This window comes from Lineus longissimus, chromosome 6 (genome assembly GCF_910592395.1).
Source record: "Lineus longissimus chromosome 6, tnLinLong1.2, whole genome shotgun sequence".
Lineage (NCBI taxonomy): Eukaryota > Metazoa > Nemertea > Pilidiophora > Heteronemertea > Lineidae > Lineus > Lineus longissimus.
The window spans coordinates 253,840-325,928 of record NC_088313.1 but is presented as its reverse complement, the minus strand read 5'-3'; the positions used below and the strand labels follow the sequence as shown (position 1 = coordinate 325,928).

General features: G+C 39.8%; 2 protein-coding genes across 4 annotated transcripts; both read left to right on the top strand.

The window, feature by feature from the left end:
- The first annotated feature begins 13,590 nt into the window (after window positions 1–13,590).
- On the top strand, window positions 13,591–55,952 carry LOC135488922 (fibroblast growth factor receptor 2-like). 2 transcript variants are annotated; one of them, XM_064773878.1, is made up of 16 exons: window positions 13,591–13,815; window positions 21,769–21,926; window positions 36,652–36,805; window positions 37,726–37,850; window positions 38,280–38,348; window positions 41,683–41,964; window positions 42,388–42,584; window positions 43,641–43,776; window positions 44,055–44,278; window positions 44,974–45,146; window positions 45,381–45,607; window positions 46,024–46,244; window positions 46,451–46,573; window positions 46,734–46,942; window positions 47,144–47,258; window positions 48,612–55,952. In XM_064773878.1, exons 2-16 carry the CDS (start codon window positions 21,836–21,838, stop codon window positions 48,726–48,728), a joined length of 2,463 nt encoding a protein of 820 aa, XP_064629948.1. In that variant the 5' UTR covers window positions 13,591–13,815; window positions 21,769–21,835; the 3' UTR covers window positions 48,729–55,952. The 2 variants fall into 2 exon arrangements, with proteins under 2 accessions (XP_064629948.1, XP_064629947.1); XM_064773877.1 differs by having other exon boundaries at window positions 42,388–42,602.
- A 746-nt stretch (window positions 55,953–56,698) lies between these two features.
- Window positions 56,699–71,760, top strand: LOC135489000 (uncharacterized). 2 transcript variants are annotated; one of them, XM_064774061.1, is made up of 3 exons: window positions 56,699–57,079; window positions 62,035–65,251; window positions 66,370–71,760. In XM_064774061.1, the coding sequence occupies exons 1-3, from the start codon at window positions 56,747–56,749 to the stop codon at window positions 66,567–66,569; spliced, it is 3,750 nt and encodes a 1,249-aa protein (XP_064630131.1). In that variant the 5' UTR covers window positions 56,699–56,746; the 3' UTR covers window positions 66,570–71,760. The 2 variants fall into 2 exon arrangements, with proteins under 2 accessions (XP_064630131.1, XP_064630132.1); XM_064774062.1 differs by lacking the exon at window positions 56,699–57,079 and adding an exon at window positions 58,758–59,013.
- Window positions 71,761–72,089: the final 329 nt, after the last annotated feature.

The following is a 72,089-nucleotide window of genomic DNA, read 5'->3' as shown; positions in this document are numbered from 1 at the left end:
ATCAGCAGAAGATTTAATGGAATTTCTTATGAATAAGTAAAATAGTCCCTGACATAGGTGACTTTTCTGAACCTGGTTTGAGGGTCTGTTAAAGGTGACTAGAGGCAGGAACCATGTAGGTCAGGTTAGGTTACATGAATTTGCCACGAGACGTCTCTGTTCTCACAGAACGCTGGAACTATTCAAGCATGTATGAGCGATTTATCATTGCTGAATCAAAAACTACCCATGCTTCTAACTTTGTATGCCTATCATCTAAGTCAACTTTTTGAACTATTAACTCCTGCCTATAGTCCCCCTTTAAGACTTGACTCGATACCAAGGCCAACAAAGGTGAGTAGTAAATGAGTTCTCAAGACGAAATAGGTAGCCAAGAAGAGGGATTCTGAATGATTCAACGCCCATCTGCCCAAAGCAGGTGGAAGCAAATCACCACTATGATGGGGGCCTTGCCAGCTGAGATATAGGTAGAGTTACTGAGGAAGTAAATATTTCCTGTAAGATGGCACCTTTTGGTAATGATGATACCTTGCACATAAAGAGAAAAGATTGGGTGCTTTGTTCCTGGTCCAACTAAAATCAAAACAAAGAACAATCTTAAGTAAGGCCACAATGTCTTAGCTCAGCTGACGAAAGTCAGTAGAGCTGGTAAAATAACTATTCAGAATGGCGTCTGTCCCTACCTCCATCCGTCAACATAGAGGAACCGTGATTTAAAATGGTGGTCTCTTTCTAATCTGAACATGAAGTAAGGTTGAAGTCACCTCCACCTGCACTGATGCTATTTTGCTGCCCCTTTCTAATAGTTGAAGATTTTGTTTTGAAATGTTTCAAGAGTGGAGAGTCCTGTCTGCCCTCTGCCAATCTCGCAAAATAACTGAAGATTTTAGGACATAGGCTGTCGTATTTTAGGTGATCACTCTCTTACAGAAGTTGAAAGACGGCCAAATGTCGATATGGAGCAACGGCTTTGCTTGCCAACGGTGGCGGAATACTTGGGCGCCTGCTCTATGATAGGCCTACAATCCCTCATCCCAAAAATCTTTGCCGATAGGCCTACTGGAGAAAAAGGATGGTGGGGCATGATAACATGTGCTCCTGTTGTCTTCACCCTTTATCATTTGAGTTTTATCTCAGTTGCAAATTGGTGAATCATTTATAAGACATTGCTGATAACTTTCTAAAAGTTTATTTGTTCAATTGTGTTTGTACAGGGTGATATGCTGTTGCGAAGTTCGCCTTATACATTGTTGATGTCGTGCAACTTCCAGATATCTTCCAAGGAACTGTTACGTCTGCTGATCCTCCAGTTTCTCCCATACTATTCTAGGACATGAACATGACAGGGCGTAGGGCCTTCAGAAAGTAAAAAATATCTGCTCAGTCTGGCTCAGTTGAATTGTGGCTACTGTGTAGTTTGAAATAAAAAGTGTTGTGGCTGGATTTGTTTCAATGAATGCGCACTCTCCATGCATACTGAAACTAAACCATATTCCTTTCTCCCCGACTTCGCCACTGATTGGCTCCATTTGATTTAGCTTCATGCCAGGCCGAATCCTGGTCCAAATTATCATGTGTGTCATGCGAGATAAAGTGGCCAGGCTAGTTTCAAAACTTTTGGAAGAGGTTTTTCTTTATGTCAACAACGTTTTTTCTGTCAGTGTCAGACAACGTTGCACACAAAAACATCTCAGTTTCTTGGATGTTGGATAGATATTGCAGCAAGAGTTGTCTTTTCCAGACAGACTCAACTGCATCCATGTGATATTGTTGAAGGTTGCAGTGTTGCCATTCTTTTGTCCAATGAAAAAAACGAGGTCAAAAGGTTGAAAGCCTTTCAATGATCCCCAAGCCAGTGAAAGCTCTCGAATAGGTTGACCCAGCTGCTGGGCTTGCATCATGAAAGACTAGGCTACATATGTATTTTCAGTTTGTCGGATTACATCTGTGTAATCTTGAGTCATCAGAGGTTCATGTACTGAATAAATTTGGTTTCCTAAACATAATTTAAGCTTTTTTTGCTCTCTGAATTCTGGTAGTTGTATTAGTAGTAGCTTTTGTCAGCTGTCTGTCACACCAACCCGGACTGTGGAGAACTAACTACTCGTCTCTCTCTCAAAAGTTTTTCCGAACCACCTATAATTGAGAGGAGGAATGAGACCGCCAGCTGTGAGTTGTAAAGTCTTGCAAACTTCTGATTATTAGCCTCGGCCAGCGAGAGTGGAGGCTGTACCAGATGCAACATCACTGGCTACTGTAACAGTCAAGGAAAAAACGCGAACACGGAATATTCATCCGACCATATGTTCATACTGCTGATTTGAAAGGTTCGAATTCTGGTTTTACAAATTGAGTTTGGATTTCGTGTTCATGTTGGAATTTGTGAAATTTGGATTCTAATTTCTACAGACATTGGCCAGGCCTAGTACTGGTTGTGTCAACTTTTCACGGGAACTTACTGTTTCTGATTGGAGTTATATCCTTGTTTTTGGTGTTTTGGTTTCAATTCTCCGATTCTCGTTGGGACAAATTGAATTGAGATTTTATGCTTCGGTAGGAATTTGCAGTTGTTCGTCAACAAACCTTAGGAAAGGATACTTGTTCCTACTGTGGAGAACTTCCAGAATCTCCACCAGGTGCATTGATTCAAAATTTAAGTTTTAGATGATTTGAGATATTTCAGGTATTTATGTTTACGGTTTGATATGAGCGGTTTCAGTAACGTCAGAAGTTCAGGTATCGCGGGCAACCTCTCCATTACGTTTCCACCGTTTTATAACCGCTAAATACCGAGGTAACCTGTTGAGGGGGAAGGAATACTTCGCGTGGTTGTCCGGTAAATATTGTGGGAGCAAGTGGGAGATTCTTCTGACAAAGTCTGATCGTTTTTCTTGTGAATTTGCCACAGCTTGCCAAACATCCTGGACAGTTTAGAATACTAACGAAGTATTAGCCTTGTGGACTAAACTGTGATCAACAGCATTCTTGTTTTCGCGGGCTTACTGGACTATATTTGTGTGTGCATCACTTCTCAAACAAGGGAATACAGTAGAGTGGTCAGTGGATTACATTTGGCTTATTTTGAAAGAAAGGAAAACGTTTCAAAGGCACATGGTCGGGTATTTTCGATGATGTTGTGGTAAGTTTCCTTTCTCTTTGTTTTCAATTGAAACCGTGTGTGTTCATCTTGAAGCTTTTGGCTTGTTTAACTGATATTCTTTTCAGATTTAAAGATTACCGTTGGGTTCACAGTTACGAAAAATATGATTTTGTCATGGGAAAGAACTACATTTCCTTCGTTCACCTGGGTTACTGTAGTGACCACTATTAGGTGACATTGGTGCCTCATACCCCACACTAACAACTGCATATGAATGGCAACTTTTTTGCAGCTACTCTGAGCAGCGACCTATGACCAACTCTGATTCATAGACTATGCAAGGCGTTGTCCTTGACTTCAGCCACATGCCTTATCAACTCAAAAGTGAATTTTGTCATCAAAACCACAATTTGAGAAGAATCTTGGAGAAAAAATCACTGGTTACTACTGGCATCCTTTGAGGGTTAACAGTGTCATTTAATTGAGAGTTTATTCTTGTCTGGAAGGTACAGCACACTCCAGTTGTTGACAGATCCATCAAGCCCTCCACTCAGCTTCTGGTAAAAGATCTCCTTTATCAACCAGTGTGACCCACTTCCAAACAAAGACCAGGCGGGACTCTAAAAACTGCAATTCAAGCATGGCCTATCAGTAGCTGGAGTAGGCCTAATGCATGACTTATTTGGGTGATCTTGACACGCTTGCTTTTTTCACTCCAGAGACTTGAGTGATTACTACTTGGGTTCTTTTGTCAATTTTTTTCTTGAGAATGTCAGCTGAGCTTTCAATGAATGAGTTCCTGCCCATGATGTAGTATATAGTGGAAGAATACAAAAAAATTACTCGGTTGTAACTTTCTCTGAAAAAAACACTAATGTGTGTGAGAAGTCCTTTAATTCATATACATCGTTGTTAGTAGAATACTCTGAATAATGGAGGAGACTCCTGAGAAAGTGGCCAATGCTATACCTACTAAATCTCCTTTCTACAAGGACAACAGCATGGCCTTGGTCATCTGTTTGATGCAAGTGCTGATTAGTTGACAGTGAGTTTGCATGCTGTTCCAAGATGTCTATTTTAGGTTCTAATGATGAATGGTATCAAATCATGGCATGGGTAATGTCTCGGAGGTGAAATTCACCAGCCTAGACATTCTGTCTGCCAGCAGCCCTTGGCATGATGACGGCTGTTGCCATTTGATTATCTCATTTGACCATACTCAAGTCGTTGAGTAGACAGAAAAGGGACTTGAGCAATTTCAGAATGCTGATTGGGCCACTATAAACATTTCTAAAATGTGTAGCGAAATGAATTGATGTGACAATGATGACCATTGGGATTGTCCAAAGCAACTTGGGGTCGTCAAAGAACATCAGTAACAGAGTTGCTGGTCTTCTGTCTGTTGAATTGTCTTAAAATTGCCTTTTGTCCAAAGGCTTAGGTGCACCGTTGATCACAGCAATTGTGTTATTGGCCAAATGAAATCTCTGGCACTGACAACCTCTACCAATATGCATTTCTAAAACCTAAACTTCATCGACTCATGAGCAATAAGAACGTGTTCTCAACCATGCTAAGCATTGAGCCAAGTTTATAATGGCCTGCTTCAGATTTATACAAAACATAACCTCTTACAAACTGTTTGGTTTTCTTGCACAATGAGATAGCCTGCTGTATACACTAGTTCTGCCATTATCCCTTTGGCTCTTGTTGCAGTCAGGGAAAGGCTTAGCAGAGAAGCAGTTGGTATGCCTAGAAAAGAAGGGCTGAGGATGTTTAATCCTGGGTGATTGCCTTCTTTCAAACTTGATGTGCGAATTTGGAATGACAGTAGGCACCAGAAATTCTCACTGGAACTGGGGAGTGGATTTAATGACGTAGCCTATTGGCAACCTAAATGATTGTGGTGCTTCTGACATTGCATATGACAAAATTGTTTGTCTGCATTCTCAGAGAAAATGTCTAAACTAAGTGTGAGCCTGCATTCCAAATGACAAATAAGATGCCAGAAGTATTTGCCAAACATAAGATTAAATGAACATGGCCTTACATACTATGTACCTGGGATACCTTCATAAGTATGGCTGAGGGTTCAACTATTTCAAGCCCTTGCGTACAAAGGCTGCATCAGAGTTATGGCAAAGTTACACAGATTTCCAGATGGTGCTAAACTAGCCCGGTGCTAACTGGCCTCTGATTCAACATTCTGATGGGTCAACACTGCATGATTGCAGGAGAAATGTTGTCTGAGTGCAGTCTACATTTCTAATCCCTAGTTCCTTTATTACCAGATGTGGCACAAGAGATGGATTGATTTTTAAGTAAGGAACACTTGCTAGGAGAAGGCGGAGAGGAGGAGGAGAAGTAAATTATCAAAAAGGATGAAAAATCCTTTTTAGAAAATGACCCCTCTACCTGAAAATGCTTAAATGTGCTTCTTAGTTTCTTAAAAACCCACTTTAGAATTTAAAACTTAAGTCTTAAAAACTTAATTAATCAGAATGAAGGGGGGGGCCATGCCCGAAAAATGGGGATATGACCCCCCCTTGTATGAAACACTGGGAGAAGGTTATTGGTACACAAAACCCTGTTGGTCATTGTTTCAGCAGACGTGTCGCTCTTGTATTCGAAGATTGTTCTTTGTCAGTTGGTTGAGGCAAATGTTGACTGGGACAGCATCGAAACTTCATTTGTAGAAAAACAGGGACGGCATGTTTAGTTTCTTTGTTCCAGCACCATTCCAAAAATGAAATGCACCTCCCTGCAAATTTGGACACACGGCATTGTGGGCGATCCCGGAAATAATAAAACGTAAACATTGGAAAGCAATTGTAACCTTATGCTGTCCTGTCATGCTGGATGAGTAGGCAGCGATACTTACTAATAGAACATTCCTTCAGGCGAATTTCCAACTAATCACTCTTCGACACCACATTATCATGTAGCAAGCATATCCCTTGTGCTTTCCTTGGCCTCTATCACGGAAGAGTTTTGAAGAGGCAGCTTGGTGGAACTAACTTTATCAGTCGTTCTATCAGTATCATAGACTGAAAAGGATTTCTAGGAAATCTGCTGCTCAAAGTGGCAAGTTTTCTTTTCTTACTCATTCAGCAGTTCTTTCTTGGATATTATTCGTGAGTTGTGACATCTTTTAAAAACGTCATCTGGAAAAACGTCAAAGGTGTGGATGTGGAATGGAATCATGGAATCAAGTTTCTTTATTTCCTTTTATGATTCAGCATACAGAAGTAGCTGACACAATTCTTCCTTTTGCCAGAGATAGACTAGAGGCCAGGTGGAGGCTAGAAAATCATTAAAAGTTCAATTTCTGCCTAGTCCATGGACAGGTCCGTGTGCTTTGTAGGGTGCTCTAACTACAACCCCACCTGTCTTCCTTTGTAAAGTCTAGTTGAAATTTCTAATGAAACTCCCACACATTGTTTCTGTATTGATAGCTTGGAACATTTGATGTGTAGGATATTTGGCCTTTGGGTTCCGGGTAGCTTCTGAGGTAGATCTAAAATCTTGATCCTTATCGGACCTGATTGGCCATTCAAGTGCAAGTACACCAAGCATACGTTGAGTCATATGTTAGTGAATTTTAGATGCTTTGTAGCTCACCGTTCAGGGGAGCTTATATATCTATCTATTGTAAAGATGATTTATTTGCCCGACCCTAAGTGGTATCTGGCCTATACTGCCTCGAATTAACTGCTGATAGCACACAAATAGCTTGTCCTTGATAATTTCCTCCCCATTTCATCCCCGGAAATGTCAACCCTGGACGAAATGTCCAAGGGATGAATTGTCCGGGGACAAAACATCCTAGGGCCGAAATGTCAGGGAACTAACTGCCAGGGACTAACTGTTCGGGGACAAAATGGTTTTTATAAAAAAAGTTGTCACCAGTTCACACCTCGGCAATTACGAGATTCCTGCTGACACTATGGCCTCTGACAGCCTGTTTTATTGTTTTTAAAGCACCTCATCCTAAACAGAATCAATTGATAATGATTAAGTACTGATTGCCACGCTAAGGTAATCTAATCAATGCCGAGCATCATTTGACATCACAAAGTGCACTCACCGTCCAATCAGTAATGAGCAATGACGGCGTATTTTATTGTACTGTTGGATGTTTCGTTTCAGGTTTTGTTCACGAGGCTCCAAGTACACTGATGTATGGAGATTAAATGTATTGAATTCTGTCCAGTTAGACTGGAATGGTATTGGATCTTTTATATTCGCCAAATTTTCTGTTTACTTGTCCACACAGTCCTGATAGGTTGAAAATGTATGGTTGGTCCAAGTGAAGTTGTTTGGACTGTAGAGGAATTGCATGTATTATTGTTCATCGTCCTGCCGAGAAATGCATGTTAAGTCCAGTAAACCTGCGTTGAAACTAAGACCCGTTCTCTCCATAGGAGTGGGGAAGCATTCTGGGTAATTTCTTGATCACCTTTCGCGTGTCATTAGGCATAATTTCACGCTTGATCTTTTAGTAGTATCCTGAAATGGCAGCGCTGATGTTAACTTGCTGCAGAAGCGTTGATGTGCAAAAACGTTGTGCAAAATGTTCGAGTTTTACATATATTGTCAAGAAATCGTTGCTGTCTGGGAGTGTGGTGATGAACTGAAGTCAAAACTTAGTCCTCATCTCAATTTGGTTGGTCTTACACACCACCAGTTTACTTCCCGCAGGAGCATTTGTCATCCTTTGTTTCCCATATTGAAAAATTTGGTTGAGGCCATTTTTACTAAGAAGAAGATAGATATGATAGTGGTACCCTTGCAAAGAATTATTCCAGGCAAAACGTTGTGCATCCTTGCCTATATATATATATCTCACATGGCTCAAAGATCACTTGGTACATCATCACCTTATTATCAGGTGGTTCGGCAAACAGTTTACTAAACATTTCAGCAAAACCGTGTGTGGGTCCCCGAAGGAAGGCCGATAGTTTTCACCACGGAATTCACTTTCTGGTTTACGTTTCAAGGTGATAGGATAAATAACCATAGTGTAGACGTGCTCATGAAAAAATGGTGTGATTTTTGCAATCGATATGTGCAGTGCTAACCAGTATGTTACTATCTCCTAGTTATCTGTTGAGGGAAACCTTACGGTGAGCTTATTGAGCTTACACCATGATCAGAGGAGGTTGTGTAAAAGTTCAGTGAGTTGGTCAAAACGGAGTCCTTATACGTCAATGGACCCAATGGGCCGCCAACTGTAGTGGCATGCAACTGCTCGCAAGTCCAAGCGGTGTACTAGAAGTGAAGTTTGATTGGGCCTCGTGAGATGATTCGACTTGATGTCACATGAGGAGGGGATGGTGAGGGGAGGGGGGCAGTACTTGTCGCCTTCTAGTGAGATATCCTGAACCTATCTAATGTGAAGCAGCTCTAACACCTGGCCTTTACAGATTAGGGAGCTATCTGCTACTCCGTGTAAGTTATAATGAGTCCTGGTCCTATATTACCATGTTGTTTTGTCTTTCTGAATGGATCATTACACCATCAAATGTAGATATGCATGGTAGATATAATGCATAAGTTGATCATCAGTTCCCATCATCATCATAGCATTATTTGTTCAGCTTTCAAGGCTGTTTTGTCTCTGCTCAGTTTAGAGCAGTTACCGCCTGTGTTTTGGTCTACAGATGTGGGCCGGTAACAAAGCTTCAGAGACCATCCACCCACAGCAGGCCTTTATATCACTTCAAAACTACGCTCATCATCTGACAGGTTAGGTTTTCTACGGGGAGGTCACACTTTTGAACACTTGTGCAGATTGTCTGCTATCTGACCTGACACAGTATAAAACTATTGCAAAATCTCAACAATATATGCATGGCACAAAATTTAAATTTTTAGCCAAGTACCCCCCAGGCATCATCTTGCCCATGGCAGTGTACTACTATCTTAAGTTCATCCCATCCTAGAATGCCAGAATAATTCTTAAGAAATAGTGCATAATGTACACGAGATTATTGCAAACTTGACATGAAATGAACCAAATTGTTATGCATAATCTGGAGACCAAATTTGTTGATCCTTCTTCAAGGGGACTTGACTGTTGATGATGAGACACAGGAGTGGGGGAGGAAGTGAGTATGTACAGTTTACTCTAGTTTTAATCCATTGTATTTGGAAATCGTATGGGTTTTGCGAAATCCGATTTTCGCTGAATTCATGAATAGTTTGAGTGGTGAAATCAACAAGACTTGCACTGCAGTTGCTGACTAATGAAATTAAGTTTCGGCAAAATGGAATGATTATTGTCTTTGTTTGGACTGCCTGTGTTTGTTGAGGTTATAGAGCCGCATTTGTCAGACCATCTCTGATATTTAGTATTAACTTCAGTCTGCTGAAACTTCTCAATGTAAATGAGCTGAGAAGACAGATTCATAGGGTGTGTTGAACCTAATCTCAAACTGACACTTGGAAAAGGCCTTGACTTGATCATTGCCCCTCCTAGGGAAGCCGGTGTAGCCCTGGAGACCAGAGGCTCCTTTCCAGATTGTTGGTGGTGATGCAAGAGTATGGAGAATCGGGATCTTTCCGAATCTGAAGAGCAAATTGACCTCCAAGTTCAATAATTTAAGCGGGGGAGGAGCACTGATGATGTTCGTAAACCGCACATATATTCATAGGAAATTATGAACTCTGTGTGATCAGCTGCTCATGAATGGTAACTATTGGCTTTTTGAAACCTGGGAATTATTCAAAACCTGATTTTTTGTACCTGGAGGTGATGCAAATAGCGCCCCAAACATCTGCCAACTGGAAAATTGGCATGGCCAGATTCAGCTTTTTCAAAACACTGACTTTGCCGAAGATACTTGTTCTATTACATGTAAAGTACACAATTTCTTTGAAATTTTACAAAAATCCTGAAAATAAAACAGTCACAAAGATGTCCAAGTTTCGTAGTATTGTTTCAAATTGAACCCTAATTAGCCCCCTTGAGAGGCAACCCCTGTCAATTTCACGAAGCAATTGTCATCATTATAGCATGAAGCATGGCAATGTACAACACAGTTATTTGTCTAAGAGGTTAATCTTGAGAATCCATTACGATAGGCTGCGAGACGCCTTCCCATCAAGGCTCCGATTTGATGAGATGGTGTTTGAAAATGCGATGCTCGAACGCCATTATGTGATTGAAGTCTTTAGAAATCGGCAGTAGCTGCCGGAACAAACTGCCATGCTGCATGGAGGGAGCTGACATGATTATAGTGGGTTCGTTTCAGCCAAAGATTTCGATCTCTTACATTGCCTGTGCTGCTGAAAGTGCAATTTTTAGTCAGTGTGACATGAAATAAGTTCCAATATACTACATTTGGCTTTAGTATGCTTTTATGTGTGAAGTCCTATTAAGCGCTAATGTGTCCCTGATGATTATGAGGATGTAAGTGAGAATTCAGACATTGTGGATTTTAAATTTACTTTAGGATCGGCACTAAGTTATTGCCAGCTTAACCTTTCTGATTGAATATTACGTCTGTGACTGTCACATCAATAGATTATTTGATTTCTTGGCCTCAAAGTTTTAGTTGCCACATTCAAATCAGCAGTTCATCAAAGGAAGGGTTTTGAGGATGTGGTTGATGTTTGAGTTTGAGACCCTTTGATTTGCCTGCAGCAAAGATGTTCCACTGTAGACAAGGAGACTTGCCTATTAAAAGTCTTCATTTTGCAAGGTTTAATGACCATGAGGCAAGGACTTCAGAGGACCAACCAATGACTTATATCAGCTCAATCTGATTGGGGCAATCTAAATACCGTGGTGATGAAGGTGATCATGCAAAGGAGTAGTGCATACATGCCACCAGAATAGTTTCTTCTTGTTTCTGATGCCATCAAGATACTTCCCTCAGTGCAGTGTGAGTTCTGTCCTCTCCTCTGAATCATACTTGATTTGTAGTATACTTTTATCCTGAGATTGGTGTGGCAGATCTCCAACGTAGATTTCTCAGCATTGACTCATGACCAGACCATACACTTTGGCAGAGCTGACTTGTATAAAATGGTTGCCCTGTGTGTCAAGATGATCCTGTACTTGTCAACTTCCTTGGGGTTGGGTTATCCTTCTCCTGCTTCTAAAGTTTATGTAGGAGCCCCCCTTGATTATGTTTATTGAGAGTATTACGAAAATCCTTATTCCTAGATGCTTATGACAAGAAAAGGGATGGAGGGATTAAAGCCTGCCCAATAATTTGTCTGGAGGGCTAGATTAAGGGTGCGTGTTGTGTTCCCTTGAATTTGCCAGGGGAGGAAGGCCAATGTTTGGAATTGGAGAGAGGGATTTTAGCCCTTTGCCTTTGGCTATTTGAAGTGCAAGTAAAGGTAATTATGAAGGAGTGATTTGAAATGGCTTTAGGAAGTTAAGCTTTCTGTTTATGGGAAAGAAGGAGTCACTTCTTTGAGGTCCATAGACCTTTCACAAGTTGTTCAAGCTAGTTTGGGTTTTAGGCACTGTGCACTAGAAAATCACCTGGTTCGATCTGTCAGCCATTACGATAGGGAAGTGCAAATTGACTACAGATGATGGCAATCCTCTGTATTTCACAAGCATGAATACAAAAACAGTTGACAGTCACATATTTCACTATCATTGAGATGCCCATACGCTGAAGGCAGTACTGTACCTTTCAGCTGGTGAACAAAAGTCAACTGCGTGCTAATAATACCCTGTGGTAAAAGGAACAATGCAACCTCTGCAGTCAATTACAAAATTCAATGCAGAAATTGACCCGGGAGTATTCTTTTACTCTGTCGACTTTGTTAACATATGGATTTTAATTAAACGCAATTACAAAATGACCCCATTCTGTCGTTAACTAATGAAGTAACATTTGACTGTGTGTATTACAAGGTGCGATTTTCTGTGGTGCCATCGATTTCAGATTTTACACGATCCTTCTAGAAATTATGTTCATACGCGTTAATTATTGTATTTCTTTCACCTGATTGGGTGCCATTTTTGTTCGCAGTTAATCATTGGTCAGCTCATTGACTAGTGTGATTAGATCATTAGTTCTTCAGTCATAACAGTCTATCATTAACCCTTATGAATTCCGCCTGTGGTAGAAATTTATAATTTTAACCTTTAAAATTGATCATTACACAAATTGTACAATCATCAGATAAGATTGTACCATCGGAAAGTGCTCCTGTCCAAAGAATAAATGCTTTTCGGACAGTTTCTGGGTTCCACGTGTTGGAACTCAGTATAGTGCCATTGGTCAAGTAAATTTTAATTTTTTGCACCATCATCACTTTTAGGCCACTGCTTGTCTTCCAGACAGTGGAAACTGGGAACTGGCATATAATGTAACAAACGTCAAACTATGGTAAAATTTGGTTAACTCTATAATTGTATGTAATAAAGAAGAAAAAAAAGATAGCTAAACGATTGTTGAATAAGGTGGCTCTCAGTCTCATAAACGTTGCATCCTGCTAAACCATTATTCCTCGCTCCCGATATCCCTAGCCCTTCCTCATTCTCAATGACAGCAGCGTCAACCTCAGCAACGCGGAGCCAGATTCAACTGCGCATAAATCAATGCTCATTATGCACCACTCGTTGCCGGCAGAATATCTCAATAATGCGACATGAGGATTTTAGACGAAGTGGGAGTTTTTTTTTACTTTTCGACCAAGGGAGTGTACTGTCTGTTTGTCCACCCGTACAGAAGTCTTGTACATTATCAAGTTTGTACGATTGGGAATCGGTTTTGTCTGCCAAGTAATCATTTGAATATTGCAGTTGTTTGAATTGCATAATTTCTTTACAAGTCGATAGCAGTTTGTGTCTAGATTCTGTTGAAGTTGTGTCCTCTGCTGACATTTGACTTTGAAATTATCTGGAGGAAAATGTCTACCTCATTATATCCTATCTTTTAACTAATTGGTGCTGTTTAATGAATTATGGTGAAGCGAAACTGATGATAAAAAGGCTCAATCGAACTTTGAGGTCTTCTGAGGTGAATGAATGTTCAATGTTTCAAAATTATGAGGTTTTTAAAACTGAATCCATTTTCAGATATTTGCTGTTGTTAAGCAATATTTGGATGACTTTCTTCTCATCAGTCTGCACCCTGATGATATGATGTGGCGATGTGATGATCAACAGGTCCTATGGGGGCTACAGTGGCACCGCACATTGGTTGGTAAGAGTACCAGCCCCATCCTTTCATATTTAAAACCGGTTCCACTTCGGCTCTGAAGGGGCCAATCCCCATGGTAGACTCTGTCAAGCTCCCGTGAACAATAGGCAAAAAATAATACCGTGAAAGCATTGCAGAGATCCAAAACCCATGGTTCGGTGCATCAGAAAAATTACGCTGGTGTGATTTACAATGCATTCAATGGCCTGAACATTTGAATAAGAATCGGGCTGAATTGGGCTTGTGTGAATAGCTTTGATTTTACTTGAGAGTTGGGTCAGCATCCTTCACTATTCAGTTAGACTTCAGCGGACACATGAGTTGGTGAGAGAGCACATGGTCGATTTTTACAGCGGACTATATCGGACTCGACTATCGTAGTGTGTTCAGTGTGATTGGGATATTTGAGTTGGAAGAACGAATTTGTATGTTTGTGGATTTAACTTTTCAAACGCTACGGATAGTTAGAAGTCTATTTGGATTATTTTTTTACTTACTGGAAGTATTTCAAGATGTTGTTGGATATTTCGAGAAGAAAAGGTAGTGATTTATTTTCTAATTCAATGTGATGTCTTGTGATGTGGAGTTGAGGCATACATGGGTGCTGCCATGACAGGATAAATTTGGGTCATGAGATGAGAGTTGTCTGTTTTTCTACTAATGTATTTACTTTCCCAGGTGTAATTTTTATTTGGTCCATATTTCTGTCGGCTGTGTGATGAGTTTAGTCGTTATTTCCGAGTCTGATAAAGAATGTCGTGCCACATTTATGTAGGAGTTGTCTGTCTGGCTTTATCCGAGGCCAAAATCAATTGGTAAAAGCATCTTATTGAACAGATCTATAATGTCAAGCTGGATATGATACCAGAGGAAACAGATAGAAATTGACACCAGTTTGAATTATTCAGAATTAATTCTGATTTTGTAGGGACACAACCTGAAATGGACCAAGAACTTAAACAAGATGCTGATCTACCAACTTGACAATTCACCGCCGTTTCCCAGAAAAGAGCCTTGGCTTCGTTTTGATTGATGAAGTAAAAGGTGTTTATCATTAGAGTCAAAAAGTTGCAATGAATTATTTAGTGATGTCCTTTCAGTCACAAAGTCAGGTCCTGTTCTATCTTAGTATATAATATATAAAATACAGCTTGACCTGTTGAGAGTTATCCCCCAATAATGTTAGACTCGACTAACATTAATACTAACTACATACTTAAACCCTTAAAGATGATAAAAGTGGAAGGGTATTTTAAACCTCTAAAAGTGCCATTTTCTTTGAAGATCATTATTCTCTTATGATACAGAAATGGTAACATGGGAAATGTCTGCTTTTTAACCATCTTGCCCCAATAATTCCACTCTGGAGTTTGTTAGAGACTTCATGACCAGAGCCAAGGTGTGTCAAAATGCTTTCTGGCCAATACCTATCAATATTCTGCAAGGATTCAGACATGTGAGGGTTAAAACTTAGCGCAAATCTCCAAATCTCCCCAAATCTGTGCAGACTTCGCACCATGCACTTAGCACATCTTAGCCAATCAGATGCTTGCTGAATGGTCCACTGAACTTAAAGCGCAATTGTTCTGAAAGGCTGCACAGTTTGTTGAGTAAGAAAAATAGAAAAGCAACTTTTCAATCTAACTTGAATGAAGAAAATGTAGAACTGATGTTCAAAATGTAGGGCTGTTTCAGTTCTAGTTAAACTAAAAAGATATTTCCTCGGTTTTACCCTCACAAGGACGCAAGGCTGCACATACAAGATGTAGCTGATACACTGGTTTATTCGGTCTGTTTGTGGTTGAGTCAAGTTTACAAAAGGGTTGCCCTGATTTTGAGAGGGGGACAAAAGTTTGTGCTAAGAATATAAGCTTTTTGTGTGGTTGAAAGAATTTTCTCAGAAATGGTAAAAACTTGGTGTTTGCTTAGCGCTGAGGTTGGGCAAGGAGCAGCCGGGCAAATATTTCTGAAGAAAATATTGTCCAACTCCTGCTATTTCAAGTTTATTTGCTTTTGCATGTGTGCATTACATCATTGAGTGAAGTGTGTTTGATTTGGTTGTTGATAAGCGGGAAATAGTTTCAAATCAATTTTATCATTTGTAAAAGATTTCTTACTTAGGCAGAAAAATTGGACATTGAAATCGGAGTTTTCCAAAGAGAGACATAAGTGATATATCATCCTTTGGCAACAAATCTCATAACTCCTCATCATTATTATTTTGAACGAGATCTGGGGAGAGAATTCCATAGTTCTGAAGCAGTAGTTGTTTGAGCATGTGACTTTCATTGCTGATTCTGAATGCACAGTTCAGCTTTATAGATGTCAGTACTGGCTCGTGGTGGCAAGAATCCTCGGTGTTTACAGACTCCCGAGGGAAACTTCCCTAAGCTGTGGGAGCCAATAACCCCCATCGCTCATGGTAATTTCTCAAGTTAGCAACAACAATTTAGACAGGTATATACAACGATTATGTAATCCTTAGCTGGTCTGCATCTCTCTGACCCTGGTACACACAGGTACAGCCAGGCAGTTCTCTTATCCCAACCTATGTAGAGCAGAAGTTTTAAAGACATTTTGTATGGAAATGTCTGTAAAGTATTGAGGTGACTTTGGGTGGAATCCAGTTTAAGTCTATTTCAACCCTGATAGGCAGGTTTGGGTGTACATCTTCTAGGCTGAGTAGTGTGGGTGACAGGCATGGTATGGTGGATTGCTTGAGTTTGAAAACTTATACCATTACCATGCTGACCAGTCTGCAGTCTGTTGATTGAAGGAAGCATTCGAAAAGTGGTAATGGAGGAATACGCAAGCTTTTCTCAGCAGTTCTCTCGGAGTAGCTTTTTGCAGTTCACTTTCTCTTTGGTTTACTTTTTCACTGGATTATTTGACAGATCCTTTGGATAACTTAGGCTGTATATATGTATTTCTACAGAAGCTGTTACAAGAATCTCTAATTTGATTGTTTGGGTCTTGTTCTCAATGGAATACAGTTGGAAGAGTTCTTGTTGATTTTGGTAGGTACCCACAGTTTGGATTTGTCTATAACAGCTTTGTTTCGTGGATGGACGCGCAACTTGTGTGCATCAAAAAATACATTTTGTCGATAGCTGACGTGATCATTAGATTGGTATATGCTTGGACCAGGTTTGTGAGATGCAATTCAACTTTTTTCATGAACATGTATGTGATACAATCTTGTCCTTTAATCAGGAGTGTTATCATTCCAGTTCCAAGAGTTAAAATCTCATTTGATCTCTCCTCATGGCCGCCATTTCAATGCCAATGGAATGACTCTGAAATCATATCCCCAAGAGCTAAAACGTTCAATATTTCAGTCTAAAGAAGTTTCTTTTGTTAAAGTTTTTATAACCAAATTATAATTGCTAGGTGTAGATTGTTTGTCTCAAACTATGCGATGTCTTCTGGTGTAGGTTGTGTGTGTAGTTTTCAGGGTACCAGTAAACATCTCTCCTGGTAAATATCAAAATGGGCTGAAATAGCAGAAGGAGGGGCATGGCTGACTTTTGGGGGTAAAACACTTTCTAAATCCTGAAAGTCCTATGCCGTGGTCACACTGGGGTTTTAACACGAATTGAATTCGAATTAAAACGTTGATACGTATTGGGGCGTCACACTCAATTCGGTTCATACCGATCTCAATCCGCTTTAACCAACACGGTTCTTAAACCGAATTGAATGCGAATCAGCTAATCCGAATCAACGAAACCGTATTGAGATTTCAAGTGTGACGCGCTTGATACGAATTAAGGTTTTCGATCGCACTGCGCATGCGCCCGGTGCATGGAAAGTGACCTTTGACCGCGGGAACCAGTGCTCCGAACTAGTTAACTGATGTATTTAAATGATCTCATTAACTCAAATCGTTTTTCGTTATGCCATAGAAGAGGGAAAAATCAACTCCCTTGCACGTGACTTGCATTTCCATTTCCTGGCAAGGTATGTTGCCGCCGGTTCGTTGGTCAAAGGTACGCTGGTCAGCAACATCGTCGCGGCGGGGTTTTCCCCGGTTTTGGCCTCGTTTTCGAGGGCGAGGCCGGGATTCTCCGCTAATAGCGACGGTGGTGTTGACTCGCTGAGGACACTCCTCTTTGACCCGAACTTTGGCAATAGGCATGGCCGGGAGATGGAAATGGTCAAGCACCTTACGCGATTTTAACTTGTTAATAATGACTGATACTGTGATATTATATACTTATATGTTTTGTATTTGTAAATTTTATTCTCCCATATGGGAGGTTAATAAATAATAATAATAATAATAATAGATGGCGCGTCGTTAGTATGCATTGAGTGTGGCGCGTTTTAAACCGATTTGAATGCGTATTCGGGCCAGTGTGACGCGACCGTTCTGAAACTGGATTAACCAATTCGTATTCCGGAGAGCGCTCTACGGAATTCGGTTTCAATTCGCATCCAGTGTGAACACACCACTAGAGGGTTAAGCAAATGTTGCATAATGTATCCTTTCAGCACCAGTGGCACCCCAGGATTTCATGGTTCTCATCTGGTGCCAATTCAAGTGGAATTAGACCTGTTTCTAAGTAAATTAGATTCCAAAGAGTTTTATTTGAATGGTCACCTGAGTGGAAGATTGTTTATGGACAGAGGATTTGGTGCTTAGCAGCCCTGGTCAGGGGCTAAGCTGGCAGGGGTCAGGCTTTATCTTTGTGGTGAGAGATTGGATCTCCGCAGGACCCCTCACTTGAGACTGCTCAAGAAAAGGGATATGTCTGGGGTACACATTTGTTGGAGAAAAAGAGAGTGGTACCTGGTACACCCAGGTGAAATTCTCAGAAAAAAAACATGGTTTGATTTTGATTGCAGTGACTTGAGGAAATTAATGACGATTGTTGTCAGGTGACTGGATCAAGCTGAAGACTCCTTCATGAAGCCATCTTTTAAAAAAGGAACCACATTCAACATCTGATGTGAGAGTAGTTGCATCTGAACTGGCCCTTTCCTCTTCTCAGTTGGTCGTCTTTCTGGCAGAGGCTTTTTTGCTTCCTCACCCTGTGACTTTGGCCACAGTATGAAAGGATGTTGCCTGATTATAATTTAGGTGTGTGTGTGTGGGGGGGGGGGGGGAATTACATGCTGCACTCTGAAAGAACGTTGTGAAGTAGCCTATGAACAACAGGGCAGGCTAGGCTGATGTGACATGCTCACTCCAGCTGTGCCAAGAGGAACTGGCCTCATGCTTGCTTGTCACCTGAGCTTAGCCAGGCCTTGTCTTGGTCAGCTCCATGGAGCCAGGGCCAATGGCCTTAGACAAAAGCCTAAGTTTTCTAGACCAAATCTTGTCATTGGCACTTCTGGCACTTGCTTTGGAACTCCAGTCTCTAAAGCTCCATGTCTAGGACAGTTTCCTGAAGTCAGTCAACCACGGTGCTCTGTATGGAGCCAGTGGTCAAAGGCTTATCCTAGTAACCATAGGTGTTGAATGATTTTACAGTAAGGTGTTGAACTCTGCTTCCTACCCCTACACAAATGATGATGTTTTGTTGAGGCACAATGAAATAACGTGTTGTAAGCCCTAAAGTGATTCACCAATTCCTAGAAAGGTCTCTATTGAGATTTGCTTGGTGGTGAAGTGTTTTTCACAAGGTTTTAGTCCACCCACAATGTGATGGGGACTGGTTGGTGTTACATTCAGTATGCGGTCTAAAAAGCAGGATTTCCAGGTTGGTATAAAAAAGCTTCCATTAATTATTATGAAGTTCTTTTGAAAACATGTTTGTACACTTTTGATTTGGACTAGGAGATGAAATGTTGCCCTGCTTGGCCTACAGTTTGACCAAACTTCTGTGGTATACAGCACCAGCTCCCTTTGTCCTTGAACTGAACATGAAATAAAAAACTAGAACTTTGTGTGGCATAGTTGTGGTCTCAGTTTGACGTTTGGTTTACTCTTCAGCAGCTGTCTAAACCCCAGTCGACACAAAATTACAATCCCGGCAAAAATTCTGCTACAAGTTTGTGGCAGATGCGAAAAACACTCATGCCCTATGGGAGATCATACACAAAGTTAATTTTTTGCAAACGATCTCACTCTTCGAGAACCAAAAGCCCTGTACTTGTTCTTTAGTTATGTACTTGAGTTATTGGTTTAAGTTAGGAGGAGTACATTTTCCTCGGTGTACGAGATAAAGCCATCATCTTGTGGATAAAACTTGCGGCCGCAGACTTCCTAATTATCAGCCATGAGTGGTGAGATTTCCCGGCCAAGAATCTTTGGCTACGCCAGACAACTGGACTCCCTGGCGTACTACCTCAGAGAGTAAATAACTCGTAGTTATCCCTATCTTTACTTTTACCTGGCATTTTGCGAATACCTAAAAGTGAGGTATTAATATGCACAGTTGACAGAGTTTTAACAACATAAATTATTTGGAAATTGTTGTTATTGGATGTTCAAGAAAGCTGTAGAATCCATCACTTCTTTGACTAACATTTTGACTGTGTGCTGTCCTTCTCAGAATGCTGTCTGTGACAGCTTGATTATTGAAATGATATTTACTTATTTCTGTAATTTTGAAAGACTCATTGGTATATAACATACAAAGAAGCTTAACAAACCAGAGTATATCTCAGAAAATTGCAACAGGATATCAATGCATTAGATGTATACACTTTACTGATAATCTTTGAGAGAATGTTGCGATCCTTTACATCGATATTTGATAAAAAGTATTTGACTTGTGACACCCTGTAAACTGTTGATTATGGTGACTAAGACATAAAGTATTCTCTGATGACACTGTCTGAGTGCTTCCCAGATAACCTTCTCTGACTGTGACCAATAGCTAGGATAAGTCATACAAAAAATCCAGATCAAGTCCAAATTTCAAGTGAAATCCTGTGGCAGTTGCATCTCAGTTCTATTACAGGAAATGACTGCTTTAATTTCTGCATTTCCTTACAGTTCTAAGCAGCTGGTTATATCGGGTTTAAAATATCTTTTTAAACTTTACTATTTTACCTGATCAGAGATGGATCGTTTACCTTGCTGGCTGTAAATTAGAAAGCCTATCGATCTATTCACTCTACTCAGTGGCCTTGCTTGTTGGAGCTTCCTCCACTGAGTCAGTGTTTCTGCCCCAACTTCACCCAACAATTCTGAAGTTTGGTCATGTTAAACTTTCTCTTCTTAAGAATTTGCAGAAATATTTCAAGTGTTTCAAACTTGTGGACTTGTTGTACTACTAAGCAAATATAACCCAGAATTCGAAAATGCACCGACTTCGATTATTGCGCAGAGCATTGTCGATGAAATATCTCACAATGAGAGCATTCCGATACCCTTTTGTCCAGACATTGTTATGGCTGCTAATTTTCTGGTGGACGGTTCATTTCATTTTCATAGCAGAACTGATGGCGTAATTTGATAAATTTAGTCCCTTGTTGGAGGTTCAGTGTTGGGCAGTGATTCATAATTTGCTAATCTTTGTGTGTGATGAATTTTGGGACTTTCTCAGAGTTGCAGTTGCATCATTGGGGTCTGAGAGGTCCACCCATCTTGACCACCAAGGTCTTATTGGCCACATTTGAAGGGGGTATAAGACCTTGAGGTTCAGGATGAGGCTGGTTAGACTTCAGACTGTTAAGCTATGGTATTTGCTCATATTCGGCATCCCTGCTTTTGCTGCATCTCTTCCCAGACTACATAAAACCTGACACAGACCGTTCCAAGAAGTCAACATCAACTTGCTTCTTCATTTCAAAATCCTGGGAACTGGATGACTTTGACATCCTGAAAAACTTCTTTCTGCAAATATCATTACTGTGACGAATCTCTCTAGAAGTAGGAAAAAGACTTGTCACAAAACATTTGTGACAAACGTGTCACTACTGGGTTCTCTGAAACTTCGGGGCGAGTTCTTTCTACATTCTGCAAGCCATTTTCTATTTTAACACTGTTTCAAATCAACTAGACCTGAAAATCGTTAGTTCTTTTATCATTTTTAGTAGATTTCTCTGACACACTTCAGTTGAAACCAACCAATCTTGGCTCATTAGCTTCAGAGTACAATTACAAGAATTAGAAGAACGTGCTAATTCATTGTCAAGTCAATTTTCAATTTCTTTCGGCTGAAGTTCATTCAGGAAATTATGCTGCAAATTACGGAATTGTGTATAATGGTGTAATATATGTCCTTACATGTAAAGCTACAGTGATATGTTCAGCTGGCGAATATCATGTAAATTGAAGGTTACAATTAACTCTACCAAAGAATTGCAAGGATTTTTTTCTCAAAAGATATTTAACTCTTGCTTGTGTATATTAACTCTTGGCCGTTTTATGGAAGATACGCAGATTGGGCCACTATTTGCGGTTGGTGTCACTTGAGTTACACTCTTCCTATTCAATGCTTTTCACTTATCTTTCAGAATCATTTTCAGAAGAAGAAAAAGAAGCCTTTAGAAAAACATCTTTCTTATGTTTTGTTTCTCCTTTCTCGTATTTTCCAGATTTTATAAAGATGTAGTCTCTAAGTTAATGGACTAAACCATTGGAATGCTACAGGAGTTATAAACCATGGCGGCTATCGACGTTGCCTTATGCTTGGTCGTCATTCTACACGTAGTAGTGACTCCTGGATTCACAAAGACAAAGATACCAGAGAATAGTAAGCAATTTTTCAAAATCTTTAGAAAAGATATTTTGCGGTGGGGTAAGTAAGTCATTCATTGAGGATATGCAGAATGATACATGTTTTAATCCTTTTGTACTACAGTTTCGTAGAGTGCGCATGGTTTCTTCTGAAAAAAATGTCCTCCTCCAACGAGAAGATGTAAGTTTGTCACTGAATTTGTAGCGATGGCTCTTCAGATTATGTGACAAAATATGGTCTTCTTCCTCAAAGGGTTAATGAAAACAGGTAAACGAGGTCACAAAGCAAGAAGTGAAAATTTTTTGAGAGATTCAATTATCAACCGGATGTAGTGATATATCTCATGGGAAAAAATCTGATCAGGCCTAGCTGCCTCTTTCATGTGAAACCATAGTACATGCTTGACGTTGATGACTTTCACTCGGTTAACCCTTAGAAGCTCAGGTTCTATATTTTGTATTGTAGTATAGTTTTACAGTGCTTGAATAACAAGTGCTATAGGATCAGAAAACAGTTTGTGAAGAGCTAGAGGCTTGTGTTAAGACTTGACATCATATTATAGCTAACTCAAGTAACTCATTCTAATACTAGTAGCATTCTAGCATTTATGCACTGAACTAAACTTGACCCTTCTGGATCAATTCCTCTGCCTGAACCAATTTTTTTGCAAGCTTGGGTCAGAAATAGATAAACAGGTTGAACACCTTCAGTTTTTTGGCCAATCTATTTTTTCAAGAAGGGTTTACTATAGTTGATGTTAGGGTAATCTTTCCGCTTCGATGTTTTCTGTTTTCTGAAGGTGTAACAATGACAGAGCGTTACATTTACAAAGACACCTTTTAGAAAAGGGTCAGAACTGCAATTCTGCCTTATCAGGTGCCAATTCAGTTGAGCAGACAGATAAAACATGTCATCACCACAAAAACAGGTGTTTTTGGTGCTCTAATATTACCATTTTTACCAAGCTTTGCCACCTTTGCCATATTTTTTTCTGCCGTGGTAATCTTTCACAGTCACAGCGTGTCATGCCCAAGTGGCAACGCATCATCTCTGTCATGGTTCAATGTGACAATTTCAGTATGATATTGATATCAACAGTCATCTCTAAAGCGTAATTTCTTCTACAAGAACATTTACATTTTGTTTTGATGCTATGAAGTAATCTTGATTCAAACCTGCCTTGAAACATATGAAGCTTTAGAGCGCAATCATAATTTCTAAATGTAAGGCTGTCAGCTGAATCTTGTGCCTCGTTGCCAAAAAACCTGATCGATAATTCAAAAGCAGATGGTCTTGGTAAAAGAAGTCCATATGTTTAAATGGGTAAAATCCCTGGCAACTAATTTGTGAAAATTCCAGCGCTGCACTCAAAATGATGAGCCACTCCTAAAATTCTAAAAACGTGTGCTCTGTCCATCTCCGAGACTTAGATTCCCATGGCACTGGTTTAAAATCCAATCTCCATGACCCCAGCCTTTCAAATTGATGTTTTTTACTGTAGATTTGTATTTTGAGACTTGTCAGGTATTATTCCCATATAACCCACTTCAATATAAACAAGTCCTTTAACATGGAGTAAAGCGTAATCTTGAGGACAAAAACGATGCCCGAAACTACTCAAGCATTTCAGTGTTTACTATTCTTCTGCAATTCTGTATTTATTCTTTTCTATAATATCCATTCAGGTTTCAATACAGCTATTCTTCTGAAGTTGTTGAAGTTTCAAAATAAATGCTTTTATACATGGCCAGTGGGTCCATTCTTAGTTGGAATCCTTTGAGAAAATACTCAGAGTGCCAGAGTGGGTTGGGTGTGTTACTCCACCCAGCCATGAGGTAAACTCTAATCTTGGTCATTATCAACCTGTTGCGCTCGAGATGTCTGTGTTGCCCTCAGCAACAAGCAAGAAGATTTGGGCGGAGCTTGATTTTCACAAGGACGAAACTGCCAAGTTCTAGCACCTCTTTCTTTTTCAGATCAGGTTGATGATCCTGTCTCTCCTTCTGCCACAGAAAAAACTCACCAGTTTTAAGCCACTTACTCAAAACTATTCAGCTTTTGAAAACACACCTTCAGTTGTAGTTTCATCAGGCCCCCAATTTGTCCATCATTTCAGACATGCAGCCAAAATGTCTGCAACTTGGCCTGACCTGATCCATTCGCGGACCACATACCACCGCACTGGGTAAACAACTTCCGCTCGTTGTCCAACGTCTATTCAGAATCTCACTGCTCATCGAGGCGTAGAAGAACTCGACAAAGCCTTGGACAAATCGAGAAGAAAAGAGCCAAGAATACTGTGTCATAATAGACATCGAGCCACATCCTCTCGCGCTTTGAGAATCACCATCAAGTAGGCTAAACCTAGCATCGAGCGTAATTCTACTTGCGCTAATCACACAGGTGATGGGGTGACCACAGGAAGTAGTAGAACGAAAGTGAAGTTTGACCAATTGGGATCGATAAGTGATAATATTCCAAAGTGTATTTCGTGATGAGCTACATGTAGTCGAGTTTTCCGTCGTTCAAATGCTATGTTGGCAAGCAGTCTGCTGGTACCCTTCATCAAAATTATCACTCTACCACGTACTGTCATCGTTGACAATATCACATTGACATATTGGTGAAATCAAAGAACTTGACATATCCCACCTCCTCCCTAGCTTTTTGTTGAGGACATCCCAGTCGCAATCAAAATCAACGCAACTCTCATCCTGATAGATCAGTTGTGAAGTTTTCTTTCAGTTTTCAAATCAATGAAAAAAGGACTTTGGATGAAGTTTGAGTCCACATCATTGAATCTTTTTTTAACTTGAACCAAAAAATAAAGCTATGTTCTAAGAATCTGCGTGGATGGTGCAGTCTGACTTCATGGAAAGGTATGATGTTTACAACATCAAGACTCCCTCATTGCTCTGTTTTGAGTTGTAAACAAGTTTGGCGGACTTCCTGAGTGACGTCTAGGAGTTGGAGTGACAGTCAAACATAACATACGCATCCTGTCTCCATCCTTGAACAGACATCAAGTATTGCTCCAACTTGACTTTTACCAGACGCAGTGTGCATCATGGAGTGTAGCACATACAGAAATTGAGTTCTTAACGCCTCTTCTTCCTATGAAACATTGTTCTGTCATCAAGTCATTTGGCACATTCAGTTTCATAGCTCTTTCTCCCTACCGCAGTCTCATCCAGTTTCTTACTCAACGCATTCTTGAACTGGACAACCCAATCGCAATCAACTTCAGCCTAGCTGCTGTGTTCAAGGTTCTGATGAGCTCTAAAAGACTTGACACTCTCCACTGCTCGATCAGTGCACCCCTTTCACGCTCCTCGATCTCCTCAAGTCAATTCATGAACCTGTAAAATCATAACTCGGTTACAAGATGATACATCATCCCGAAAACAAGATACGATACTGCATAACACCGTTTACCCACTGTAGTCGATTGTTCCCGAGTTAATCGACTCGCTGGATACTCTCGCCCCTCGATCGTCCACGATCGCTGATAGCGTAAATTGATGGCAGGAAGGATCCTCCGCAGCGTCTTCATAAAAATACCAGATTTCCCACAAAACGGAGCGGTATGAAGGCATAATGAAGAAATTCTGGGATCAACGAGATAACGTGGGTCAACTTGACGTAAGATTTTGCACGGATTGTAGGAGATTCGATCACCGTACTGCAAACTTAGTCATTTTATGATGAGGGATGTCTCCATTGTGAGCAGATTCTCCTAAGCTGTCTAAGCTGTCTCGTTGATCTCTTTTCGCGGCCACATTCAGCATATGCAAAAAGTCACATCTCTGATTGATTCGTTAAGAATTTGACGTCTCGCGTTTAGGATCATTTGAAATGATATGATTTCGCAGCTTCCTTAATTGATGGGCTGTTTCTAGAATTGATTAGGTTTTCTTTGTGTAATTTATTGATTATGAAACTTTTTGAGCAGAGAATTACAAGCAAAATTGCTTAAATCTTCTTGATTGTTGTAAAGGGTTTAATTAGCGCAGTCATTAGACCAGCGATCGATTTACCAATTTGTGTAGTTTCAAAGTTGCTTTTTGGTAAAATCATGGAGTCTTGCCAACTGATGTTGTGCTTGACCACAACAAAATCACTGTTTGTCGCACTCTTGAAAGAGCAAATTCGGGCCAAATGTTGATCTATCTGGGTCAGTGTAAGTTTCTAAATGACTTCAGGGGAGTTACTGAGAGTTGTTGAGGAGCCATTACAACAACAGTGCATTATTGTCATGGAGATTGCATCGGGGTTATTGAATCGTCTGTGCACCTGGGCTTCTAGGAATTCCAATGTCCGCAATTTGTGAAATGTCATAAAAACATCCCGGAGGACGTTAGATGATCCCAGACCATTTATCAGATAGCTAGTTCTTGGGCAAAGCACACATTTTAGAATAATTTGTTCCATCTCCCATATCACATGGATGGACTATGATTATAGGTTACATATTTTGTGAATGGACAGTTGAAAAAATTTGTTTTGTTCGATGGTTTTGTTTGATTTGTTCTAAAGCCCAGGGCTGTGGGAGAACAATGATACGACATAGATGACAGAAAAAGATTCATTTGAATGTAGATTTTTTTAAAGAGCGGTGTCAACTCAGTTTGTGCAATGAATGAGTAATCATTTTGTAAGCGCATTCAGAGAAACTAGGGAGATTTGGAGCTGAAAAATATCAGAAATGTCATGGGTGATATTTTGTGACTGCAGATGGCGAGTTCCGAGAAATCCTGTTTGTGGCACGGGTCCCTATAGAAATCAGACTGATGGATGAAACATGGAACATTTCTTCGACAGCCTCTAATTCTACCAATGAAGAAAGAAGAATGTTCTTCTTATCTGCATCAACAGTTGTCTAATCGCTGTGGGACCTGAAATCGCTCAAACTGGACAGCGAGGAATCTCCCTGAATACTTCTCATATCATTGGTAGCATTCTTTAGCTTATTTCCATACCAAGTCTTTGTTCTTGGAGACAGAACAGAATTGGCAGTCTTGTCTGCAAGCATTTCTACTTGCTTGAGTTCTCTACTGTTGGCCATGCAGCGTGCAAGTATTGCAAGACAGCTAGAGGGAAGACCTTGTTCCAGCGATTCTGATATCTTCCTAATCTTCTTCTGATAAGCTATAAAGGATTCCTGATGACCTTCTCAGAAATCAGTAAATATGATGCAGATCAACTTGTGTGTGTTCACATGCCACAACCCAGTGCCGATTATGCAGATACAGGGACAAAACCTCTCTGAGGACAACATTTCACATGGTGAATTCCCGACAAAGATGGCTTCATTTCAGGAAGAAGTACACCGAGGAAAAAGATTTTATAAGATTTGTTGGTGAACGCAGTCACTTTGGTGGCCAACTCCTGAGCTCAGTTTCGCTCCCCTTTCCACTCATCATACGTTTCATTGTATACCTGAGGGATTGAAATTTTTAATCTTATCCCTAATAAAAACTGTGAGAAATCCTTTATGAAAACCCTAAGGGCCATCTTTGGTATGCGGTCAGGAGGTCATCCCCTGTCTGCTTGCAAAATCATTGAAATCGTTGCTGTAACCCAGTACTGGACTTATTCAATATTATACCAACTTTTAGACCAGTAAAAGCAACTCATGTGTGGAAAACTTGCTGAAAAAGTGATGGAAACTCTTCATCTTCATGTCTTGAGGTCATAATCGGACTGAACCAGTTCCTTCTCTACAAAAATGCGTGTTGCCTCCCCATTGTACTCTGGCCCTTCCCGTTCCATAATCTCGCATGGCCCTGGGTGGCATTGTGGCAAAGATTACCAAGCTATGCAAAAAGTATTTGGACCCTGTGTTGCATAAACGTCTAGCAGTGTGTTGGTTGAGGAAGTGGTTAGAAAAAGCCAGGAGGAATAGGTTCTGTTTGTGTTTGATGGTCGAATCTATTCATAGATTTAAATTTCCATGCGGCTTTCGGAAGTTTTCTTACACTTTGAGGGTTCTGTTGAGGTCTGTCTGGCATTTAGAGAGATTTGTGAAGAGTTTTGCCCATGGGTCATCATTCATAAAATCTCATTTGATGGAAGGAGGAAACTGCTGGTCTACATGGATCATTTTCTTAGACGAGACATATGTAGCTGGGCCAATTTCAGTTTCCTTTAAAAAGACTTTGACAAGTCTGACTTTAATGAAAAAGGCTTCATCACGTTCATGTAGAGCTTATGGCTTGTTGAGTTCTGTTTCTTGATCTGGTGTTCAGCAGATGGAATCTCCATCTTCCCATATTGAGCATTCTCCGGAACTTGAACAGAAAGCCCTGACTGTACATCAGTTGTACCCATCCCAAATCCAGCATTACTCACTGGAGTAAACTTCTCTAAGTCTTTGCCTGGTCATGATGCTGATTCTGAGCATCTTTCTATTGGAAATTGTTTACTTTTCACTCTATTCATTTGTACATATCAGAAGATCCTCTGCTTGATTTTAGGGATCTGCTACAGAGAGTTTGTAAACTACCTAAAGCGTTCTTACCAGATAAACTATAGCGGTAACGAATCAGTCATCCAATCAAATCAAAGTGAGGTTTGAGTAGAGACCTGTGCATCAATCAGTGCTTTGCAATTGAGACCTTTGAAGGGTGGAGATACATATACACTGGGAACGCACTCGTGTACACTGTATGTCGTCCATGCACCAGTTGCCCGGCATGTGAAAGAGCGCAACGCTGTTGCGTACTGTAAAAACACAGACGTTTTGATTCCAAACAAATGTGAGCATTTTATTTTACTAATTTGCGTGGGGTAATTCCGGTGGTATTTTGATTTGTTATAGGAGCGAATTCTTCATGCAGCCACCTGTTTTGTGCTGCTATTCTCGAGATAAAAGCTATAAATTGCAAGAAAAAATCATCTCTATCGGTATAGAACCTGGCCACATTGTCTTGAGAGATGGCTATTACGAGATGAACGGAAAGCTCTCTTGGTGGTTCTGTGAGGCCGTTCCCGCACGCTGTGATTTGAACGCATCGCATACGAGTTTCCATGGAGTGTCATATCAATCTGAGTCTCATCTTCCCGTTGTTGTCTTCGTCCCTGTTATTCCTGGTCATCTCACCATTGTTCACAGTAGGCTATCACAATGTCCATCAATTGATTTCTAGGTTTCTAATTGTTCATCAATTTCATATTAGCAGAATTGTGGGAAGCGTATTTCTCAAATGATACGATGTCGAGTCTTAGCTTATTGTGGGCAGGGTGTAAGATATCAGGTTACAGAAGGGGGGATGTCAACAGGATGCAAATATTTCTCAGCTTTGGTTTTGCAGTAAATTTCCTTATAATTTAGACCTTGAGTTGGACTAAGTAAGCACATCTTACTGACTTTTAAATGGACTTGACTTGACCAGAAAGATATCTGCCAACAATAGAAACATGTAAAAATCAGTGGAGTAATCAACTATTTTGAATAAAAAACAAGCGTGTTGAAGAAATGGTAAATGCAGTCGTACCTTGTGACCTTATGCTAATTCTTGTGTAAGATTGACTTTTAGATGGAAAGGAACCCACTGTTTTCTTACTTGGTAATAAATATAAATCAAAACGCAATCAAGATTAGTTCATTTCATTTTAATTTTACTGTACATTGCATAGAGGTAGGTCATGTCATTTGAAGTGGAATTGACTGGATTGTTGTGATGTCAGCATGGACCTTGGAGTAAACTGTTGGCAAGAGGTTAATTGGTAGATCAATATAGTCAGGTACAAATCGGTGACAAGGATATCAAATTGCACGCTAATTAAAACACTACCACAGCAAATGTCTTGTGACTGCAAACTAAATGGAAATATAGCGCTTGGAGGGTTCTGCAACGCGTGGCGTTGAAAATGGCAGTTGGCAGCAAAAGACTGACACTTTAATTCCGATGAAATATTTTCTTCTTCATTTAGAGGATGACGCTCTCTCAAAGTCATTTCATGATATCAATTTTGACGCTAGAATGGAGAGTTATGTTCTATTCGGTTGTGAAATGACGTATTTATTGTGGAGGGATGTGCCTGATATGTGAGACGGGATCGTCCTCATGGACATTCAAACTACAATATCCTCAAATATCGTAAAATTTGTTCCCCTGTGTCACATTCCAAGCACTGATTGCATTTAATAAATGTGGACATGTTAAATCTTTCCCTGCCATATTTCGTCTTTCTTGATCAGATGGCGTTCAACCCTAGATCCCCCAAATTGCTTCCTAATGCCTAACGGCGACTAAACTGCCGTTATTGCAATCCCGTGTGGCACTTGAACTTTGCGTTGCAGTAGAGAATCGTGTCTCAGGATGGACTTGTGAACAATATTCTTGGTTCTGGACGTTGGTTTGTTTAAGTTTTGTTTTATAACTCTTACTCTCAGTTTATCTGTAAAGGCGTCTTAGGGGAAACATAATGGGCATCCTAAAACGTGGCCTGTCTGCTAAGGCTTGGGATTTCAATCATTTCTGGCGTAGTACAACTTTGGGATGGTTGGCGAGGATAATCCAACTCTTGATCCAAAACAGGAATTACTGAATATTAGTCAGATTAGATCTAAATTGCTTGCATCTGAACTGAGATTGCAAGGGATGGTCTAACGAAAGTAGCTTCATCAATTAATACACTTTGCAAAATGGTTCAAGATTTGTGAAGTCACTTGGTGGATGGTCCTGGCCTTCGGAATTTAGTGAGATTTCAGATGTGCCCTGGGTGGGTTTGCAAGTGACCAGGTCTATCTGTTACACTTGATAGACGGTGTGTGCCAAATTCAGGGGGGCGAGGGGGATGTCCCTTATAATGCAATTGAGTGTCCTGGTGACAATTTTGAAGTCTGTAGAGCCGGTGTTGTGTTAGTCTATTTTGATGTGGAACGTTCTCATTATCTCTATCTCTGCCATCTCATGTATTGCATTGTTGCATTGCTTGTGCAATGTTAGGAAGCAGTGCAATAACTGTGTGTATATCGATGCAAAGTATATAAAGTTTTCAGGTATTTTCAACCACTCTGGATAAAGTATGTAGGCCTATCTTTGGCTCATGTTAGCAGGTGATTATGAGACTGCATCGTATTAATATCTTAGTTGTTTAATCTTCGGAGGATCGTATGCATAAGAGCAATGTATCTTATTGGTATCATTGTATGGCTGCCTGGCGAATGCAAAGGGCGACTTCTTCAGTCATGCTACTTCAACCTTTCAAATCGGAACATTTCAAACTCCAGTTTACTAGGCCTTTGAATTCATAAGGGGGCCTTATAAATTTGAACCTGACAGGTCTCACTCATGTGGATTTTCTCCCCTTTAAAAAACATGTTGGTCTGGCCTTTTGACTTTTCAGGCCGAGACGATCAATGGTATAGAAATTTATCTTGAAAATTCTTAGTCACTTCCTCAACAAGGCACTGAAATCACCACTATCAATGGCTGGATAATCAACTCCAAACGAGTAAAGTATTCTCAAGCAATTATCACCTACTTATACATGTTGTAGGTGTGGAAATGTACTACTACATCACTAATCAATTGCTCGAGCGTAAATCTGGTAAATATCATCACTTGAAGCAATTGGTACTCATTGGCTAATGATAGTGCAATTAGCTGAGGCAATGGTCGTCATATTTTCCGCCTTAGTACACTCTGATCTGAATTAGCTGTTTTAAGACAAAAATAATGGATTCATAATTTTCATGGTGAAGTAGGCTCTTATTTGGTTTCAACTGATGATTACTTGGATCTTGTGCATCATGTTCATCTTACTTTGCAACATGTACATCCATGTCTGGTACACTTGAAGTGAAATCAGCTTTGAAGTTTCACCTTAAATTGGCTGACACCACTGATATATTTGAAGCTGATTATCAGCCAAATTGTGGGTGGAATGAAAGAATAAATCAGTCCTGATCTGTTTCGATCTAAGCTGATGTATCGACCCGTACAAATCGATGGGCCAAATAAGCCAATGTTGGGACCAACCTTCCTTGGAGCCAACTCTGATTCATTTTCATGCCATAAATATCTCTGCAATTCTGCTCCGTACCGGATGTTAATTAGCGCCACGCATCAATTGAACTAATTTGCATAAATGGACGATGATTTTCTTATTCGTTAGTGCGATCATCCTCTCTTGTGTAAGAATTTTACTGTTGATGATCACATCACCATGACGATGTGTTCAAGTACTTCCTTTCTATCGGATGCCACTCAACTGATCGAATTTCTAAGAAGATTGAGAAAAATCACTTTGAGGATAAGAATTTCAAGATTTTAGTCTGACTTTTAGTCTACTTTGTTTTGTCTGCTTGGAAGAAATAGTACAGAGATGTGGTGATTTATAAACATCTCGTACTCCTCAGTCTGTTTTTAAACATCACCAGCTGTTACCTCAGATCACAATCTCAAAGCCAAATATTGGGGTTTTAAAAATGCATCAAATTCACATCAATTTTTGACTGAAGTGCAAGATGTGTAATTCTGCATCAGCGATCCAACCCGCATTTCTTCTCAAGTTCCGGCCGCTGACCTTAACCCTGTAATTTTCACCATTTGCGTGCACCAATATGAAAGGTCCGAAATCGTGCACTTTAGCGACACCGACTCTGAAACCAGCCGATACCTGATAGCTGTAATTTGTAAAAATTGCTACCAACAATATTGGCTTTTGATGCCGTATTGAAACGATTGCGCAAGTGGCCAAGTTGGGACTGTTGTCCTTCGTTGCTTTGTTAGGTGTATTCTCGATAACTCTGGCGTTATTTCGTAACACCTATTGTCGCCGACAGGACGATTATCCAAAATTAGTCACCCTGTGATGGGCGCTTGCATCTCGCTGTGGGGAGTAGGACCACAATCACTGCGCTCACATGTGGTTCAGGAAACATGGGTGTGGTTGGACCATCCAGCGTAGTCTGCTGTGTGATCTGAGTTGAGGACCTGGTACCAAATGAGGCAGTGCCACATCCAGTCGACACACGTTCAGTGTCACATCTAGTCCCAGGTGATACTCGACCACAATCGCTATTTCTCCAATCGTAAGCACTTTTGCATTGATATTTTCAGGAATGATCGTCTTGAATACTGTGTGTCATAGTGGTTTTCAAATTGTCATAAGGGCCAATCAAACACTGACTTGTGTTCTTGGGCTTTCGATTATGACATGTCGTGTCTCTCCCAGCCACGATATCAATGTATGAAAATGTCCTCCAGCCCCTCTCTCAATATCATAAAAGGGGCCTAAGAATGATGTACAGTTTGGGCCAACAGTCAGGAAATACCCGGAAGCTTAAACTTCCTAAGTGGAAGGTATCACCGAGAATTGTATACAAGACTGTTGAACTTTGCTCTTCTCCTCATCTGCTGAGAGACTATCGCCCAGTTCAAATATTTGACATCAAGTCAATCATTTTATTCACACCGACCTGCTGCAGAACTTGAGACTTTGATAAAGTTGACAGTCCATTGTTGTGAAATGTTTTAAAATAAATATGACATTTCCTATGTCTCAATCTTATCTCGAAGCCAAAGGTTATTTTATGGAACAGTTTCAACCAAAAGTGTGTGTAACGGGAATTGCGCCTTTTCATTACAGGCTGCACCATGTAGACAAAAACTCAGAAAGCTGGTCAGAGATTTGAGCATTTTCTAAAGCAGATCACATGTTACGCAATTAGAAAAATCTTGACAATGGTCCGCTGCATTCATCTGAGGTATTACGTAAAACGGGTCTCTGGAAAATAGCATCTTGGACAATGTGCAGCAGCGTTGTTGAGATTTCAGATTTTTTTCAATGGGTACTTTTGTCTTGTTTATGAGGAGACCCAGGGCAGGGAGCTGGTGTTTGATGAGGGTTGCATTGTAAAACGAGGAGAGGTTTCTGATCAGAAATAGCGAGTTTGGCTGAGCCTTTATGGGACATGTCAGTTGGTTTTGGAGGGTACTTGGAAGCGAAAGAATTTCATACAGATGCTTTTTACAACAGTTGAAAACACAATGGCATCTAGCTCCGCTGAGTATTGAGGTATTTTGAGTGTCGCAGGTGGTAGAGGCCAAGTCCAAAAGGTAGTTGAAAATGTGGCACCTTTCGAAGAGGATGTTGTGTATCTGCAGGATCCTCTGACAGACCTTGTGGAGCAGTCTTCGTGGAGTGTTTCCTTGCTGTCTCCTGCCTCTATGCCTGACAATAGCACATCCACTGAAGACAATAGCACATCCACTGAAGACAATAGCACATCCACTACAGAGATTTGCACATCCAGGGTCGCAATCAAACTTTTTGAGATTCTCTGAATGATTTGAACAGTGGTGACAGTTGCACCTTGGCCTATTGTTATTTTGCCAAGGGAAGATGGAGATATTGTGTAACTTGTCTGGGGTTGTTTATCATCAGATGGTCTGTCATCTGCATAAATAGTTTTTGGCGGGATTCTGCAGATGCTGGGAGTTGATTCTGACAATATTGTGGTCAGTTGGCCATCCTATTGTTAGTGATTTGGAAAAAGAGCATTATGTAACATTCCAGTTCAGCACCAGTCGTCTGCTCATCAGTTTGTGTTTCATTTATTGGCTTCAGCAGTCCCAGTCAGACAATTCATTGACCCTGATTAATGTTTTGCAACTCGGATTTGCTTGATGGTGCAAATCTGATGATGGTTCATTCAAATAGTCTTTCTTTGCTCCCAAGATGCGCTGAATGTGTAAACATTGCAAACCTCGGAATATTTTTAGTGTTGCATGAAATATCAAGCGCTTCGGTTGCACTTGCATTTGTTTGTAGCAGGTTTTCTTGCAGCTGGAATTTGATGAAAAAGTTGCAATCTCAAAAGAAAATGGGGCGAAAACATTTCAGATGAAGCACGAACTCATTGAAATCTCCAAGGGCCCACAGTGAGTCTTATGCTCACCTGCCCTGGACCCTTCCCGCCTTTTCGTGGGCTTGGCCCTGATTGGCCAAGAAAATATTATTTGTGTCAAAAAGTTCTCCATATTTATTTAAGGCAATTGTTGGTGTGGACCCTGGACATTTGCCAAAGTCATTGAGATTCTAAAGATTTTACCTGGAATTTTTCAATGGGTTTTACTACTTGTTGTGCAAACACTGTTGTTGGACTTTGCCAAGTTTTGTTCATTCCATCCTAAGAATGCCATCTACCTGGCCATTCTTCTGTACAGATGTCCCAGGTTGATTCTATCCAACCCTGGCAACTTTTTGACACTGATGTGTCACCCACGGGTGGTCAAGAATACTGGTGATGTCAAGTTGACTGCATCCTTTTCAAAAATCTGTTTCTGGACGCTATGTAGCAGAATACAGAGATTTTGGGTTTTGTTAGATTTTTGTGGCTGACTTGGCACATTTTGTTCTAGTTTCTTTGCAATGTTGTCCAGATTGTTTAGCCGGTGTTTGTTATGTCCCCTGTCTTGACCATGGCATGAGTGACTGAGCAGCAAGTGCGTGGTTATCATCCCAAATCAAAGGGGGCAGCACAGGATGGAGGGCAGGGACCCTTAAGATCCTGGATCAGACTCTCATGGTGTCTTGTCACCTGGTGTCAAATCACTAGAGAGGACACAGAAAATTAGTTTTCCTTCTAACATGCAACAGAAGCCGACTACTCCACATGCATTCCTAAACAAAGAAGATGGTATCTCGCTCATTTGTCAAAATAACCTCTCTGAGAATCAGGAGTGTTAGAAAAACATCTTTGTTTGCTAAGTCGAGAGTGCAGCATTGCGATCTTTATCGCCAATTAGTAGCTTGATACCAACCATATTGCAATATCTTTGTGATTTTGACTAAGGGGGCAAACTGTCTTGAGAGATGCGCTGGTCTCCATGTTACTTAAAAAATGATGGAGGCCTACTCCTAGTTTGGGTTTCATTCTTGGGGCTAGTTGTTCGGATGATTGAGTTTACACCAGAAAATGTACCTAGCTCCTGGAGTCCTGGACAAACCAAGGCTGTTTGCGTGTGTGAATTGTTCAGTGTCAGATATCATCTTTTTTGAACTGACAAGACTTTTTCCTCTGCATAAAGTGCAATGACTTGGTGTACTCCGAGATAATGGTGGTTTTTCCTTGCATATTGTAGTAGTCTAAAATAAACATCTGCATGAGCCAAGCTAATAGAAGATCTGAACTGGGCTACTTAGGCCTACTTGTCTACTACTTCTTTGGCTTCTGTTCTTGTTCATGAATGGAAGGTCAGATCGTTTCTTTTGTATTGGTGGTTTCAATTCATGCCTAGGCCTTGTGCTCACACCGGAAATGAGGTTAAGTTATAGGAAATGTAGCCAGCATCTGCTTGGGACGTGACTAAATAATGTTAGTGACAGGCACTGGGTTGTACTGTGATAAGGACACGAAAATCGAAACCAGAGTTAGCAGTCATTGCCGAAAACAGTCATGGTGAAATAGAGTGACATCTCCAAGCATTCTGTGGTTCTTAACCCTCCCTTTTCATAAAGTATCATGAATAAGAATAAAAGTGAAACACAACTATTGAAATATATGCGCATAACTTTGCCTCCTACATTACAAAAATCGTTGTATTACATGTATAAAGGTCACAAATGTTTCCTCGAAAACAGTAAAGATAGATCCATTTAAATTCTTTCATGTTAGGATATGAACATTCTCATTTACTCTTTCAGAAGCATTCACACAAGGAAACTTGTGGAAAGTCAAGAATATTTCGCTTTTGTACAATATTTTTCAATTCTATTCTTTCAGGTAGGCCAAAGTTAACGAACATCAAATCGACAGTGTATGAAGTCCCAGAGGGCGAGAAGCTCAAGTTGAAGTGTCATGCCCGAGGACACCCGCGGCCATTCCTGACCTGGTATCATAATGGTGAACTCATAGCTCAAAATCATGATAAAGACAGGTACGGTTTGGCAATCACCTGAAAAGTTCACGACTCATCTCTAAACACTTTGAATGGAAACACTTTCGGCCCCGTTCTAAAAGTCCTTTGCGAAATCAAGGAATATAAGGCCAAGGGAGAAATGCTTCCAAAGGCCTGTGCTAGTATCATCTCCTGACAAAACGCCTTCCATTAGCGAGATGTCTTCGCTACAGGCCTCTAGTTATTATCATTTATGCATTACCTAATCCTCCCCAAATGTCACATCAAAGTATCGACGTCTTAGATCAGCTTTCAACTTTTGCACAAACATTCTGGGCACTGAGATTAGTCACAAATATCTGAGCGAATTTCTCATTCTTGAAAATAGACTGTTTTATCTGTGAAAGGGAAAATATTTGATTAAAGAAAGCAAATTGTCACCTACAACTTTATGATATTTTAGATCAGGGCTAATAAGTTTGGATCAATCAAAATTCTGCCCCAGGGCTTATGATTGGTGAGTTAAGCTCTGCATGAATGCGCTGTGATTGCAAGTCGTGTGGGAATATTTGTTAAGACGTCATGAAATCTACGGCCGCTAATTTCTTCACATCGATTTCACACCTCAATGCTGTAAAACATGAAACGATCATTTATGCTAACTTGCGTGTTAAAAATTGATTCGCACAAACTGCCGTTGGCAGCTTGCCATTTCTTGTAAATAGCATGATGTAACGTAACAAGCATCATTTCCTTGACTTGAGTTTGGTTCGATGATCAAGTTGGCGTAATAAAAGTTGAACTCGGTACAGGTACTTTATTTCGAAAGAGGTATGTGGCATATTGCAACTAAATGTTGAAATAGTCTCCTCTTGAAATTATCATCTCCTCGATTACCAAAAATAGACATTGAATTCCATGTTTCCTGAAATAAAAACTTTCTTTTGATTTTTTTTCAGATTCAAAATTTCTCGGTATAGTTTACAAATCCATCCTGTAAGACGAAATGACACTGGAAAATATGCCTGTCACGGTGAAAACCCGCTTGGTGAGGTGTGGGGAAACTTTACAGTGAATGTTGGGGGTGAGTGTGGCTTGAACTCTTGAAATACTCCACCAGAATCAAGATTTTAGACTAAAATTGCCTAAATTTTTTAGAGGCTTTGTATGGTTATCTAGTGACCTCTGACATCAAATTCAAAACTTCCTACAAGCCGGCAGCATAACATAATGAGATGGGACGACACTTGCAACAAACTGATAGTAGAGCCATCTGGTTATAGATTGACGAACTACAGCATTTGGGCATGGATTGGCTCATCATTGCAGGTCAACTTGGGAGCATGTTGTTTTGAGGGCACAAAGCGAATAAACGTCCTGAGTACTGTCTGTGATAATGGTCGTGAGAGACAAAACTCACTCCTTTTCGGTGGTTGTAACGGATGCCAGTTGAATTGGTGGTGACATCAGCAACCTCCCACTATGTTTCATCAACTATTTCTATCTATTGCAGATGAGTTAGAAGAGGGTGAAGAATGGGAACAAGAAGATTTAACAGATGATGTGGACCCAAACGTACCAAGTAAGAAAAACTTCATTGACTCTGAATGAAAGGCAAAATCATCTCAGATAAGTCTGCAAAACTTTCATTCTCGTTATTGTCGAGAAAGAAAAAAGATTTGAGGAGAGGTAAATGTTTGTGTTTGTAATTTGGCTCAAGGAGCATCTTGACCCGGCCCCAAAAGTTACGCTAAGATAGAATGGAGTGTCACAGAATAATGGAGTCTGCAGTTATGTATTCTTACATTCTGTGTCTATAGAAATGTTAATGTTCAAGTAGACAGATTTGAGGGTCCAGAGTATGTGGATGTTCACCTTTGAGAATGTTAAAAACAGAACAGGGCATTCTGAGTTATGCGTAGAACATTTTTGAGTAGTAATAGTTGTAGTGATGGTAAGTGGTGTGATGAGTTGGGGGTAGGTGGCCTCAGGCTTCTGTTACATCGACTCAAGCTGGAACAGTAACTATTCATTTGAGTAACCAGCACTTGTTAGCTATTGAATAACCCATTACAGGAACAGGAGCATGCATTTAGTACTTAAGAGCTTTATAATGGAGCCTGGTGAAATTTCAAGATGTTAGCTTGAATGTCAGCGAGTTTTTTGTAAAAAACTTGATGCTTGAAGAATTAGGGACCGTTTTAAATTTTCAAGATTTCTTGTAAAGTATACTGGTACTAGTCATATGCTCAGGGGAAGTTTAAGAACCAATGAGTTTTACGCAAAAATGTTGGTTTGCTGTATCGGAAGTTGGTGAAATGGTGCAATGGCCGACTCTCAGAAAGATTACCAATGTGAACGGATCGTGTGGTTGTGAAATAAATTGAATCTTTACACTTTTCATGTGTCTCCACTGACCACTGTAACTGCTGGGAGCTGTTGAGTATAAAAATTGTGGATAAAAACTTCCGTATTTTTTAACCGCTATTGGCGCTAATAGCTTTTCATTTACACTGCATATACCTGTTAGCGCCGTGTAGCGAATAGAGTTGTCTTCCTGGTTATAACAAGGGCCAGGCGCCCAAGTCAAACGATACTTCAGCTACCTCACCACTTGGCAAATGTTACTTTAAAGTTGTATTGTGCAGACTAGCTATTAGAACTCCTGTGGGAAAATTACTACCAGGTATGAGCGATGCGTAAAAACGTAGTTTGAAATGTGGATACCTGCGTAAAGTTGTTTGGTACCTGGCCATTTGATAGATAATCGACAGAAGATGGATACTTTGATAGATTTCAACGCAATTTGCCGCCGAACGTCTCTTATAGTGTACAGAGTTCTGTGTGGAAATGTACAGCAGTCTTGGGTGAACTTGTAATAAAGTAGACGTTAGCTTAGAAACGAGCAGACGCCAGATTCAGCTTCAACTTGGCAGGAATCCCTCCCTGTACATTATAATGCAGTGATTGCACATCTGATATGAGTTTGTTAAGATTGGAACAATATGTCAAAATTTCACCCAAGTAGGCAAGAAATTCAGTCCAAAACTCTTCCATTCATCCGATAAATACAATTCCCAGTTCAGCCAAGTCTGTTCAAAAAGAAAGATTGCTACACTTTCAAAAGTGTAAATGGGCATTGCTAACTTATCACGCAGTGTTTATGGTTCACTCTCAACACAAGATCACTCAGATGCTAAACGTTCCACCAATTGAAAACCTACATGACGTCGACATCATGTTTTGCAAGTTACAAAAACCTCTGACATTCCTTCTTTTAAGATGATACAATGTGTATCCTTGTTAATAAGTTTTGACACATAATAGTATTTTCCCACTATTCCAAGGTTCACACGCTGTCGGTACCTGTTGCTGATAACGTCATCAGAAAATTCAAGATTCTCGAATGTGGTACATATACTTTTACAAGTGCTACATCTATGCTCGATATCAATCTCAATAACTCTGGAAGATCGGTACCATGCGATGGCCATTTTCCCACGTTTTCTACTTACGTGCCTGGCATGTTCAAATTGGATTAAAAGTTACAAATGAGGGGTTCAGAGGCACATGCCGCTAAAAGCCAGTCCAATCTGAATTGTACGTGCCCTCGTGCTGTCAATCCAGTCAACAGAAATGCTTCCAAGAGTCATGCATCGACTTCCCTGTCTCGTCCTTACCAAAGAGAAGACCTGTGGTCCCATGCCCACAAATGATAAATTTCCCCCTAAGCTTGATAAATATTCTCAAAAGCAAAAAATCCCTTCTCACTTGTTTTGAAAATCTTCCTCAGGTATGCCATGTTATCTTGGGGTCGGTCCGGTTCGCCCTACCTGATCGCGTACCTTGTGTGATATTTCTAGAATCTCGCCCTGGCATACTTTTAAACTTGTTTCGTGTAAGATGGATAGATTCGAACTAGGAATAGGGGTAAACAGATTTTTGGATTCCCACGGTTGAGCTCATCAATTTGACGTGGAATTCTGGTCGTTGCCACGAAGGCCTGTTGTATGTCTATAAGGAATTCGAAAGTGTGCTTTTCTTGGAAACATGTGATAATTTTAGTATGAAGATTATATTCTGTCGGTCTGAAACGTTAAAGCTCAGCATCGTGGTTGCAAGTTGGAAAGAATGTTGTCCAGTGTTTGCTCTACTCTAAAATGACTTGGCCACTCTAGGCCCTAAAAGGGAATCACAGCGACACACACTGCTTGAAATTCTTAACTTGAGCTGGTAACTTCTTAATAATGCAGCTTCTTTGTGTGTGTGTGTGTTTAATGCATAAACAACTCCGTGATCACACCACTATGATGTACCCAACAACACTCTCGTAACTCAATACAAAAAATATTGCAGCGGCCAATGTAGCCCCAAATCAACCATCATGTTATTTAAGAGATAACCACGGCAACGTGCTGGGCAGATTCCAATTATGAGTTCTACTATCTACCTAAAAGATACATCACTATCTGGTACCTAAGAAAATAATCAGAAGATCCCAACTGGAAATGATCAGATCTACAAAGATGTTGACACTCTTTTTCAAAATCAAGGTGAATTGTCTGCCAGGAAAACGAGCCATCTGAAGTAGTTGTTGAGGGCTTTCTCTGCTGCTGGCAAATAGATCTTGTGCCTAACTTGGTTGGAAGTTATAGTGATGGGAGGCAAGATCATCACACATATGACCACGCATATTTGAACAGTTGCAAAATATAAGTGGTCAGATTAACGCTACGCGTCGGATTTGGTCTACATTTTAGCTACACCCTCACGGTTTTGGTGAGACAGCCAAGGATGTCGGGATCTCAAACTTGTCGTGTCTGCCGGTAGATGATCAAGTCAAACTTTAACTTCTTTTTATGAAATGAAGTTTTTAAGACAAATGAAAAATAAGAATTGTTTCTTTTTTGTTCCAGTGCCGCCGAGGTGGTCTATAAAGAAAGACAATCGATACCGTGTGATGGTGCCAGCTGGAAACGGTGTGACTATAAAATGTCCGGCAGTTGGTAATCCGCCGCCTACCGTCAAATGGATGAAGAATGGAAAACCATTTAAGCGACGGAAATACAAGAAGCCAGTTTTTAGAGCGCATTCGTTGAAGATGCATGAAGCGACGGAAAGTGATAATGGAAATTATACGTGTATCGCAAAGAATGAACACGGAGAGATTAGATGGACGTTTGAGGTACTGATCGCAGGTGAGTCAGTATTTTGAAATTCGTCCAGTGAGTGTAAAGTGTTCTTTCCTGGGCGCTTCTCCTGTCTGATTTCAACTGTCATCGGGATTAACTGATAAACCTGGGGAAGGTGAAAGTGGAAACACATTTTGAATTAGTAGGTTGTGGGAGAAGATGAATAGCCAGATGGCCATGAAGACCATGTCACAACCTTCTCTGTGACTGCCGCTTATCAAAAGTGATGAAATGTTTTACTTTGTGCGGCTTGAGCGTGATGTCTGATGTGCTGCCACCTGTTCTTGATTCACAGAACTGAAGTCTGCTTCAAAGATCATCTTCGTATTCTTCCAAAAAGTCACTCTTTTGACTTCTTTTCAACATTTTGTATCAGGTCAAGTTAAACCAGGCATAATGTCTAAAAAGTTTTGAAAATAATCTTTTCAGAGCGAGTGCGCCACAAGCCAATACTCCATGATGGTCAGCCTGAAAACACCACGGCTCGGTTGGGCGGCAATGCAACATTTGAATGTCGCATTGCCGTCACGGACGCTCAGGCGACTATTCAGTGGCTAAAACATTTCGAAGTCAATGGCTCATATATCGACAAGGAAAATCAACAAGCGTATTATGATGTGATACAGGCAAGTTTACCCTACGGTGTAAGTTTGTATGACCTGACCAAGTACGACAGGTTGCCTCAGCATGGCATGAAAACATTGGAAGGAAGAACTAACAAACTTTTCAACTGTAAAAAGTGTTCACTAACAGACATTTGATTTAACCCTTTGAATGTTGGGAATGTGTTAAAATTGTCATGTTCAGTTGAAGGTGAGTGGCTGCCATCGTCATCCAGACTGCTGACATGACAATCTGGGACATGTTTCAGTTTTGAGCATGATCTATTCTAATCCATTCTTTCCTTGCTTTGTATGGTCAAAATCTGCAGCTTGCTACTCTTGACGTATCACAAAAGTGTCACGAATTCAAATCTTCAAGCGCATGCAATTCTTAAAGGGTTAAATCGTTTCCTAAATTCTTTTCTATCGGAACGAATTTCATGAACACTGATTTCATCCCACAATTGAGAGCCAGTGTTGTCTTGTAAATAACAAGCCAAAAGCATGAAATTGCAGAAAACAGGAATTTTCCAAAAAATGGAAATATTCCTTCTAGACTCTGAACCTTTCCAAATACTTTCGCATTCAGAGAAAATGTGCTTGTTTTCCTTTCTAAGAAATTATACTAACAGAATGGTCAATCATTTCTATATCATCGTGATGAAGCAAACCATAATGCCAAAGGCTTTGAGTTGCTAGTTCATCACGTTTTGAGTGTTTGTCAAATGTTATATTAATCGCCATGATGTTATCACACCTGACATTTTGTTTTGGTCATCAAATTTTACTCCAAGTTAAATTTATATAAAGTAATGGTCACAAACCTCTCTAGTAAGGACACCCTTGAGACTGACAAATGCTGTCCTTAATTTGGAGTCGTCCTGATTACAGAGGCCAACTGCAATGGAAACGATCAGTTTGGAACCAAATTCAGTGTCCATGTAGAAGGTTGTCCTTTTGACCTTTATAGAGGGGTATCCACTAAGGGAGCTTCCACTGTATATATGCATGAGCCTGCTTTGCCAGAGTTCTGATTAGTCCTGGGAACATGTCCTTGTAAATTAGACCTCTTTGTTTCAGAAACCTACCGATGGCATCGACCCTGGCAAGTTGGTCCTGACCAATTTAACCTATGAAGATTCCGGCTGGTATACGTGTTTAGTCGGGAACTACTTCGGTATCACTCATCGTAGTGCGTGGCTTGACGTTGTCCCAGGTAGGTTGACCCGGGATGTAAGAATCGTAGTGGGAAAATAGTCCAAGTGGAGGGGGAAAAGCTCTAACGGCAGACAGTTGGTATTTTCTACACTGCTTTGGCAATTTTTCTTTACCAATCAATTTGGCCTGGATCCAATTTCCAATATTGCAACGTCCTTGTTGCTTCTGTACTTTGGAAGATCATGCCCTTTGAAAAATATCGGTGATAACTTTTACTGAGGGCCATCGCGTGATTGACAAATGACTTCACTTTGCATATGTTGTCCCTTCTTTCAGAACATCTATACTACGCCAGCAACAGCAGCGTTGTGAGTCTCTCCGAACAGAAACAGCGGGAGGACAAGAACATGACGAATACGTACATCATCATTGGCTGCTGCAGTGGTGGCGCTGCTGCGTTCATTCTCGTCATATTCCTGATTGTGGTTTTGATGAAACGACGGAGCAGTCATTATCCTAACGTACAACCCATCAAGAAACGTGTTGTCGTCATGAGACAGGTGAGTCATGACAATGTGCTTCGTTGGAGATTTCAGTTCTTCTCGTTTTGAGAAAAAACGGTTTTTTGAAGCAAAATGGATTCGTTCTTTGCCACCAGCAAGTCTGTTACTGTGTTTATTTTCTTGTTATAGAGGTCTAAAAACTGTATTCAGTTTTGGTTGCAACCTGAGCAGCAAAGTCACAGGTTTTTGATTTGGAGCAAAAACAGTAAAAAATGTTTGGCTATTTCTTTCCCCTCAGTTCCTGAATTGCCAATAATCAGTGTTGTTCAATGTTCAAGCACACATGCAAGAAGCCCATATCTGTATCACCCTAATGATTACAATGTTCAAGCACACATGCAAGAAGCCCATATCTGTACCAACCTAATGATTACAAGCACTTCTCTATTCCCTTGATTAATGTAAAAACTGAAGCATTTCTTATTTCAAAATCTGTCTTGCATCTCTTCCTTTTACTTGGATTTTCCCGAAGACCTAATAACTTGCGATATAACAATGATTTCGTAGAGCCAATAAACTACTGCTCCATCAGTTAAACAATGAGTTACACTGTGATTACTATGTAAAATAACAGCCTTCTATCGACTAACAATGGAAAGAAGTATGTCACAAATCCCTCTAATAATCTTTCTCCCGCTGCAGCTTTCGCTATGACCTTCTCACTCTATGGGTACGTGTGCTTACATTTTCAGAGTGACTTATATCCAAATTGTTTTAAGGACTCCAACACGTCACACAACTCGCTAACACCCCTGGTACCCCAGGTGCGCATTCATGGACCACGCAATCGGTTATCATCCGAGTTGACGGCAAATTCTGAGTATGAAATCCCGCTGGATCCGGAGTGGGAGTTCAACAGAACATGGTAAGAAACCTGTCCAACAGGACAAACAATTTCTGTTTTAAGAATCTTAAGAAACAGTAATAATCACCAGATATTATTTTACGATGTTCCCTTTTGTGGAACATGTAAACTGTCAGTTCCTCAGACGGCCTTGTTTTGTTGTAACTATTGATGTGTAGTCTTGTTTATGGTAAATGCATAACTGAAATGCCTTTACTTGTTCTCATTAAAGAGTAACATCATATTTCACTCCAGGTTAAGTCTTGGCAAACCACTCGGTGAGGGTGCATTCGGTCAAGTTGTGCGCGGCGAGGCTCAAGACATCAGTGGCAAAAACGGGCGCACGACGGTGGCGGTGAAAATGTTGAAGGACGATGCAACTGATCGGGAATTGGCTGACTTGGTGCAGGAGATGGAAGTGATGAAGATTATTGGCAGACACATCAATATCATTAACCTGCTTGGGAGCTGTACGCAAGAAGGTGAGTGTCTTATTGTGGTTGCTGTTATCTTCCTCAAAGTGTTGGGTTTGGAATTTCCTGAGTCGGGCCTAATTTAGGAAATGTTGGTCCTCATTGTCTTCGGAGAGTTGTATCTTGGTAGACATGTTAGACATGTTAGACATGTTAGACATGTTAGACATGTTAGACATGTTAGACATGTTAGACATGTTAGACATGTTAGACATGTTAGACATGTTAGACATGTTAGACATGTTAGACATGTTAGACATGATAGACATGTTAGACATGTTAGACATGTTAGACTTGCCTTCATGTGTCACATAGATGAAAATATACCAGATGAGAGTTGTAGAGAAGTTGTTGAGATAACACTCCGGTTCTACATCAAATAGTTGGCATGTTTTCTGTAACTCATTTTCTGCTGACATTTTCAGGTCCATTGTACGTGGTTGTTGAATTCGCACCCTACGGAAACATGCGCGACTTCTTACGAGAACGTCGGCCGTCTGGCTCTGGCTATGAAGTACCAATAACCCTCGAGCAAAACCACAAGTTGCAGGACATAAATGATGAAAAACGGTGTCTGACGTACAAAGATCTTGTCAACTACGCGTATCAAGTAGCGAGAGGAATGGAGTATCTTGCTTCAAAACAAGTGAGTGTTTTAAACCAACTGCCCAAAAATGGTGGCTCTAAAATCTCCTAAGTGAACTGTCTGAGTGCAAACACTACATTTTCTACAGAAAGTAACATATGCTGTATTGGAATTTTAAAACTGATTTCGTCCAAAATGATTTTCAGTTCTTCTTTAGTAGTGTGATGGCATCGAAGGTTTCTAAATATTGCTCATTTCCTTTCCAGTGTATTCACAGAGATCTTGCCGCTCGTAACGTCCTCGTCGCAGAAAACTATATTTTGAAGATTGCCGACTTCGGTTTGACGCGGAATATCCGAAATATTGACTACTATAAGAAAACAACCGACGTAAGTAGCCTGCGCATACAGAGACAGGATGGTTTAGAACAGAATATTAACTTGATCAAGTTGAATGTTGTACTCAAGTTTACATGTATGTCGTTTTACTGTAGGGCGCCAGGCGAGAACATATGTTTAAAATGATTTTTCTTCTGTTTTCTTACCACAGGGTCGGTTACCGGTCAAGTGGATGGCACCTGAAGCGTTGTTTGACCGAAAATACACGACCAAGAGTGACGTCTGGTCATACGGCGTGCTCCTGTGGGAAATCTTCACCCTTGGCGGGAATCCTTATCCATCTGTACCGGTTGAGAAGTTGTTTGAGTTATTACGAGACGGTCATCGAATGGAGCGGCCTCCGTATGCCTCATTGGAAATGTAAGTGGGATGGGCCTGCTGATGTCGTGAGTTTATATTGAGAGACCTTACAGTGTTCTCCACACCTTTTAAAAAAGGGGCACTGGCAACACCCCCTTACCCAGGGTCCGATTTTTGAAAATGACCTCCTAATTCGTTTTATCCACCTTCTCTGTTTTGATGGAAAAGCGTATTCATGTGTCACTTATGTCTTCCTTTCAGGTACAATATCATGTTGAATTGTTGGCACCAGCATCCGGCCGGGCGGCCGTCATTCTCTGAACTCGTCCAGTGCCTGGACGCCATCTTGACGCAGTTCTTAAGCGAAGAACACGAGGTGAGAATGTTACGAAGTAAAACGTGGCAACCATACCTGATACTCTCCTCGTATTCGGTCGAAACGGACCCAGTTATGTACCCGGTTGTTCCATAACCAGTTGGTCGGTATCAAACTTGCCATGCCCAGGTGAGCCGGCTTGGCACTGGATCTATTCTTCTCGTAGTCTTTGTTTGTAGTAGTCAGGGTTCTTGCTTACTTGCCCCCCGCCTGCCTTATACAAAAAGATCCCGAAGGAAGAATTGCCCTGGGAAGACTTGCCCTGGGAAGGTTCGACTCGAGTGATTCAGTCCTACCTAATATGTTGGCTTCAGACAACGTGCCATCACTTTGACGTTGATGGCACGGTGGATATGGTTTGTAAAAGGTGAAGCTTTTGGCAAGGTGCTTGAGATTTGCAGGCTAAAAGGTAGATCCTCGCTGCCAGGGCGGGGAATAGACTGAACTTTGGGCGTGTTCAGCAGAATCAGATTGCTGGTGGGATAATGGATTTAGTCTATTGACTTGGAAGTTCATATAAACGAAAAAGACACCTTTAGGGATTATTCCTTTACGAGTTCAAATTTGATTTTGTTGAAAAATCGATGAAAAAACGACCAACTTCTCACCGCCTTTCCACGATATGCGAGAACTCTGATGTGTTGTTGTCACCCTAGTGTTTTGTTTTCTATCACAAATTTATCCAGAATTTTGCATCCGTGAATGAAACTAAATTCTATTATTATCAATTGATTTACTGTAGCATTTCTGTTGATTAACCCTCGAACCCGTATCATACTGAAATTAACACACTGATTGGCACTTTCCAACAATCAGCCTTGAGAAGAAAAACTTCAATTTCTTTCAATTACAAAATAATTTCTAGACTTAAAGAGATTTATTGCATGTTGGGCTAATAATACGCAGCACACCAGGCTTCAGTGTTTCCTTTACTAATTCCACCAATAGTGTCTCAACTCATGTCAACACTAAAGATATTTCTTACTTAAATGTGTTTTATGATGCAACGACTCCATAAGCTACACATTGTCATGCTTTATAGTTTTGGTGGATTTTGTGAGTTTGAAGGTCCATTCTTATGGAAGAGAGTTAGAAATAGAACTTTGAGCACTGTGAATGATCAGCGGAACTTGTAACAAAATTTCAAGATTTTTTTATACAAAATCGGGAAATTTTGAACTTCTGTCAATTTCTGCTATTTTCTAAGTCCTTGAAGGAGTTACTAAATACTCCTCAGTAACTTGATGCAAGGGTTGAATATTACACTGAGATACATTCAGTTTGCTGGGAATATTGTACCACTTGTTGTTGTTCAAATCATCATTGTCTGACTTGCTGACTTTCTGATTTCAGGAATATCTTGACCTTGAACCTCTAGAGAGTCCAACAAGCACAACATCAGACAGCCAATACTCATCCATGTCTGTCAGCAGTTCGACCAGCGGCAACAGTAAAGAGTCGACAGTGTGATACACGGAAAGGGGGCGCCAGCATGCGCAAGTGCGAGACATTGTTTAGCCCTTGGACGTTTAAGTGCGTTGAATGTTGAAAAGTGCTCAGTTTGTTTTGAAAGTGGCGCAGACGTCGTCTGTTTTTATTTGATGGTAGCATTAACAATTGCAGCAAGAATGTGTCTAAAAGAGATGTGGCCAAAGATGTGATACGATGTGGCTGATTATCAGACATAGACAGAAAAAGGCCAAAGAACATTGATATGTTTTGGAAGTTGAGTACACGCTCTGATAAAGACTTAGCCTAACTTGATGTTATGATTCTGACTGAGCCTTTTCTTTAGCTCAAGATATGTGGGTGATTCACTTGGCCAGTTGAGAGAGACTTCGTAAGGAAGAGATGTCGACAGTGAATCAAAGAGGGCGTTGCACGTCAAATCCAAATTAATTGCTGCTGATGATGAAATCCTAATTTTGCGAGATTCAATGCTCCCACGAGTTGTTGAGGAATTGGATCGGAGGTAGTGCTAATCGAGGACCAATGAGAGCTGTTCACCGTGTCGGGACTAGCCAATCGGATTACATTATGTCGTTGTGATATGATAATTAGTGATTCGATGGATCTAAGTGATAGGCAGCAACATTGCATTTCTTTTTACTTTTTGACGAAGTCTTCTTGGCCAGATTCGATGTTGTTGATGTTGATTTGTTAACTGCTAAAGACTAAGTTTGTTTTCATGTAAACAATAGAGGGCACTGAAACTAACCACAACAGAAGAACGCCGCATTATTGGACTCCTTCAAGCGGAAATCGAAAAGATTGGCAATTGACGTTCTTGGAATTCAAATAAAGTATCATGGTTCAGAAATTCCTCGGTTTGATGAACAGGACCAATTTGTAAATATGTGCGCGACATGAATTGGGCTCTTTCAGCTGAAGCTCATGAACTATCATGGCAATTTATATTGTTTTATTCGCATCAGCGGGAGTTTGGTAATACTCAACCATATTATGGTGCTCTGTAGTGCATTTAAAGACTGACATGGCCGCTGTTACCATAGCAGCAGACTCTACACTGACTCTGATTGGACCATTTGAATCATGAAATAGCTTTGATTGGACCATTTGAATAATAAATGATTCTGATTGGTTGGTTCTAATTCAGAAATAATCCTGATTGGACAAGATGTTTTGTTGACGTCTGCTTTTATTCAACCTCTATCTTTAAATCTGGATGAAATGAAAGTTGAAACAGATTTAGGTGAAGTTATATCAGATTTGGTGCCTTTATAAATAGGGATTCTACCGTTATTTAACGGCTATTTGATAGTGCATTTAGTTGTTATTTTGAGAGGAGATCTTCTCGTTTGTGACGTTATTGTGAAGCTAACACCATATACACTGCAGCAGTACTAATCAGGCTCAAAAGCCCAAATGCTCATAATCTGTTTTTGACTGATATAAACAAACTCATTCTTCAAGGAATTGTGTCGACCAAAAGTCATTATAATCGGTTATTGGTCCAAATGAAATTGGGGATTTTGTTTTGTACCTTGAGTTCAGTGATATGAATGTATTAAGCCAGAAAGCATTGATTGCAAATGAATTGCAAACTGATTGCATAATATTTACCGGTAGATCAAGAAAACAATTGACTGTTTTGATATTGATCTTTCATTCCTTGAAGAATTGGGGTTGGTCTCTTGTCGCTTATATGCTGGATGTTAGAATATCAAATCAAAATGTTGTCATCTATAACTCTCCATTTCATCTTATCCGGAACAAAACACCCAGTCACCCAGTAACAGAGGACGAGGTGATACGTACAGCTTGTACGGTTTTCTTGGCTTGAGTTGGGTGACATATTGACCCAGTAATGTTATGCTTACATCTACTGTACAGTACATACAGTTGAGAACACAGGTTCTGAAATCGCAAACTTCTGGTACCAGTAGAAATTATGTCCGGAATGCTTTGTACCAATGATGGAAGATTCGTGTCATTTTCAAATCTGCTAAAAATCCATTCGATAGTCACTGAATGTGTCTGTCAATCATTCTACTCAGAAAAGTAAGTTCAACCAAGCTGAACCAAAGTGACTGTACATAATGTATATGAAATGCAGTGTTGTTTTGATTCCATGTAAGATGAAGTAAAATATACTGTGTGTGCAATGTCCAGTTCTTTACCGAGAATATAATTGTGTATTTAGACGTGATGTCTTGTCAATGTAAGATCATATACACCAATCACTGTGGAAACATGTACTATCAACAACATATTTGAATATATTCCTCGTAATATTTATGTCAAACTTGTATAAGATCATTTTCTCATTCATGAATTCAGTTCATGGAAAATTGATGATAACCGCTAATGAAATAGGACTTTTTGATTGAGAAACGTGTTGAAGTAGATGTATTTTCTGACTAGGTTGACTTCAAAATGAATTGAATAGTTGACTACTAAATTGTAACTGGTATAATACAACATGGCTAGAATCAAACATTTGATTTGAAAACATCAGTTTAAATGATTTCTGTTCATTGCTGAAATAATTTGAAAAGCTATTATCATCGACTTTTCATAACATCACTACATTATACCACAACAAATAAGGAGATACATACACCATGTCTCAATTTTGTAAAATTTGATATTTTGTATGTGACGGTTAGAACACTACCGGACTGGTAGCACCTTGATTGGAAATGTCTGTTCCACAGACACAGTTGGATTAATACTGAGACGCAATTACAAATCTTGCAAATTTATGAAATATTGAAAGAATTGTTTGTGAATTTGACAAACCATTTGGCAGCCTTTACATGTGTTCTGCCAAATTATCATTGTAGATGTGAATACTCAATCCTGGGCATGGATCTATTCAGAGCCCTGTTATCTTGTACTTGTATTATATATGGTGAATATTTGTACGAAAACATCTGAAAACTGTCTGCCTCACAGTATCGGAGAAAATATCTTTGTTTTCTGATAATTGCCAGTGCTCGAAATTTGAAACACACCAGAAGAGAAGTGAAAATGGATTTGTAATTATAACATTTGATTTGCAATGGGTGCTAGTTCGTCATTCGGTACAGAATTATTTTTATTGCGATGTTGTGAAAACATTTTGATTTAAAACGAAGTTCAATTCGGCATCTGTTGTTTCAATTGGAGCAAATTGTCTCCAGCCGGGATGTTATGAAAATGTGTCAAAAGCTAACTAGTTTTGGGCAGATACTGTGTTGGCATGTTTAAGCCAGTTGCGGGGTGCCTGTACACATGGCTTGTTGTACATATAATAGGCCTATGTGTTACCACAGATGTGCTAAACTGGCTTAAATATGTCGACACAGTATCTGTGAAAAAAGACACAAGACAGTTTTAGTTACTTTGAAAACAAGAAGTATGTGCATCAAAGTTGAATGTAGATTCATAGCTTTTATTGACGCCTCCCTTTTTAAAGAATTTTAAGATCCGAGGTATTTTTGTGATTTCTTATAACAGATGTTGAATTTTACTGCTTTGAAATGTTTTGTTTTAACTCGGGGATTTAATTTTCTTTCAGTTTGTTATGAAATAAGAAATGGGTTTTACATTTCTTTGCCTTATGAGCAGAAATGTAGACTTGAAGGAAAATGCCAGTATTTGTACAGGTTTTGTTCAAGTGAGATGGTCTGTACGGGACTGTGGGACTTCGCCAAGAATTTGAAACAAGACTGTTTACAAAATGATGGCACGTGTATCGTCGTAGCAGGTGTAAATGTGCCACTTGCGATAAATGCATCATAAACTTGTTCACCATTTCGAATAGTTAGCACAGGGTTTGCCTCACTGCTCGATCCAGTCACATTTGATGTATGCAAGTTATTACTGGGTACGGTACTTGGATGATTCATGCATCTTGGGTGAAAGTGAATCTACTGCCTTTTGTGTTCAAGATGTATATATTTACTGCCTTAACTGATCAGACACTGCCTTTCTTTATATCATATCTATCTCTCAAGTCAATGGATGCGCGCCTGCTGTATTCTACAGGGTGTCCCAGTATGTTTTCTGCTGTCATTTCTGCAGAATCCCCTTGAGTCACCTGTGCGTATTGTAAGCAGTTGTGACCTTCAGATGTTATGTTAGTAGGTTTTGAGAAGAGGTGTATGAAAAGTTTTTGGGACACCCTGTCTGCAGTTTGATGTATCTTGGTCAAATGGACTATTACATTGACTCGTGATGCATTTATGAGCTCATCTGAATTGAACTGTACTAACTGTAGATCTGTATAACTATGCTGAGGTTTGGGGAAGGGGCTCTGCCAAAACAAGATGAAATATTGCAACATTTTCTTGTGCGTTTAGTGCCAGAATCAATGCTAAATGCATTGCATCTTTGGAACTGGCACCAGTAGAGTTGTAGCGATGGGTGCATCTTACATGAAATTCTTCTTGCCAATAACAGGTTCTAACAAACCAATATTTCGAATATTCTTTTGATATCCAGTATTATTTTTTGCTCTGGCTGTGTTGGCCCGACGTTGGGAAATGGTTGCACTGCTAAATTATGGCTTATTTACTTAAAATTGTCAAAACCAAAGATTATTCCATTCTCTTTTGGAGGTGAATGGATGACACTGGGTCACTACGCACAAGCATAATAATAGGAACCTAGAAATACTTCAGACATTTTCCTTTCTAAATCTATGATCAAAACCCGTCAGAAATCCCGAAATAACCAATTACGAATCTCTTTGACATGTTTTGAACAGTTTCTTTGCTGACACATAAACCACAATTCCTATTTGATGCTGTACTTGTGGGTTCATCTTCATAGCTCTGGGTTCTCCAACATTATTGTTTAAACAGGCCGTTCATAAAATGCACAATTTTAACTTTCGCCTGGTTTGTTTTTATTTCTAATTTTAAAATTGTGCTCAGTTTGCCATCCAAATCAGTAGCTGTGAAAAGAACAAACTTAAGCTTTTAAACATTTGGTTGGCAACAGACCCTTATAAGATGGTTGTGGAGAATACTGTAACCTGAATGTTTTATATACTTGTAAGATATGTAAAGCTGGTAGTTTCTCATTTCGTCTGTTAAACCATTAAAAGACAGCATTGTTACCTGTTAAACTGTTTGTTATAACTGGCGGCGGTTATGTGGTGAGGTCGTGTTGTATAAAAAAGTTGTAAAAAATTCGCCCGAAGTTGTCACGTGCTGCATCCTAATAGCTTTGTTTGCAGTAAATTATAAAATGATTGATATAGTACTGGTATTCATGTATAAGACGTGGCCTATATGGTTAAAATTATAAACTTGCTCAGTTGGAAATTTTAGATATGCTTCATGTAATCAACATACTAACCTTTTTTTTCGTGTATGCATACAAATCTTTCTCTTAAAGTTTGCATGGCATGTTGTGCACACAAAACTTAAATTGGTCCTTCCCAGTTTTTGTATTCAGGTATTTGGCTCACCAAGACCTGTTACCACTAGCAGTGGAAAAACTGGAGACGATCACTTTAAGAGGAACTTGTGTAAACTTAAGGTGGAGATAATTTGAGAACATGTTATTGTATAGGAATATAACCGAGGATAGCGCCAGCCTAGGACACTTACTCCTTATCTCATAGCCTATGATGTTATATATTTATGTGACTCGTATTTATCCTGCGTTAGAAAGCTATTCCGATGCAGTGGGTGACAATGCGGATATCATGTGATCAGTCAAATAAGCCTTTCAATCGAAAAACTGGTTTCAGTTGGAATTTGCCAGTTTTACTGTATGTTTATGTGCGGTGTACTGTATGTTTATGTGCGGTGTACTGTATGTTTATGTGCGGTGTATTACAAAGGATGTACAATCATTTTTGGCAAATTGTAATTGGACAGTCCCTGGAAATGATAAACCTTGATACCAAAGCCTGGAGTTGGAATTGAATATCCTAGTAAAATCTCAGATTGTGTTTTAAATAAACCACTAGTTGATAACTTGACTGCCGAAATACAAATCCTCTCAAACTTTAGACAGAAACTTTCATAAACTGCCGTGATGATCTCTATTATTAGTTTGCGTTTAAATCTCTCGTTTTGCTTTGTTTATTTTTAAGGGATAGATGTTGAGCCAGATTATGTTTTCATTTGAAGAAATTTGAAAGCAAATTTAAAACTAAGAGTATCATTTAAAAACGTGTTTTCGGAGGAATATTTGTAAAACAGAATGTAATACAAAACGACTGTATTCCGTACCAGCAAGACTGGAACAGTTATTGTCAAAATGTTGAATTTGTGAGAAATCTTATTGTGCTTCTATGAAATGTCTATTTGTTTATTCTTATGTAGTGATCTCTATCTCTCTTATAGCATTGCATTTATATTCTTGTGCAGAAGTATTCGTCTTGAATTGTATATCTGTGAAAAATTACCCCATGTTCTGTTCTGGAAGCTTCTAAAATATCATCTCCATGGGTAACTTAGTGTTGCCGTGGAAACTGCTGATAATCTACTTAAATTTTTGGAAGTGTTGCCATAGCTACCGATATCAGAAAGTATAAAGTATACTTGGAATATCTGAACATTATATATTGTAAGACATATAGCATGTACAGATGATTCTCATTTATTTGACAGGAAACGTGTCTTATCTCGCTAGTTTTGTAGCCTCAATATTAGGCGTTCCCAAACTATGGCACTTATAGTCGTCTCATCATTTTAGCTTAGCATGTCCTTAAGTTTTATACTCTATTCTTGCATTTATGGATTAAGTAATCTTGATTATTTTGTTTGATCAAGAATTTGATTTTGAATCATTTGGGTTTGATCTCTTCACTATGGCAGTGGTGGTCGGTGGATTGGGGTGTATGAAATGTTACCTGTCAAAATATTGCAGTGATTTGCAAATTCTTGACATTGGAATTGACTTGCGCGATTATTGACGGGAGCAGTTTAGGAGGTTAAAATCTCTCCAAAACATTGACCATTGGTAAAGTGGAACATTTTGAAAGTTTTGTTCATGATTTTATAGTCCCCGAAACTTTGTCAATATTCATAATGACTTTCCTTGATATCTTACTTTCTCATAGCAGTTAAAACTTTCCCTTTTCTAATTAAATTGAATCATGTAAAATGGGACGGTTTATTGAAGCAAAGAAATATCATAACTGATCACTGATATGGATATTAACAGAATCATGCATTAAATACTGTAATTATGTAAATTAGAATAAAACACTACATTTCTAGACGTAAATCTGTTGTTTCTTATCTTTGAAGAAGTCCTGGTATGTTTTGTAAACTTGCAAAAATAAAGTGGAAGAGACTTGTGGACCTATTGAATAGGCAACTGCCGAAGACACTGATACACAGTAGAACCTCTCTATTAAGGACACCATCTATGCCTCCACTATAAATTCAATAGGGATATGACGCCAGTGATCAAGATGATAATGTCACACCGAGACAAGGACCCCGCCTATGAATTTTAGCCCTTTCATTTTCAACCCGGGGTTGGTTATTTGAAACAAGTTTTGTCACCAACGGAATTGTCAGAAATATCAAATATGGAACAAATTGCTGATAATATGTAAGTACTAGGACCCATCAACGAAATCTAAAAGCCGATCGGCGCAACTTGAAAACCTCAAAAAATGGCCTTCACTCTTTGATCAAAATCACCCATTCATATAAAATATTTTCTATTTTCCTTTTTACCATCTCACTCGATGACTCTAAAGTATAACATAGCGCAATTTGATTGAAAAACATTAAAAACCAAACAAATTTCAAGCCACCAAATTTAGAGGACCCTCTTCAACATTTTCATCAGCAATTTCAAACAGGCCCTGGAGACAAATTCGCAGAAACCTGTTCGTCACTACGGTAGGACTAGAAAATGTAACGACAACAACGGGCATGCCACGGTCGATGTGGAATTAGTTCACAGAGGTTACCATGTTTTTAAAAAATAAAAAAAACAAAATGGCGGATTGAGGGCAGGGCAGTGGAGGGCAAAATTATTTTGATTTTTTTAAAAATCATGTCAAAATGAAAATGGAAGCGAACTATATATATATTTCTTCTGGAGATGAAGACGCATCTGATCCAATAATTGTCATTTCAAGTGACGATGAAACACCAGCCCCTCCTCGGCGGGGTGCTAAGACCGAGCGAAAAACACCTCTGGCTCGTGGTCGTCATGGTCGTGGAACTGTCAAAAACACGAAGAAGAACACGAAGAAGATCAAGACCATAACAGACAAAATTGAAGATAAAAAACTTGGAGAAATCGATGAGATAGCAAGGCCAAGGTCAGGTCATAGTGCTAGTGCTGAGTTGCTCGAACGACATACCGAGTATACAATACGACTGAGCCTCTTGGTAAGATTTTTTGATAAATCGTCGACCTTTCAATTTCATAGAAGTTTTTGTTTTCGGGCGCTGACCACACATTTCACCTGAAACGAGGATCACCTAGGCTATTTGCCTAGTTAATGCCTAGGCAGACATTTGGGTGATTATCATTAAAAACATGGCAGACACAACTGATTGTCTCATCTGCCTGTGTGAGTGTGTCGGTGTGTGCTGCCATGCCATCTCAAGGAAGTGAGATGATCCGGGTAGGCCTACCAATCTGCCGTAGGCGGAGATAGCAGATGGCGTGCATGGTTGACCCTTAGCACCAAATAAATAGCAGTTGTATTGTACTGAGTTGGTCAAATAAGTGTCGCTGATAGATGACAACAGTTGTCTTCCCAACAACATCACAAGCCAAATAGGCCATTTTCCAGATACGATGCGACAACCTCCTAGATTCGGACCAAGAACATGAACATGATCTTTATGATAGATCATTGGTCAATGACGCCAGACAATGCCTCTCAAGCCATTGTCTGGCGTCTTACGATGTAAAATGTGATGGACTGAGGATCAACAAGGGCAAAATGAAACCCTTGAAGGGTGACAAATATAGATCATATTTTGAAGGAGGAAATGAAAGTCTAAAACACTCTGAACTGTTGTGAGTAGGCATGGCCATCGCAGAGAAACTAAAATGTATTGTTTCTTTTGGTTATCATTCAAATTTTTTTGAAATGTTTGCTAAGTTTGGCTATGAAAGGTACCTGAAAGTCTCATTTCAGAAATTACCTACTCCACCTGTCTCAGGCTTACAAAGCAGGTGGAGTCCCTATGTGATTTCTCATCACATTTTTTTGTGGGTTTGGTCCATGTTACAATCAAGCTATAATTACATTCTTTGCCTCTCAAAATGTGAGCAAAAAGGAAGCAGGTCTCTTTGATGTTTTGATTGCATCCTTGCTAACATTTTCTCTATTGATTGATTCACACTGTTGTGGTTGTAATTGTTACTCTAACTGTTAGCAGAGAGTTGAGTACATATTTAATGTAAACAGACTGGACCCAATTAACTTGAGGCAGCTTAGAATAGAAGTTACGTTGTTTGCTTGTCCTGTATCCAGTATAATATAACGGTTAGAATTGATCTTGTCACATACAAACCAGCCACTGATGAAGTAAGTGCTACAGTACTGATGAAATTGCTTTTGGGTGAAAAATTAAAGTGTCCTCCTTATTTACAAACTTTGCATTGTGGATTAGCAAAAAGTGATTGGAATAAAGTCAATAAAAGGGTGAGCGATTTTATGGTTACAGTTGGTCGCAATTGTTTCTTGTTTCATTACACCTGACATGCCTAAAGCACTACAGGTATGACCTTGTTGTTTTGTGGTCCAGGTCAACAAAGGGTTCATGTAGGTATCATTGTATGCTTTATAAAGGGAACTTGTCACAAGGGGGGAAGTCATACCCCATTCCTAAGCTATTGTGGTCCCTGTGTGGAGGAGTTCTTATCCCTCTTCCCCCCTATTGTTCTCTTCAAGTCTGTTATTCTGTTATTTCTCACAATGCCCTTGCATGGGCTTTCAATGCCTGATACTCCAGTGGTTCCATGCAAAGATGAACAATGCCAATTGTGCTTCCTGACTGTGTAATCGATGCATTTGTTTGGCAAAGTTGACTGACACTAACTAAGCTTCAACATGGTGCTCAATAACTTTAAATCAATAAATGAATAATTTATGCATTCTCCTTCTGAATGGACTGCCCTGATTGGTTTATCACTGTCACATGGCCATGACTTTAGGCTGATGTGGCGTTTAGAATTAGAAGCATGGTTTGTGGTTTCTGGTGAGCACTGTCATTTACTAAGAGCATGGAGTTGGGCATTTGTGGATTAAAAAACTTGGATTATGTTGATTTCTTTTGAGAATTCCATCGAGATTATACGGTGTACTGTGAGTAGTATTGATTATTGAAAATCATATTTGTTCACGATTATTTTGTGGATATTTCTTATATATTCATTTGTTTGCAGTTATTTTAGATGTGAAATATATTTATGCGAGAGTGTAAACTCCAATGTAGCTATTGGCTGATTTTGTACCATGTGTTCAGTTTTCCAAAGGTGACAAACTATCAAGCAGGATTGATTTGTGCAGATTATCAGATGGTGTCAATCGATTGAGTGTCTTGGCTTGTTGCTGTTGGGAGAGGGCTTAAGGGTAGACAATATGTCCAACCATTTTGGCTAGAACTTGAAATCTAAAAGCAATCAAATCTCTTTCAAAACAAAGTGAATGCTCATTTCAAGGGTGGGAGTCAGTTCGTTGATTTCTAGAGAACAGCATCAAGGTTTTATATCAGCATTCTCTTCATTTTGAACGAGTTCTAATTGATTTTGGATTTTAGGTTCGAGCCATAATGGTGGTACCTATTGCCAACGCTTAAATGATTATTGATTTTTGTTTATTCAAACCTCCATATGAAATTTAGAGATATGATTATGTATGGCTGGATACAAAAAGGTTTGATACCAGTCCTGTTGCTACTAATACACAGGCAAATGTGTACCTGAATGGATCGTTGATGGGCCCAGTGATGGATCTGTGATGATTATCACAAACCAGGTCTTAATACAATGGGATCCCATCATAGATTCACAGATGGCCCGTGGATGGCAGCTCCATCATAGGCCCACTGCTGTTGGCTCCCATACGAATGAACATATGCAGTAAAGTACAAACCCATTTGAGTAACAGTCGACAGAATTCTGGAAAATGAGGTTAGCTCACCAATTCTAACATCAAATACTCTGAAGACCTGTCAAAAAATTTATAAAGGATTCCATCCAATCCATGGAACATGGTAGATACGACCTTGGGTTCCATCCATGGATCTATGATGGGGATTCTCCATCATCTATTGATGATCAATCGCTGTCACAGATCCATGGAACTTTTGCCTCTCATCCTGCTTTGTGACATGTTGTTGGACTTTCCAGGGAGGTCATGCACGTCTCAAGTGCACGTCTGGTGAAAACAATTATTTTGTTTCCTGATATGGAATGGAGTACTTTACCTTACTAGATGTAAAATGTTAAAAATCACTAACACTAAGATACCTAATTCAAGTGATAAGTCAATTCAAGGGAATTGGGTCGTGACCTATTACAGGATTGACCTGGTTGTGTGGTCTCGTTTTAATTTGAGATGAGCTTGTATAGTAGGCTACATGTTCTGACAAGTAATGAACATAGTACCTGCTTCGCATGGGTAGGAAGCAGATGTGGACCTACACCTACTCACTCTACTAGTGAATTCAAGTGCATGGTAGGTGTATTTTCCTTCAGGTTTTTGTGTCTTTGACTTTACCTGTACTGTGGCACAGGTTGTGCACTTCTTCTTTGAAATTGACCACGAATTTTGGAAAATTGTCACAAAAACACCTGGGTGCCCCACCCCCTCTTTCTTGAACTGGGATGGGATTTGAAGATGATGTGGAAAGTGTGGTGATTCAGTCCATCAGGATCCATGTGTTGTGGTGAGTGGCTTCACGCAACATCTGTCTCTTCTCACTGGACACTCCTTTACTTCATGCAGGACGGTTGTACCTCACTTTGACCCACCAAGGATTTTGCATCTCATCAACCCCTCACAGTTGAAGGAGGTTTTGACCATGAGGTTCAGGATGACTCTTTCAGGGTACATAATCTTGCTGATTGCCCGGTGATGAGACTTTGCTGCTCATAGTGTAGGTCCTATGTACATTCTTAACTTGCCAGGAACACCTATACCTACAATCAAGTATCAATTCGTTCTTGATGCTATCCGTGTCGTGTTTGGTAAAATGTCAGTGATTGGACTTTGATCTTAGAATGCTCCAGAACCAATGATTTGTATTGTACTTTGTGGGCCTAAGTCAGTTTACTCTTGTCACTTCTGTGTTTGATATGTTTGACTTAGAATTTAATCATATTATCGAATTGTGAAGGAGAGAGATAAAGGTGCGTTTAGTGGCACACATATCAGTTATCAAGCGGATTGTATACATATTTGACTTGGTTTCAAAATAAGCCATGGCATGAATTCTGATAAGCCTCTCTTTGACCCAGTGTCTTTGGGTGAAAAGACAAGGTATTAAGCACAAAGAAGGGATGTACAAAATACCCCCTTGTTCCCGCCAATATTTGTCCCCTCCCGAGGAAGAAGCCTGATGTGATGGTTGTAAACAGTTTGTGTTCATATGCTAATTCGCTATGATTAATCAATCTATTATAAATCAAGTTTACAATGCTGTGCATTGAAGCCTGTTCAAACTTGTTGAGATTATCCTCTGATTGTGTCAAGGTAAATGTGTTGTCTTTGAGATTATGGTATAGTTATGTCAAGCATTGTAATACTTATGTTGTTCTCAGACAGTAAAGTCTACTACTACATACCTACTGAAGGCATATGCTGAAGGCCTAGTTATGTAGGCAGGAATAGATTATCACTGCCGGCACCTGGCAATAATTTAGTATGGTGTGTAGTGGCCAAGAAGTTGATAACCTTGGGGTTGGCTAGGTAAATAGCTTCAGCTTAGAACCAACCTCAAGTCAAACAAGAGGAATGGTGGTATGATGTTCTTTTTGTCGTTGACCTTTTTGGAAGCATAGAACAATTTGCGAGATGTGAGACTGCAAAATCTTGACGTACCCTTTTTCCCTCCTTCATTTCAGAAACTTTGAGTATCCCATTCATAATTTTACCTGTTTTATTTCAGGGTAGTTTCATTGACGCTGCAGGTCAGTGATCAGTATTGGCCCTCGAGTTTTCATCCATTCATTTCAGCATTTCCTTTGGTTAAAGAATGTAGTCGGGAAGTGCCTTGTCAATTTCAATGTTTAAACAACAAAATCTTATCCTTGTGTCCACAAGTGTACTCTCAAACTAAATCTTTTGAAAAACTTACGCTCTGTTCCAATTGTTTACTTTCAGGACCACACCCCAGGTGAAATATACCAATTCATCAACATGGGTCAAGGCGACGAACCACCCGCCAAGAAATGTAAATGGAAGTGGGACGCAGACGACGTGTCATCTGTTCCGAATAAATGCCTTAGTGACATTGGAAACAGGAGTCGGCCGGAGCTGATCATGAGACGAAGGTCGTCTGAAGAATTCTTTCAAAGGGAAGAAATCATAACAGATGAACTGCCTGACCTTGCTGTGGATACTAAGCTCAAATCTATTCGCAACAAACATCCGAGTCCGTTAGACAAAACGAAACATCGTCATTCAAGTAAACATCGAACTGAACACAAGTCGGAGAAACATCGGATTCCTAGTCGTTCAGATTCCGTCAACTCTGAGAAACATCGGCTATCACATAGACATCATAGTGAGAAACACAGAAAATCAGAAAAACAACGAACAAAAAGTCAAGAGTGTGATTCAAGTAGTCAGAAACATGTGAGCTCTAATAAACATCGACATATGAGTGACCAAAGTCATGAACTTCGCATGAGTGACAAAAAGGATATGAAGGAAAAGCGGCCTTCATCCAGTGATCATAAACATCGGCATTCTAATCAGTCACATTCTCATCACCAACATCGTCATAAGCACAAAATCAAGGATGAAACTGCTAGAAATGATGTAAAGTTGCATGTTTCTGTTGGTTCACACTGTAATGATGGTGGGATCAAACAGGATAAGAAGGTTATACGGAGACATTCTGATAGTCTCGGGAAAGAACAATTTCTCAAAAACAATGAGTTAGGACTTTCGTGCCGGGGATGTATTAGCCCACGAGTTCTCATAGAAAAGAGGGATTGTGGAGGTTTTGGCTATGGTAAAAATCTGTTGTCCGACTTTCTGCGGACGGGTGGATCAGGAAAGGTTGAAAGTGATATCACATGTGCTCAGATTGATACCTGTACGGAGATCGAATATGAAAGAGATACTGATCGAGATTCGTGTGATGGACGCAGTGATAACGTGTCATCAACGAACATGAACTTTGGGCCCGCCGGTGCAAATTTGAATATCAAATTCAAAATGACAGCGGAAAAGAAGCAACAGTTAGCGTCTGCTCTTAAAAGGGTACATATTCCATCCAATGCATCCTGGGATAATTCGAATCTTGATTCAAAGCGTGTGCGACGAGTTTCAGCTGATACTTCTACAAATCTCATCCGATTACCATCGCTGCCAGCGAGCGATTGTACGAGTGATTGTGGCTCAGTTAGCTCGATTACAAATCGCCATTTTCTCGATGCGTTGTCTGATGTACAAGACGATTGTGTCAGCATCACATCAGGTGATAAGAGGGAGGATCGAGCAGCATCTGTGACCAAACCGCAGCTAAACATGGCTTCCGATCAAAGGCAGAACGAAATGTCTTTACGCATTGGTGAGTTCTCTGACGATAGACTTGCATCTGTTCCATCTCCTGTTGCGGAAGTGACGATAGTTCCTCCTGGTCCTAACGTAAAGATACAAAAGACTGATCCTAAGATAAAGGCACAAAAGGCTGAACTGAAGCTAAAGACTGATGACGTTCGAAAGTCAGAAACTCCAGCCTTGCATTTGCACAAGTCTGTTACGTTGTCTGAAATATGTGCTCCAAAGACTTCTGTTTCTTTGCCGGATTCAGATGAGCTACTCATTCCTGGAAGGACTGTAGTGACCTTACCTGTGTTAACAGAAGAGGATACACACAGGGCAGAGGGTCTTGTGGAGGAGCTTGAGGGCATGGTAGCTGACAAGTTGCCCGAGGAAGACTTTTGTAATGTTGAAAGTGATTCTGAAGACTTTCATTCCTGCCTTGTATCACCATGTGCTTCCAATTCCATAGACACTGATAGACTTCCCGGTTTGGAAGCATCGGTGTGCAGTATAAAACCATTTGAAGATGACATTTTTAAGGAGCCATCTTCGTCACTGTGTGGTGATGGTCGGGTGATTCATGTTCCTTCTTGCCATCCATGCGTGACCAGTTTCTCAAACCTACAGAGTACTTCTGAATTCACTGCGATGCATTCTAAGAGCGTTGATGCAAATTTCCAAGAGGGGCATGATGGGGATGCACAAGACTTTTGTAATGTTGAAAGTGATTCTGAAGACTTTCATTCCTGCCTTGTATCACCGTGTGCTTCCAATTCCATAGACACTGATAGTCTTCCCGATTTGGAAGCACCGGTGTGCAGTATAAATCCTTTTGAAGATGACATTTTTAAGGAGCCATCTTCGTCACTGTGTGGTGATGGTCGGGTGATACATGTACCTTCTTGCCATCCATGCGTGACCAGTTTCTTAAACCTACGGAGTACTTATGAATTCACTGCGATGCATTCTAATAGCGTTGATGCAAATTTCCAAGAGGGGCATGATGGGGATGCGCTGGATTTGATGCATGACTTCACGACGTCTGTTCGCGGGCCGACGAGACACTTGCTTGAAAAGGTCGTAAATGATGTGCTGTGTGAAAATAAAAGCGACTTAAAATGCCAGGGATATGATTTATTGATGTGTGTGCAACAACTTCACCCACCAGATCATAGGTGTCCCTTCCCGAGGTCCTTCATGTCAGACGTCATGGACCGATGTGAAAAACTGTTAAAAGGTGGCGGTGCTGATGCTCATAATAGTGATATTCTCGGGATTATCCTCGCAGTGCAGTACTGTACCTCATCGCTCGAAGCAGAACTCATGAGTCGGAAACTGGGATCTCGACGAGAGATGGCAAAATCGATTATAGCTCGATGGTTCTCGTTAGAAACTAGTTATGGACATGTGGAAGAGTTGACATCATGGTTGAAATTAGCAGTAGAGTTTGATGATTTAGTGAAGTCTCGATGTCAGTCAGCATCGGATGATGATGATGCTAATGCTCTTGGCTTCCACATGTCTTTACTGGGTGAAATCCACAAGCTCCTGTGCCTTGTCATTGCTGTGAGTACCGAGCCTTCCATGCATTGTGCCCGGGTGTCACGTAGCTTGTATCAAGTAATGGACCAAGAGGTCGATGCTGCAGGAGAGAAGATTCGATGCTCCGTGTCAAGTCCGCTACTGAGTATGAAGGTGTTGGAGTTGCTCTCGGGCGATGTGGCGAGTCTTTGTAACATGTCGGAGGACTTTGGCAAGAGTTGTATGGTGGCAGAACTGTGTTATGTAGCAGATTACTTCCTGGCTCAGTGGAGGGTTGAAGAAGGTCAGTATATTGTCTGTCATGTTCGTTGTTTTCTTACTCAAGTCAATTGAAAAATATCTGATATTTTGAAGTAGTTCGGGCGTGTCTCATACTGAGTATTGACTCATCAAGTGTGAATATTCTTAACTTAGATCAACCTTGTGACTACTGTAACCATTAACATTTTCAGTTTAAAACAACTCTGTAATCTGTTTAAAGATAACTTGTTTTGAACAATCCAGTTTTGATACATGTACTTCAATGAGCTAAATCATGCTATTGTTGGTCGAATAATGCCTAATGGGCACACCATCTTGATGCATGTGCCACCACCATGTCCATGACTGAAGATTGTCCCCCATTTCCTGCTTACACATGTGCCTGCAATACACTCATGTGTTTAATGGTTATCTGATACATGTCATGTACATGTGTGTATGTATAATACACATTTGTCGGCACCAGCCGTCCTTTCATTGAAAATTGAAACCTAGGTATTGAATAACAGGCCGTAGGGCATTTTGTTGGGTAATTGTCGCCGTCTAGGAATACTGTATTGTTCCTACAACACTTTGATAGGGATCATTATAGTGTTGGCTAAACATTACATCGATTGTTTTTTGCTCGTCAGACGAACATTTGAGCATACGATATGATGAACTGAGAACGTACGCAAAGGTTCAATTTCTCGAAACCGTGAAATGTAAAATGGCCAGAAGTATTTCTGGGTTTACAATGTACAGTTAGTGACTTTGACAATGTGGCATTGCCCTGTTAAAAATACAGAGAAAACAAGCTAGAGTTATCTTTATCTGATATCTCATCTCAAATATCAATTGTCATGCATCCTTTGAAACCCTTTTAGACCTTTGTTCATTTCAATAAAAGTAATGAAAATGGTACATATGAATTGAAATAAATGGGCATTATTAACATGTGTTATCTTCATGAATAAGGTATTGGCCTTGTGAGATGTAATCAAGTGTTGTAGCCATTGACTTGACATGAGCAGTTGCATTTGCTCCCTTTTTCGTTTGATAGCTGTACCTCCACCTATTCAAAGAAATACACCCATGTCTATCTGAGACTTGGGGTCATTTTCACATATTCTTACTAGTCAGCTGTTTCTCTACTTCCAGAAAATCTCGAGATGCCTCTCTATAGACGGGTACTGGAGTCGTGCCGCCCAGACCATCGTAAGACGGCCGAGATGATCGAAAAATTCCTCGTGAATGTTAAAAATGAGAACTCGGACTTGGAAGATGATGTCTACATAGCACAACTCGAGTGTCAACTTGAGGCTCTGAATTTGGACCCTGATCTAACGAACAACTCATGAGACTTGGGAATGGGTGATTTTCTGCATTTTGGATTGGAGCTTTGATTCTTGAAGAAAGTGCAAGACTTTTGAAGTTTATGAGTGCTATGTGTACCACCTGTGTTTCAAGTGACTTCGACGTCATCCTATTCTGTCTCTGATCGTTGCTAAGTCCTTATTGGTGATTTAGTTTGGTGAACATGATGTGCAATGTGTTCGTTTGAAAGGTTTTCTGGGTCACAGGGGTTTGTGAAGTCCGGAACTTCCTTGTAGAAAACTGTAAAGTGTAATGTCCTGATGTAATATACTTTTCAGTAATTGGGTGGGAAAATTTCAGTAAAAACTAAATATTTTTCTGAAGCCACGACAAGTGTGCTTCTCTAGTTCAGTCGGTGTATTTAGTTGCAAAATTATCAGTGGGCATTTGAGGTTGAAATGGTGTCTGCGTGTGTTATAAGTTCTTGAACTTGGTTCTAACTCACCTGTGATCAACAGAATCAAAAACAAATAAAGATAAGTCTTTAGTGATTTTCGACATCATGAATACTGTAAATTCGAGCATTACAAGGCCTCATTGCAGAAATGAATTTCATTATTGGTTACAAAATCTTACAACATGCTGAACATACAGTGTCATAAATACATCACTAATTGCCCTCATTTTAAGTCTTAATTACAGTCTATTATTGGTAATTGGATAATTGGTTTTAATATTCTGTGAAGATTCACATGAAGGGCCAGAATCTGTCTATTCAGTAGTTAAACGCCGCTTTAAGCTAAACGCCCTTTATGAATTTGGCCCATTGTGTCATAAATACATCACTAATTGCCCTCATTTTAAGTCTTAATTACAGTTTATTATTGGTAATTGGATAATTAATTGGTTTTAATACTGCACTGTGCAAGTGGTGGACATTGATGTGAACCAGGAAATGTTTGACAGCATTTCTTGTTGCGGTTTCATGAAATTGGAACTTTTCTCAGTCTTTTCCTTTCATGAAAGTCTGTAAAATGTTGGTAACCTTTTTGGCATGGTCTAGAAGGTGAAATGAGTCCAATAACTGTAACCATGAAACCTGTTGACAATTATAAGTTGAAGCTCCTTTTTGTGTAGCCTCTGTTGGCAGACATCTTTGTGAGCAGGAAACTCAATCAAGGACAGTGATTTGATCTCAGATTGGTCTGATGATCCGATCAGATAGGGAGATATTCCATATCTTGAGGTTTTCCCCTAGGCCTGTGATTTACCAGTGATATGTCATGTGCCGCAGTTGCGTAAGTGGCATTGATAAGGCTCACCTTGAAGAGTAGAAGTCACAAGACAGAGCAATGCATCTTGACCTCCAAGGTTGGAATGCGATACCGAATGCGTGTATGTTTTTATGACTTGATAACCACACGTTGGGCGCCAGGATGATGAAATTCAGAGAGGTAACAGAGATATTGTATATTTTTGTCAAGTTTGACCTCCGAAAGGTACATTTAAGACCACTTTAATTCAATATGGTATTGCATATATGAAAGAATTTATCTTTGCTAATGCAATGATAAAATTTCAAACCCCTCATGAAAAATGCATTTGTCTGCGAGCCATTTTGCCATTTGTGTGTTGTTGTGACAAGTCTTACCACTGGTCAGGTATTTGAGTTCAGTATTACAGCCAAACCTCCCTTAGCTCTCCCTTTTGAGAGACGGATCAGCAAAGTTACCCCCTAGTGGCAAAGTGATGATTCACAGTTTAGAAGTTTAGGTTTTCCATACCACGTGCGTTTCAATAAATATTCTCTCGTCTGGGTCTTGTCGGTGACATCTGGTATGCCGTAGGTTATTTGTCTGTCTAGACTGATCTGGTAATAACACTCCATATTTGCATAATAAATGATGCGTGGAAATTAAAACTTTTTAACGAGCAGGGCTTTCCAAGTATTACAAACAGGTTGTTAGGGTGACTGACATGCTGAACCAGGGTGTACCAGAAAACCAACAGGCTGTCCCAGGCACCAACCGGTCAGCAGGCTGGTTTTGGTTTTTGACTCCCCAATCACATTCTAACCAACAAACACATCGCAAATGAGTATAAACAAGTCCATTTCAGCCTCAAATTCTTTCTTATTAGGGCTAAACACTGCATATAATCAATCCCAAAAAGTGAGTTAGGGGTCATCGTAGCATTATCTCTACATGAGAGAAGGAATGCATTTGTTGGTGAATGATCCTCATGATTTAACCGTGTATGGCTCTTGGCACTTGCTCCACAGAATGTTTCGGTGGAGGTGATCATGTGATTGAAGCGTGTTTCAAGTGTTGTTTCCCCCAACAGATGGTATTTTTTGAGGATCTTCGGTATCGTGTTGTTTCAAATCATCATGTGACTAAGCCTTTTGTTGTCTATTGGTGACAGATGTTACACCAACCTACAAGTACCTGTACTGTGCACACCCTCGCCCTGTGTGCTGCTCGTCTTTTGAATCTACATCAATATTTTGTTCAATGGCTTGTGACCCCAATATGGAAGAGATGACGAAGATTTCAAACCTTTCATCAATCCATCTGTGTATTAGTCAGTGATGCACTGATCCCTTATTTCAAGCAGGTTAATATCTGTAGAAATGTGTGGAGTCATACTGACTGGGCCATTCTGCAGAATCTTTACTGCTTCAATGTACATTTCACGACAGCTGTGCATTTCATTCACTCATGATTTATTGGTTTTATCTTCATGCCAATAAATGCTAGTAAGTGTTGCATGTCGTTTAGAGATGAGGCAATGCGGGCGATTCCGACTGACAACGATTAATGAGTGTTTGAACAGAGGAAGTCAGGTTATTGACTTAACAGTTGAATGTGATATACATTGTGTAGTTGACAGTCGAGCGGAAAATACATTGTGTACTTTACAGTGAAATGACGTTTCCACAGCTTGTAGGAAAAAAGGCTATTTGCTTGTTTTGTTGGAGTCCAGGGCTGCCAACCCATCAGTACATATCATTTCGATTTCGATTCCTCAAGTTGGCGATCGGTAAAATAACATGAAACCTAATGCTATTTCTGAAGGGCAGATAATTTATATAGTTAGGTAGTTTTGAAAGTCTCTTTTAACGATTCTGGATTCATTTGGAATACTAAACATTACTGGCAGAAATTCTTAACAGTTCTAACATTTTGGTTAAAATACTGAAAAAAATGGAAATTTATGCAAATAATGCCAGTCACTTGTAAAAAGGCCGAAAAGGGAAATTGATGCAAATTCTCCTAATGATATTAAACTGTGATGGAGGGTGCAGCTGTGAGATTCTAGTGATGATCATTCATCAATATGCCTCTGTCGGCTCTCTCCATAGCAACCAATTATTATTATCACATTTTAATGACGGAAATGAGGGTAGTAAAAAGAAAGAATTAGGTGACAACAGTATTGAGTAAAGTGCTCTATTTATAACATGTGCTTCCTTGTTTGAGTCTACTAACAATGTGTGCACATGAATGATATGATGATGCCTACGCATTGATGAAGTAGTGTCTACATACATGTGCATGTTGACAGGATGCTCATTGATGAGTCCTTTTGACACACATATGAGCATAAAATCTGTGCAGGTTTTTGCTATTTCATACTCGAGATTTCAACAGCAATGAGTAAGTTTTAAAGAAATTTCTTCGTGATTATTGAGTATGTTTTGAATAAGATGCTCTGTTGAAGCTCATAAAGTAATGTTATCAGTAATATATTGACATTTCAACAATGGGGGTTCTTTTGAGACTATTTGAATATAGGTTATCAGGAAGTGAATAATAAAAGGAATCAAACCTTTCTACAAATGATTGTCTCAGTAGGTTTTGAACATTCAGGTTTGACGGCATCTGTCTCCACTAGATTGGCGGTGGAATGTTGTTGTTATCATCAGTAAACAAAGCATTGAGAGGCCTTATTTTTGAAATATCTCAATCTGTTTATGTATGAAATTTGCTGTGGTGTTGGGTGGACGAAGGTCAGAAGAATAGAGATACTATCAAGAAAGACATGTCTTTATCAATTCCTGATACTATTGGCAGTAGGTGAGTAACTGCTGATACTATGTATACTCAACATTTTATGTTTTGGATAATGGTTATTTTTCTCAAGCTTGCAATAAAATTAATCAAGAGTAAGGCTTTAAATTAGTGAAATCGGAAGATACTAGAAGTTAGAGAAATGATAGTGTGTGCATTGTAATTAGGTAGAGGACACTTCTGACTCTTGGAAGAAGCATTTAATAGAAAAGATTGGTGGTATTCATTTCTTGTTCATCATTGTCCGCATAATGTATCAAGTGAATCTGTTCATATCTCATACCTGTGGTAGATTTTCTTAATTAGGAGTGAAAATGAAAAAGACATGTGTGAATTTGATAGTGTCAGTGTCATTGATAATTTTGATATTTGTTGATGGCTTGAATAGTTTTACCTAAAGGCCTACACCGTTTATTCAAAATTTGAAATTGAATTTGAGATTTTTCATTGCTGTTGTGTATAAATAAAGAGCAGGTAGTCAATATTCTTGAGGTAAATTTGCATTACGTTGACAAGACTGGTTATTGTACAGCGGCAATGTTTATCTCTGCTTTCTAAATGAACAGTGTAAGCCTTTAAAAGCATCCATTTTTCTGGGGGTTTCCCCAAGTGTGAAGCAATAATTATGAATTGGCGTCCAAAGAGATGAATTCTGCTATAGTTTTTCTGATGGTCAGCATGTTGACAGAAGAATCTCCACATGCTTGCAGACTGTTCAGTTGCTAGTATTATGGATTTCATGCGAGAAATTCCAGTAAAGTGAAAGTGATTGTCAGACTTTGAAGCCATCCATTATCATTATCTTTATGCATATATTGGGGTAGTATCAAGTCATTCCATTTCGGGGAGATGCAAGAGAAAAGGATGCTTCAGGAGCCCCGTGGGTACACTTGGTTGCCATGGCATGGGTAAACCCTCGGGGCTTCAGAAGGGACAGGGATGGAAGTTACACTATATGCCTATTGGTTCCCAGGTACCAGGAATGTAGAATGCACGCCACCTATCAGTGGACGCTGGATTCTGAAATCCGGTCAGAGTAATGCTGTTATCTTTGTACTTTTGTAACTGTAAATATTGTCCTATATCGTACTTCAAAATTTCCATTTTTGTATTTTGAAAATTGTTTACGTGCTGGTATGAACTGATTTTGTACATAAGAATTAAAAGGATTGTACAGTATAATATGTTGTTTTAGTTCTTTATGATGTTCATTCACAGATGCTTTCATGTGAGATTTTGGACAGCAGTGATGGAAAGAGCAATGCAGACCCTATAATGAATGGGTTTGACTGTGAACATCAGTATTACAACACAAAAGACTCTGAAGATTGCAGACATACATTATAACTGTCTTCTCTGTAGAAGGGTCGAGCTGTTGTGTCAGATCTACATTGCACGATTCTAGGATGAGACGGAGAATTTGATTGACTATGTTCTTTTATTGAGTGTCGACTGGTTCAAGATATCAGATCCTACTTGCTGACTTTGAGC

Bases quoted from the DNA above. Each gene is read 5' to 3' on its own strand.
- LOC135488922 (XM_064773877.1), top strand. From the start codon at position 21,836: ATGGCGGCTATCGACGTTGCCTTATGCTTGGTCGTCATTCTACACGTA. The intron at 42,603-43,640 runs GTAAGTTTGTAT...TCTTTGTTTCAG, and splicing joins AGGCAAGTTTACCCTACGGT to AAACCTACCGATGGCATCGA. The intron at 45,608-46,023 runs GTGAGTGTCTTA...TGACATTTTCAG, and splicing joins TGGGAGCTGTACGCAAGAAG to GTCCATTGTACGTGGTTGTT.
- LOC135489000 (XM_064774061.1), top strand. From the start codon at position 56,747: ATGAAAATGGAAGCGAACTATATATATATTTCTTCTGGAGATGAAGAC. The intron at 57,080-62,034 runs GTAAGATTTTTT...GTTTACTTTCAG, and splicing joins CAATACGACTGAGCCTCTTG to GACCACACCCCAGGTGAAAT. The intron at 65,252-66,369 runs GTCAGTATATTG...CTCTACTTCCAG, and splicing joins TCAGTGGAGGGTTGAAGAAG to AAAATCTCGAGATGCCTCTC.